At 42.4% G+C, this 72,089-nt stretch overlaps 2 protein-coding genes across 9 annotated transcripts in view; one reads left to right on the plus strand and one right to left on the minus strand.

The window, feature by feature from the left end:
• Positions 1-1,650: 1,650 nt before the first annotated feature.
• Positions 1,651-46,939, minus strand: PCYT1B (phosphate cytidylyltransferase 1B, choline). 4 transcript variants are annotated; one of them, XM_073357691.1, is made up of 9 exons: positions 46,633-46,720; positions 43,478-43,607; positions 33,069-33,168; positions 29,195-29,311; positions 26,580-26,731; positions 24,438-24,516; positions 15,895-16,037; positions 10,997-11,185; positions 1,651-5,227 (listed from the first exon to the last, which is right to left on the minus strand). In XM_073357691.1, the coding sequence occupies exons 2-9, from the start codon at positions 43,511-43,513 to the stop codon at positions 5,015-5,017; spliced, it is 1,029 nt and encodes a 342-aa protein (XP_073213792.1). In that variant the 5' UTR covers positions 43,514-43,607; positions 46,633-46,720; the 3' UTR covers positions 1,651-5,014. The 4 variants fall into 4 exon arrangements, with proteins under 4 accessions (XP_073213792.1, XP_073213803.1, XP_073213783.1 ...); XM_073357702.1 differs by lacking the exon at positions 43,478-43,607 and having other exon boundaries at positions 46,713-46,939; XM_073357682.1 differs by lacking the exon at positions 43,478-43,607 and having other exon boundaries at positions 46,633-46,939.
• A 17,409-nt stretch (positions 46,940-64,348) lies between these two features.
• POLA1 (DNA polymerase alpha 1, catalytic subunit) overlaps positions 64,349-72,089 on the plus strand; it is a 351,814-nt gene continuing 344,073 nt past the window's right edge. For all 5 annotated transcript variants that reach the window (XM_073357730.1, XM_073357757.1, XM_073357741.1 and 2 more), the window contains exon 1: positions 64,349-64,429. In XM_073357730.1, the coding sequence (XP_073213831.1) occupies positions 64,402-64,429 (28 nt within the window). In that variant the 5' untranslated portion in view covers positions 64,349-64,401. The remainder of the gene's footprint in view (positions 64,430-72,089) is intronic.

Genomic DNA, 72,089 nt, shown 5'->3' on the forward strand with positions numbered 1-72,089 from the left:
TCTCCAATTCAGCAAGGTACTTGTGCACATGTTTATTTTTAAGTAAGTAAGCAGTCCCATTGACTTCAAAGTTAAACACATGCTGAAATACTTTGCTGAATCAGGGCTTGTAGCGAGAGGGGAATGAGGGAGAAGCTGTAATAAAGAGGTGGGGGCGGGAGGAAAGGGAGTAGATGAAATATCTATTTCAAAACCAGCAACAAAAGATCCTCCAAAACCCAGCCAAGAGCAAGCACCCTTGGCCCAAACCTAGTGGTGGTGAACTTGACAAAGGAAGGAAATAGTCTTGTATGTGGAAACTAACTTTTCCATGTCTACACTAAGGGTAGGGACTGATTCTTGAATATAAATGCCCAGATGTTTTAGAATTGCATTATTTTAAATTCAGTGCACCTGTAGCCTATCGGATGGTTTGGGTTAAGAATAAGTAGAAGTTAGGAGCCTCAGTGGAGAGGAATACAGGAAACTGAAGATGCTAGTGTGAGAAGTTAAAGGCAAGTTGGAGAAAGTGCGTTATGGGAAAGTAAGAGTTAGCAAAGACATGACCATTATGGTTTTGTTATAGCTAGTTGAAGCAAGGTTTTCAATGTTTTTAAGAATTATAAAAGTTTGATTAAAATGCTATCTATATTGATAGTATGGGAAGGACATTGATGCAGCTGTTAATTTAAATAATGTATAATATAAAGAGCCAATAAGTTTGTGGCAATATAATTATGATGAAGGGGAGTTTAATGTTAATTAGCCGAGTTATGAAGTATAAAAAGTAGTTTTGCTAATTGCATGGGAGTTCCAATTAACATCATGGGTAGGGGTGGGTGTTTCCAGGATTACAAGGTGTACAGTACTTCATTCTTGTCAGTGGACTGATCATTAATACACCATTTCATCTTTGAGTGTGAGTGTTTGTGTATGTGGTAACTGCATGCCTATCTGCCTAACTAATCATCTTCCTTTTGAATAAAGTTCAGTGCTATCCCTAAAGTGTTTCCTAGTGGTTCTCTCTAAATACATTTTCTGTAACTGACCTAGACGTTTGAACCTGAAAGCTAAGCTGGGTTTTATTGCGCCCTTATCTTTAACAACTTAATTGGAAATTAATTAAAAGGTTACATGCCTACCAATTATGGGTGCCGTCTAACAGAAGCTATACTGTAGCAGAAAGAGAGTAAAATCCTGTTTTCTACTCTTTAATTAATTGTATAACTATATATAAGAGATGGCTGCTCCCTGCTTGAAGAGCTTACAGTCTATCTGGGATGAGACAAAACATGGGACAGCGGTGCAGGTGAGGGAGGAAGCAATACTGAAGACAGCCACACAGGACAAACTCCTGGAAGAAATGGGTCTGAAGGTGGTGAAGGCAGGTGCTTGGAGTAAAGGAAACACAAGGCATACACTGCAAAGCTAAGAGTAGGAGGAAGGTTGGCAAGGAGCTAATAGGAGAGACAATTGGGAGGTGGATGAGTTTAGCAGCAGGGGTTTGGACAAGTCAGAATGGCTGGCTGTGCTGTTTTTCAGCTCACTTAGTATCGTGGCTGTAGAGACAGGGGATGTCCATAGTGGAGCCACTGGGGTTAGAACATGGGCTTGATGTTACCAAAGAACGTTCCGGCAGAGCCGTAGTAAAATAAAGAAGGCAACCTGCACTCTCTGTTGTATTTAATTTATTTTCCCCATGGAGCTTGGGCTTATAAATAGGAACACAATAAAGCAACACTTGTTAAAAATAAAAAATGAAACCCAGTGATGACCAAAAAGTGCAAATCATCATCTGTATGTCCAGAGATGGTAAGGAGGTTGGCTGTCTTCTCTGTGCATGGTGGAGATACGCATGGAGGGTGGTATCCTTACTAAGAGAACAGGCGTTCGGGCTTAGTCTTATCCCAAACGCAGACCACACGTCTGGTACAGGTATATGGCTTTGTCACTCGGTAAACCACACGTGACTCTGGGAGCAATAGTTAAGCTTAAAATGAGGTCATTCTGGTGAGTGTCTGTCCTGTTTCCCATTACTAGCCAAGCAGTTTAATTTTCCTCCAAAACTTTGCTGAACAGAGGGCATTGTTTGAACAACAAAAAAACCACCAACCCTGACAGCCTCAATCTCATTTGGACAGGGCTTCTTGGTATAAACAGCACCGTAGAGAGCAGGCTGTTCTCACTGTGAAGGGGTGGTTTGTGATGGGAAAAACTGAAGAGTGGAGAAATCAGAAGAACAAACAAGCACACCCTAGGGATGAAATTACAGTAGCTGGTTGCCTAAGGTGAACAGGAAGGTTTTAATTACACTATCCTCTCTCACAGGGCAGGTGGCAGCCAGACACTGTGGCCCTCTTGTCATTCTCACTAGTAAAAAGCAGTGAGTGCCCCTGGTACCATGATAGCTGCCTGTTGTTGCAACTCTGTAAAGGGTCTCGTGGTGTCTCCAGGAAACCAGTTACTCAGCAAGGATGTCTCTCCTGGAGAGAGAGTCAGATAAGGGCTGGGCTGAGGTTGCATATGAACAATCAGCTAGGCCTTGCTGGGTGGATAACGGAGTACTTGGCTATTAGAGGGAAAACACGGGGCTGGCTTGGGGGCCTGGTGCTAGAGTCCTTCAGTGGCCCACCTGGAAACTGCTGAGGGTGGGGCTCATTACCAATAATTTCTAACTCTGCAGGGAAAGGGAATGCAGCCAGAGGGTAAACTGCTGCCAGGACCTTGATATACATGAACACACACTGTACATTTACACACCAACACCTGTTTTTCACAAACTCCTATTCTTGGTGCCTCTCTGAAATGTTACTGTTAGTCTGTTCTTCATGAGCTGGAGCAAAGTCCTCTTCTTTTGCTGGTTGATCTCACCCTTTTTAATCCCCCTGTCTCTCTCTCCTTCCCACTGGAGCTGTGTTGTCCTGTCTGTACAGGAAACCAACAAAATGAAGAATACTAAAATCTACAGTAACTTTCACACTGTGATGTGCTCGCAGCATGAAGGAAGCAAGTGAAGCAGTTGGCTTTTGGCTACTGTTGTCCATGCCATTCCTTGTTCTGGCAGCCGGGCAGGCTGCAAATTGGAATTTATTGCAGGTTTAGTATGCCTTGCTGGTTTGGTGCCCAAACCACTCAGTGGACTGGATGGAGAAACACTTGACATGCCAGCATAAGAACATAGGTAGGTCCAGTACAGCAGCCTCTAGAGCAGTGGTCCCCAAACTTTTTACCTTGTGCCCCCCCTTGGGGCCAGGAGTGGGGGACATGGACAGGAGTAAGGGAGCCAAGGCTGGGACCATAGCTAGGGGCGGGGTGGGAGTGGAGCTGGGTAGTGCTCCCTTGCTGCCCCTGTGGGGGCTGCCTCCCCCAAATGTTCCTCCTGGGCCCCCTAGGGGGGCATGCTGCACAGTTTGGGGACCCCTGCTGTAGAGGTGGATGGAGCAGATCATTTCTCTGTAGTGCTGTCTGATCAGTTTCTAATCTAATTTTCCAGGCTGGGAGGAACACGGGAATCTTATGGGAGGTAGTTCAGCCAGCCACAGAGCGGTATGTCACACAATCCAACAGCCACCCCTCCCAGTGGTTGCTGATCTGGCGTAGATGGAGTATGAGGGAAGTCTCATCTCATGCTGAGCTGAGAGGCTGGTGATTTCAACATGATCGTGTAAAAAGGAGGAGAAAATTTCTTAAAGTTGATGTTTTTGTGGCTCCGTTAGGGATATGAGGATGCTCTGAGGGAAGGAGAGAAAACACCAGCATCCAATTCTATGTATAAAGTTTCATTATTTTCCAGCTGGGCTCCCCATGTTTGGATGTATTAAAGGCAGTTGCCAGCAGGAAGCTAACTGGATCCCAGACTGGGAATGCATATCCATGTGTGTGCATGCATGTACTGTATACATAGCTGTAAAAAAGTACAGTCCGTATATGCTTTTGTCTTGTTTAGAGATATGCCAAAAGTTTTAAAATTGATCTGATTGATACATGGGATGGGTAGAAACGCTGTTGCATAGACAGTCGGTTGATAACTGACATCTCCAAAGGCGTGGTAGTCCCAGGAGAAGTGTGGCTGAGGGGCTTTGGTTCCTGTGTATTCTTAAGGTGATCACTAAAACAGCCCAATTCTTTAAAATATTTTCCCCCCAGACAAGAAATCCCAGCTAGAACATTCACTGTCCTACACTGCAACCTTCAAAGCAATGTCACAAAGAAAACCAGAACACAACAGGTGGCTTCTGAGGCACTAGGAACAAGGAGTGAGATTTGCTAAAGCAAATTGGATTCACACTATATTCACCTTTGCACATGCCCTGACAAAGGCCTGGTCAGCAAACATTCATTAAACTCAATCTGTTCAATGCATCTCCAGTGCCAACTGGCCAGATCCCTGTTGCACTGGCCTGGTTTAGTTTTTTGGTGGCTTTTTTTATTTTGAAAGAAAAAAAACCACATTTCCTGTAACAAAGAAGCTTTTTGCTGCTGTGACAAGAGACCTCATCACACTGGCAGGGCTCAAGTTTAGTAGGGTGACCAGAGAGCAAGTGTGAAAAATCAGGACACATTTTTTTTCCGAAGGTGGAGGTATAGATGCCTATGGAAGAGCAAGCCCCTAATATTGTCGGGTCACCCAAGGTACATGCAGAGTCCAGAAGTGGCTCAATTATCTCTTCACGCAGTGCTGCTGCTGTGCCCATGCTGACTCAGCCTAGCTCAGGGGCTGAATATTCCCCTGAGTGCAATTTCCCCGAGGTTCTTGTCTGGCCCTAGCAGCTGCAGCAAGTGGTGACTAGTGACAGGTACTTACTCCAAGGTCATGTGTGTGTTGGTTGTCCGGGTGTGTCTGAGCCCCCATGGGGCAGAGATGAGCTGTTCCTGAGATCTCGTCCCTTGCAATGCACCACTCTCCTTGCAATGCCTTTTCCTACAGTGCACTCGCCTCTGTTAGAAACAGCTGTATGTAGCTCCTCTCCTCCCAGCCACCTGCAGGTTATATGAGTGGTGGTATCTTTATTTTTTTTTAATTGTTTATTTTTCTTTACTTCTCATCCTCATCTCCTTCGCTCATGCTGCTGATGGAGGCTGAGGCCGCTTTCGGAGAGGAAGGGGGTGAAGCTTTATTGAACACCCAGGGGGAGGGCGGCGACGGAGAGCGGGATGGAGAGCGGCCGCGCGTTGGACTGCTGGTTGGGCTCTGCCTCGGCGACAAAGCCTGGAGCATTCGGCCACTTCGCTCCTGAAACATCTGTTTCTGAAAAGCAGTTTGAAAAAGAGACTGTGTGAGTCAGGCACAACAACTGGGGGGTTGGGTGCTGGGAGGCCAGTTGGGGATAGTTACCTACATAAGGGGAGAGGTTCTTTGACCTTGAGGAAAGGAAGAGGCTTAACATGCATTTCTGCTCTGAAATATGGCCAGTCAAAATGGCACCCTGGAGTCCCCTGTGGTGTTGCCTCTCACTCATTCCAGGCAAATGCTCACACTTTACAAGCCAAATGGTTTGGGTACCCAGCAAACTGGTGTGGATGCAAAAGTGCTGCTGGGAGCTTTCCAGCTACACTACACATCCTGCAGATCTCTGCAGAGACGCTGAGGGCAGAATTTAGTTAGTTGTTCGATTCCTGGGTGAGCCAGAACAGACTTCGTTTCACTCTCGCTTAGCTGGGCTGGCTCCACTGTACCAACAGGAGTCAGTCAGAGAAATGTAAAGTCAGATTGGGCAACCTGGTGGTTATTCACAGAGTTGTCCCTTAGGTAGGGCGAATCGGGGCAACCACTCCGGGCCCCACGCTTTGGGGGGCCATGTGGGCCAGTGCAATTAGCCGGTGCAGTCGTTCCCAGAAGTGACGGATTAGTCACTTCCACCCAGGCCCCGCACTTCCCTAGAGACGGCCCTGGTTATTCACATCTGAAGTCAATGGGACTACGCTTATGTGATGTGTGTACAAACCGGCCTTCACTTTGTTGTTGTAGCCAGCGGAGATGACTCTGGATACAAGTATGGGGTGAAATCCTGACCTTATTCAAGTCAGTAGGAAGTTCTCCATTGACTTCACCCATGGAATAGATCTTTTGAGCAAAACAAGATGCCACATTTTGGTGTAGTCACTTTTGAGAGCAGCAATGTACTGTTAAGTTTGTGACAAAGGAGACATAGAGCTTAACCTTCAAGGTGGAGTGGGGAAGGTGCTGTCTGGGATACTTCTTTTGGAGCTCTTACTACTGCCTGAGTCACTGAATTGTATTGGTAATTCTTTCAACAGCTTGCAGCTGGACTGTGCTCTTGTTCAGGGCAAAGTGTAGCTCAGGTGTGACCGTGTGTGAGCTAACACATTGTAACTAACATGTTTCTAAACAGCAGCAGAGGCAGGGTTGACACTTTTGACAACAATGTTAACAACCTTGGCCCCTTCTGGGCTTCCTTCGAGGATTGGACCACAACCCACTAACACGGTTTGAAAGGTGTTAAACCCTGTTTACACCATTGTTTAGAAAGATGGTTAGTTAAAATGTGTTTACTCGCAAATGCCCTATATTTTTAGTCTGCACAGAGCAAGTGGCTGCTTGCAGCCCGAGTTCTAATGAAAAGAATAAGGCCTTATCTACATGCAAAAGTTGCACCACGAACCTGCTAAACTACTGCAAACTCTTATTTTTGGCTAACGAACCTAAATAAGCCTAGTTTAAGCCAAAATAAGTGTGTCCACACAGCCTTTGACACCAGTTTAACTAACATGATTTAAAAGCACACCTTAAGTTTTTGCCCCAAGACTTCCTCCTCCAGAGTATTTCCACGCAAAATAAGAAGAGCACTTTCTAGCTAACAGTTCTGCACAGCAAGTCAAGGCCTTGTCAGCCAGCTCTTGTCCAACAAAACTGCGTGACTTGCTCTCTGCCAACTAGCCGCAACTTCATCTGGCAGTGTTAAGCTTTTGGGTCACCTTTTGTCTCATGAAGCTGGTTTTCTCTCTGTCCAAACTCTGAGCCCTTTTTGCTGCCAGAACTTCTCCTGGTCAGAGCTGGACAATAATCTCCAGATGAATCCTGCCCCACCCTCTCATGGCTAGCTTCCACTGCTGCACGGAAGATGGAGATGTGTCCCCCTCCTGCTCAGTGCTACAGTTCCAATTCTGTGCCTGCCGAATACCAGCTGGATCTACACATCTAACCACAACACACATAACCCATACAAATACAGGCCAGAAATCGTAACAAAAACCTTGGGTTGGATTTCATTTTCCATTGCTCTAAAGAGGAATAACTGGCAAGGTGTGTTATGATTTGGTTTTTAACTTTCCTTTGAAATATGTGGTACTTGCCAGTGCTGGAGGCAGAATAAGGGTTAGATGAATGAATGACCTGCTCTAATATGGCACATCACATGTTTCTAGTGCCATGCATGGCCTCATGGCTGAAGTACAGGAATACAGGAGATCATCTATTTCAGCTGTGCCCAGACATCTTGTGTGGTTATGTAAATTGCTCAGTCATGCTATAGCTCTATTCTCTATCAGGGATAGCAATACTTTTCTATTAGACCAGTCATAGGGCTATGAGAAGGATAAATCTATGAATGTGTATGAGGTGCTCACATACTCTAACAATTAGTATGATTTCAAAAACCATAAGTAGCTAGTAGCTAGCAATGTTCTGATCATACAGCTTGCTGAGTATTTTCTGCTTTTCTTTTCCTCTTGGAGGACCCAAGAATTCCATGATTTTTCTCAATTTGATTTTTTCCCCCAAGTCATCAAGATCTTGTGCTGTGGTGACCTTCCTTCTGGCCAAGAAGGTTGGATGGCTCCCTTTGGAGCTTGTCAGATCTACTACAACAGCAGCGAGAGGCATTGCTGAAATGAATGGAAGGCCCTTCTGACTTCTGGGGACTAAGCTAGTTTCTTCCACCACGCTCCTGGTTGCTACTGGCCCAGGGAGTGAAGTACCAAACTAGAATAACAAATCTCAATTAACTCCAGAGCCCCCACACCAACCTTATATTTTATCTTCTATTTGAATAGAACTCTAAAAATTAACTAGCCTTTATCAACTTAATGTCACACTCTGCCTTCAGCTGCAAAACCAAATGGTAGAAGAGGATACAACCCCAGTAAATTCAACTTCAGCACAATATTCAGGTTGGTATCCCTCCCACACCCATGGCCATGTGTCTCTACTCCTGTCCTGCTCTCTAGGTTTGAACTATTCAATGCTTTGTAAATCTCCTGGGCTAGCAGAAAGTTCTTGCTCTCTGCAGTAGCTTCCAGCCTGCTAAGTAGAGGACCGGTTCGGGAAGGAAAGGGTTAATAGTGTGACTAGTCCAGCGCTGTCAGAATGTAATCAATGCTGGCAAAGATCCCAAGCCTGTAGCAGCATCACAATCAGTTGCAGTAGCAGTCCCAATGAGGGGTTTTAGTGTGGAGGGTTAAGAGAGGAAAGTGATGTGGTCTGGCTCTGTAAAGTATTGGTGCAAGAGTCTTTGTTGGGTTTAGGAAGTTCTATGGGGCTGTGCAAAAGTTGCATTTCCTGTGTATGGAAGTCTCATTTTCTGTACAAAATAAAAGTGACCAGGTAAAGAACCTAAGCATTGGAAAACTCCCTCTGACGGTCTGCAGCTGCTGCTATTTGAGCTTCTGATTCTACAACACACTATAGACATTTCAGTGGGGTCATACTGCCACAGTTTACGGTCAGTCTAATCAAAATCCAGGATCCCGCATTTAGTGCACAATATACTTTCAATCTGGACCCTGAAGCCCACATATGACTGACTTCAGGCTCTGGCCAGTCAAACATATTTCCAACAATGATCAGGATTGCTCTCCACAAGCTGAGATGTCCCGGTTGGGGAACTGAGCAGGTTGCTCTTTAAACTAGTTTCCTATAATGTTGCTCTATTTCTGAGGGACTTTTGTAACCATTTTTATTTTTTAAAAACATGGACCTTTTTGAACATCTTTCTTCAAATAGTTCAGCCCAGAGCAGCAGAGGCTGTTATACTCACACCACCAGCAGGTTTGCGCAGGGAACTTGCTCATTATCTGCTTTACGTTGTACTGCACTACACAAGTGTGAGATTGCAAGACCGCTTTCGGTCTGGCTCTTTTCCTAGAGTTTTATATCACATTCACTATTATTGTATCACAGCACCTGTGGGACTATCTGAAGGAAATAAACTGTGTATAAAACTATCTTGGTGAACAAATTCTCAAATGAATTCTATCCATCCTTTGCAATTTTGAAAAACAGCATTTTAACCTTTTCCAGAAATTATATATGATTTTAAGTGGGTTGCCCAGCCCTTAGTTTATCTTTTAGAAAAGGGATGCCAGCACAAAGTGTATTATTTCACAAATAGTAATTATAATAATAGCATATTAATGGAATGCAAATGACTGATCTAGGAATATAACATGCCTATAACTATTCCTGGACTTTTAATGTCAACATTCAAAGCAACATCTAACTAACAATGATGTGGCAAATTAATGTTAATAACAGTTTTGACACTAATAACAAGTTATCATTATTAAAAAAACCAACCAATTTCCAGTTGCCAGGCTGAAGATGATTTCTGAAAACACCTCAGTTCACTGTCACTAAAGCTTTCCTTAGAACAGTGCCAGCTCTGATTTCACTCTTTACCAGACGCTTTTATGGGACTTTGCTCTGCAAATGTGTCTGCATAAAATTACATCTGGTTTCCTACTCTGCATCTGCCATCCTAAATCAGAGAGCCAACAAATATTCTTTAGCAGGAGTTTTAGCCGACTGTTTTTCACTAAGGAATTTCAGTCTATAAAAATATCTAATGTTGAAGATAAAATATTTCTCAATGGTATTTTTTCTAGTGCTTAGAGCAGGGAACTGAGTCAAGGCCCTGGCCTCTATTCCTAGCTCAGCCAATGACTCAGAGCATGGCCTAGTATAGTGCAGATGCCACTTATCTTAGCAAAGCAGTTTTGCCAGTAATGCTTATTCCAGCCACATGAAATGAACTATATTGGCAAAAGCACATGCTTGCTGGTATAACTGCTTCTGCACTAGGGGCTTTTGCTGGCACAGCTGCACCGATCAGCTCACATCTCTTCACACCCCTGACCAACAGAGCTATGTTGGCAAAAGTTTGCAGTGGAGACCTGGCTTTAGGCACTCTACCTAACAAATAAGCCACACTCTCTGTTCTGAACAGCTTACAGTCCAGTTTTAGACATGACACACTAAATTAGAGTAACAAACGTGGGGAATGAAGGAAAGGGTAGGCCCAGAGGTGCAATTTTCTTTGACTCAGTTAACCCCTCTGTGCTTCAGTCTCCCCAGCTGTAAAACGAGAACTGTAAATAATCCTATGACCACCTTTGGGAAGCTCCATGAAATCTCTGGATGAAAGTGGCTGGGTCAATTGTTCACAAAAAGAAGTGACTTACAAAAGTGCATCTTGAAGCGTGGCCTAAGATGTGTATCTCTCTGCAGGCATCCCTATGAGTCTGATTATTAGGGACTGAAATAATTTCTCAGTATAAATTTACACCTGACTACAACATGACCATTTTTATATTTATTATGCTATTTTAAAATATTGCCAAATTCAGATTTTTTAATGTTTCCCTGTCTCTTTATTGCCATTTTCTGGAGTATAAGCTTTCCCTGATATAGGTGCATAACTCCTGTTTATTGATGATGCGGGAGGGAGGGGGAAATAGGCCTCTGTGTATAAATGTCCAGTGTATCTGTTAATACACAGTACTACCTAATGCAGTCTTACACTGTAACATACTTGGTCACTACATAATGTTGGCAGTGCCTTTTAAAAATACAAATGCAGAAATTGGCCTGAAAAGGACATTTGGAAGCGGGAGATGTTTGCACTGTGGTTCTAGTACATGTTGTGGGATGAAATGAGTGGAATTGGCCCTGACCTGCTAGATCGGCTTTCAAAACAAAGACTGCAGCAAAAGTACTTGCTATGGGTCTGTGTTAAGAATAAATCGAAGGCAGACAGAATTCCTGGAATGAAGTACCTACCCAAGCTCCGTCGGGTCCAAACAGCTCTAAAAAGTTGCCAATGAACTCTCTGGACTTCTCTTCCCATTTCTGAATGAGGTCATGGCTCTTCTCTTCCACCTTATTAACAAATTCTTTTGATTTTTCCTCTACATTTTTCACCTTTTCTTTCATTTTGTCTACTTGGTTCTGAAAGCGATATTTCTTTTCCTGTTTGAAAAGTATGTGTGGACAGACAAAAAAATTATCAAGTGGGTTTGGGGAAAGAAGAAAGCTTGTTAATTGTGCTTAAATACACAGGGCTTTTTCTGACTACTATTGTGTAATATTTTAATATGTAAATGTATGGATGTTCTGAAAATATTTATCATTTAGTGCTTATCATGTGTTATGTTCCCCAGTAGAAAAACAGAGTTCTAGATACATTAAAATAGAGTGTTCTTTAAAAATAATGTCAATTTAGTATTCGTGCAAGTAAAGAACTAATACCCAGGCCTGTAGCAGGCAACATGCAAATTTCCCCACACTCTCTTGCCAGTGCATCCCAATACTGGCTTGCAGCCCTGATGCTATCCCAGTCCAAGGTATCTCCTGTGAAGAGATCTCTTCAAAACAGAAGAGAATCTTCATGATTGTGGCTTTGGATAATCAGCGGTCCCCTGGTTATACCTGAGAGGTTTGTCTAGGCCAGAAGGATAGCTGACCAAACAGTTGAGGAGTGGAGGAAAAGAATCAATGTTCAGAGATCCGCTCAGCTCATCGGAAGAGAAAAAGAATGGGCTCTCAGCGCTGCTAAGTGCCTCAGACTCAAAGCTTTAGTCTTGAAAAGCTTCTAAACTCCTCAGAAGCACAGCCAGTCATGCAGAGCTTAAAGGCTCTGAAGCTCTGTCTCTGGAGATCTTATGAGCTCTGTAGGAGCAGAGCTTCAGTCAGTTCACAACCAACTTTTGGCGGCCTGGGAACTTCAGTTAACTGGAATTCGAGTAAATCTGGATTACACAGTAATTAACTAATTAATTTTCCTCTAAGACAAATGTTCTTTAGCTCCACTGTGGCAGCTTAACCTATAAAAGTGCAGCTTTGGTTGAAGAAGTGGGAGTGTAAATTTGGCATCTTATGACTCAAGAGAATCTACTTCCTATGTATAGCCAGTCATATTTTCCTTGCGGGTCTTGTTAGTATTGCAGTTAGGTGAGTGTGAGATGGATTTTATTCCAGCTCAAGCATCATCAGTAGAATTGTTGAAGTCCAGTTGCAGAATCTTTATTAGTTGTGAGGAAGAACAAGCCAGAAAATACGCAGCTTGACTTCCAGCTTCCAGTTTGAGTTTTCAGGGTTGGCATTCAGAAAACTTTTTGTAAACCTGTTAATTAATCAGATATGATAGGGAGTCATTGAGGTCTTGATTTTTCAAATGTGGCCATGCAAATGCATACACCAAAATATGTGAGCATTCACACACCTGATTTACATGCACAATTCCCACATTGCAGATGCAAATTAGTTTTGTGCTTCTGGTGCAGCTCGTTAGTTATCTGCATGCTTAAATATCCAATTTGAGCAGGCAGTTATGGTAAGTACACAAATTAGACGCATGTGCACACACCCCACACACCCACCCACACACACACCTGTGCACTTGAACTTTTAAAAATTAGCACCATGGGACAGTGAAAAAGGAGCTCTACAATGCCATTTTAGAGCTACTTTCAGAGTTGACGTGTGCTTCAAAGTTTACAAGTTCTAACACAGGCCCATACTTTTACTAAGTCATTTTTATGCTAAACATTTAATGGAACTAGCAATTGCATTTTATCTTAAACTCAAAATATTAGCACCTCCAAGCTGTTGCTGACACAGAAATTCAAAAGGACACAGGAGCATTTGTTTTTCAGCTTAGTAGGACTAGCCAAAGTGGCTAAATCAGGATAACCCCACCACCCCAAACCCCACAGTTACATAAGCAACCAAGCCTTAATTTAGGAACGCCAGCATTTTGATTGTCTACTGGTCCCTTTTATTTGTTTTGAAACACTAGAAGCCCTTGGAGAAGAGCAGAGCGTCTCCTGTTAAACTAGTTTCAGAGTAACAGCCGTGTTAGTCTGTATTCGCAAAAAGAAAAGGAGGACTTGTGGCACCTTAGAGACTAACCAATTTATCTGAGCATAAGCTTTCGTGAGCTACAGCTCACTTCATCGGATGCATCTGATGAAGTGGGCTGTAGCTCACGAAAGCTTATGCTCAAATAAATTGGTTAGTCTCTAAGGTGCTACAAGTCCTCCTTTTGTTAAACTAGTGTAACCCTAGGCCAGCAGGGACTTCAGAACGCATTAGGCTAGGTTGACACCATTATGCTACAGACCTTGCAGCGACAGGCTAAGGTCATCCATGTAGCTGCTCTTTGCAAGCCTGAGAGAGCTCTCCTGTAGGCATAATTAAAGCACCCCCAATGAGCAGCAGTAGCTATATTGGCAGGAGAGCGTCGCCCACTGACACAGCGCTGACCACACCGGTGCTCCTGTCGCTGTAACTTATGTTGGTAAGGGGGTGTGTTTTTTCACACCCCTGACTGACAAAAGCGCTAGTGTAGCCATAGCCTGAGTCTCTAGAAGTGGGGTGAAGAAATGCCGCATGTGCTATGCAACAGTAATACCCTCTGACCAGTTAAGAAACAGATTTGATGAGCTCCAAAGCAAATTCACACCCAGTGTTCCTCTGTCTGAATGATGGCTGCAGTATTGATCCTCCTGCGTGGATAGTTACAGCAGGGAAAATATGGGGAAGCCTCTAGGTCTAAAAGAAGGATACATAAGATGCCCCTACTCCCACCTCAAACATGAACATAGAAACTAGCAGTACAGTAGACCTGGACTGAGAATGAAGGTTCAGAGGGAAAATCTAAGGATCCCAAGGATCCTCCTAAATTGGAATGACCGATAAATCTTGAGTCACCGCCTGAATTAAATTAGTGAACCCCTTCATGATGTGCCATTTCCAGGTGGGAAATATAAGATCCAGTGCTCCGAAATGAAATGAAATATGAAACAAAGACCAAGAAAATGCCTATGTCTGTGTTTCCAACTCCAGCTGAGAGGTGCATATTACAAAAAAATCTATAGACTGTCTGATTTATTCTATCTCAAGTACGGGAGAATTGTACCACTCAGCCTGTCATTCCTTGGCTTGAGAAAGGGCCAGATTTAAAAAGGTTCTTAGGTGCCTAAAGAGACAGACAGGCCTTTGGTGGGACCAGTGCTTAATTTGTAATGAAAGAGGTGCCAGGGCTCAAGCAGTTTTTTTTATTTTTTACTGACGTGGCAAGCCCAGAGGTGCTGGGGCTATGAACCACCAAGCCGAGAGATGCCGGGGCTCAGCCCTGGCAAGCCCTGATACAAATTAACCACTGAATGGGACTTACCAAAGTGCCTAATCAAGATAGGTGCCTAACTCCCATTGCAAGTCCCAGGGTCTAATCCCACACACACAGTCTGTCCTCATTGCTTAGAAAATATTTAAGGGGGCACTCTTCAAAATTACATATCTGTCTGAAATAAGTTTGTTTGCTCTTGGAACAAGTAACACTTCAGATTACTGTAAATGAACATTTGGAGGGAGAAAAATCTTTCCCCCCCATTGCCTACTTTGTGACCTGATAGCATTTTATTTACAGTTTCCCCTGTTGCTCATATGGCTCTTTGACACAGCAAAAGGGGGGGATAGATTATTAAAGAAAAAGTAGGAAAATATAGTTGCAATCCCACAAAAATTGGCAAGGTGTAAGACTTGACAATACTTTTTACTCATTTTTTTCAAAATTGGCTAGACATCTGCTTAAGTGTTTCTCTTTAGCAAAGTGCTAAAGTGAGGGCTAATGAAATAAATACAACTATCCTGTACATGGCAAATAAACAGGAGAAGTACATTTTGTGATGCACTGTCCTTCCTTTCAAATTTTTTCTCATTAACTAGCTGTAGTCATTCACAATGTCCTTTTGTAATATGGCACAGTGCAGAGGAGCTTTTCAGCATTGTCACTTTCCCGGGGCTATGCTGCTAAGACTTGAAAGAGAAAATGGCGGAAGGAAAACTTATGTTTCCTTCACATCTTTACCCTTCTCCTGGACAGTACAGAGAGTTCTGTCATTAGACGCTGCTTAATTTGAAATACTGCATCCTCCAGAGCAATCCTCAGCAACCTCTGAGCTTTCATATTAGCTCTCTAATTCATTCCGTTCTGCTTAGGTTTTGTGTCACATGTTATATGACTTGACACACTGCTCTCTGACTTCTGCAAAATTTGTCAAAACAGTGGCTCACCACAGATTTCCTTTTTCACCCCCTGGGCTTACACTGGACCCTTTAAGCTTACTTTAACATCTTTTTTTTCTTTTCTTCAATGTAATTGCTTTGTAGAGGAAGAAAATTGATTGCAGACACTTGTGCTTTCCACGCCTTTTCCTTCTGATCTCTGGCATTTGGCCACATCACAGCAACAATAAGGAAACAAAGTCAAACTGCAGGCTGCTTTTTGGAGAGACTGTGACTGTCTTCCTTACATGATTGGAAGCTTTTTTTAGCAGCAGTGTTATTAAATTATCAGCAGCTCCATGAGAAGTATGCAGTAGTTCAGAAACATAATGGGAAATTGGGAGTATTGGCTTTACTTAAAGAGCTACAGTTTCCAAGAACTATGCCAAGTGGTATATTTGAAACTGATACTTGCCAGGACTTCTTAAAAATAAATCTCAAGCCCACCAATGTTCATTTTTCCCAGTTAGTTTTAACTAACTCCTCCTCTGTTTCATCTCCCATGTCAAAGACACTAATTTTCCTCTTGTGCATCTTAAACCCTACTCCAAGGTTGGGCTTCTAATGGAAACCCTATCAGAAGAGGGAGAAGAGAAGATGTGCTTACTTACATTTATAAAACTAACATTCAGCTCTTTGGCGGTATATCCTCTTTGGAGGTTGCGTCGGGCATAGACATCATAATCTCGTACAATTCTAGTAATGATGTCTGATGTTGAGATACCTTCAGTTCTCTGTGTTGGTACAAACATTCCTGGTGAAAGTGGAAAGCAAAGAGAGATGAATGACATGACAAGACATCACAGCAGTTAGGCAGGGATGCATGTTTTAGCATGAATGCTCCTGTGGATAAGGTGGGTAACTGGGAGCTGAGAGATATGCAGTGAAATTCTGAAGCTAATGGGAGTTTTGCCATTAACTTCAATGGGCCCGGGATTTCACTCATGTGTTCTAATCCTGGGTCTGCCACTGGTTTCCTGTATGACCTTGGAGAAGTCATTTAGTTGCTTTGTGCTTCATTTTTTCAGCCTGTAAAACGTGTATAATATTTGCCAGCATCCAGTGTTATTGTGAGGTTTAGTTGGCTGTCTGTGGCATTATAAGATCTTTAGATTGAAGATGGGCAAATTGTTATTCTCTATTGCTATTCTCATTCCCTTGAGCTCTTTGATTCTCTCATATAGCAGAGATTCTCTATTGCGCTGAAGGGGTAGTACAAAGGAAGTGTTGTTTGCTTGTACTCTTTCACAGGAAGAGGAAGTACAACCGGGGTGGTGAAGAGCGCTACTTATTATTATTACTATCTTATTTCCTCTAAATATTTGACTAGTTTTTAACTGTTTGCCATTAAGACTAGCCCATGCGTACTGTTAAATAAAGCCAGAGGCAGAAGCAATATTAGCAGTAAATGTGAATACATCTTCTGTACAGCATTGAGTGAAACAATGCACACCATGCAAAGATGAAAACTCAACTCGTAGAGCCAGTGTCTGGCTTATGAAGTAGAGATGACTGTGTTAAGCATTCCAAGCTCTCATCTAGGGATAGGCAAACTAGTTTGAATAAAATAATTCTACTGGTCAACCTGGAAAAAGAGTAATGGCTTTGATAGTTCAGTGTGAGTTAACGGCAATTAATCGACAGCCCTAGTAATGACCTAAGTAGATAATGGAGACGGAGGTTAGGCCACCCACTACATGAGCCTTGGGCCAGCGGAGCTCAGGTTTCACACTTCCACTTGGAAGGGAGAGCAGTTTAAAGGCACTGTTGGTGAATGATTCACAGCCCAGAGAGGCATTATACTGAGAAAACACTGTTCTCCCACCTTCAACTCAGAGTGTCATAGAGATGGAAGGATATGTAAAATATTAAATAATAAAGGGAGGAGAACCTCAGGGCATTGTCTGGCCCAGACTTATGTAGGCCAGATAGAAATGCAAAGGACACGCACTTTGAGGGCCAATAGAGTAACCGTGTCCAAACAAGCCAAATAAAGCTCCAGATCCAACCATTTGTTTTAACAGTTTATATAGGAAAGTGCAGGTGATACGGAGTTGTGAGGCTGGACTGGAAATAGTCTTGTGAAATAATAGTACTTACTACTTAACGACTTAAAGGATTGTACAAATATTAAGTAATTAATCCTCACAATGCCCCTGTGAGGTTGTCACGGAGACACTGGGCAATGCTCTGGAACTACTCCATACGAAGCCAGTCAGGACTCTGGGGGAGCTTCCTCTCTGTGAGCAGACTGTCTCCAGAGCAAGAAGCTTACACAGCTTCGACCTTCCTGAGTCTGACCTCAGAGCATTCAGCATCCCCTTCCAGACCGTGCACTTCCCACAGCGAGTCCACACAGGCGGGGCTCCTGGGGAAACCAGAGGATCCTGCACCCTAATTCCGCAGTCAGACTTGACTCTCAGCCAGCCAGTAAAACAGAAGGTTTATTAGATGACAGGAACACAGTCCAAAACAGAGCTTGTAGGTACAGGAACCAGGACGCCTCAGTCAGTCCGTCTTGAGGGGCAGGGAGGCCAGAGCCCCAACTGGGCCCCCCTCCATCTCCCCAGCCAGCTCAAAACTGAAACTCTCCCATCCCTCCTCTCACCTTTATCTCTTTCCCGGGCCAGGAGGCCACCTGATCTCTTTGTTCTCCAACACCTTCAGTTGGCACTATTGCAGAGGAGGGGCCCAGGCCATCAGTTGCCAGAAGACAGGGTGTCAGCCATTCTCTGTGCATACACCATCACACTGGCCCTCTAGGGCTCTGCAACAATCACACACCCTTATCCCACCACCTAGATGCTTAAGAACTGCATAGGGGAAACTGAGGCACCCACACGGTATTCAGAGAAAACATTAAGAACATTCCCACTTCGTCACAGAGATAAGTAAGCATTGTTAGCCCAATTTCACAGGGTTCAGGGAGGGAATCAAGAGGCAACAACCTCTCATGATTTAATGATGAGCACATCATTTCCCCCCTCTATATTCTGATTAATATTCTGCTAAACAGTTTTAATCATTGTCACAATATTCTCCCTAGCATGCTTTTCAGAATTGCAGCAGTTGCTAAGGAAGCTATTATGGGAAGCAGTAAAACATATCTAAGCACAGGTTAGAGCTAAGAGCATGCCTGAAAAAATACTGGCTTGCAATTGATTTAGCTTAAACCACATTTTTAGTCAGGTTTCACAAACAGACCCTGGCATGTAATATTGGTAGGAGAGCAATGCTTATGTTTCTAGAATGAAAAAGACTCTTTATTAAGGGAACTATTTGCAGGCATGCTGCATCTGCAGCTAGCATTCTAGCCACGTGCACACAGACTGACTTCTTGGCACCTCCTCCAAACCCTCCCTCCTGTAACCTGTGTTCCTCCTTCCAAGTTTCATGCAGGTTGCTACGAAGTTGAAATTTTTTTATAGTCTTAAACAAAGCTATCTTTACAATAGGAGATCAAGAATCACCCTTCTGACCAGTTTTACCTGCTGTTAATCTCTGTTACCTGTCCCATATTCATTTTGTGTGTGAACCTTCTACTGCTGTCCAAGGTAGTTTGGTGCAAGAATCAAGTGCAAAACATCCAACAGAGATCCACAGTGAGGATAAGCGTGGACGGGAAAGGAGAATCAGCCCATACTTTTCTTAAAATGGGAAATTGATGCTGGTTAGTCATTTACTGAATGGTCTTCAATGTTACTAGCTAAACAAGTCACATTACTGATTGTCTGGGGCATATGTAGGACAGATAACCTTGCAAAACTGAGAAATAAAATTAAGCATGGTTCAATACAACTTTCTGATCTATTGCATTTCTATCAATCATCAATTAAAAAAATTAAGGATTTTCTGAGCCCACTGCATAGTTCCTTTAAAGCTATACAGTCCGTTTTTATTAAGGTTCTCCTCATCTATTAAATCTGGTTGTCTCCTTTTCTTCCATTCCCCTCACCTGTTCTAATGCTATTGTTCTTCAGCACCAAACCTAGCCTCCTTTCCATGGTGTTGAAGACCCAATTTGCTGCAGAAAACATGGAAGGGGAAGGGGTGCAGACCATGGAGAACTTTTGTAAAGGGCTATACAATCCCCATACACAGCACTGCTCCCCAACAACTCTCTACATGGCAATGTGAAAGGGGTTGTGGGGCTAAGGAAAGTGAGAAGTGACTAGGTTCACAACTATGCAGGTTCATTGACCAAATCCCACAGGCCAGGAGGACTGACTGCAGTAATAATGTTTTCATATGGTGGCCAAGGATATCACCTACGGAGATTTCAAAGCATTTTACAAAGGAGGTAGGCATCACATGTGGGAACTGAGGCACAGCGCAATGAAATGACTTGCCACACACCAGGCCAGTAGTAGCTCTTGGAATAGACCCCAGTTCAGTGCTCTCTTCACTCAGCCATGATGCTCCATAGTCTTGGGGAACAGATTCCATCTCCCTCCATCCCTTCAGAGATCCCAAACACACATCTGCTTACTTCAATTATCTAGTGAAACCCCTCAGCCAGAGCCAACGTGAGATTTTAATGTAAAATTAAATCTGCAAGCTGGGCTGACCGTAGGAACAGGAGAGGTGGCGTTACTGGGAAACCTATGGACACAGCACTGATTCCAGTTACAAATAATGGCCATTAAAAAAATTGTAAAGGCTTTTTCTGCTCCCTTTTTAACCAAATGTACCTGAGAAAGCTAACTAAGGTCATAGGGGAAGAGTGCAGTATGCAATTGTACCAGTAACCCTTTGTGATGGGGACTGGCCTTTGAAACCTGACCTAGGTTATGTGACTTAAGTGAAGAAATAAAGTTACAATTACTTGTCAGAACTGTGTCACACCTTTGTTTTACAGTAATGGAGAAGTAAGTGTTGGCTCCATGCAGCAGCCTGAGAATTGCTAGATTAGCCCTCACTGTCAGCGCTTGCCAAAGACTGATTAGTAATGATACTGTAATGTTTGACTAATATGCTCTTAATCTGTTCATTTTTGACAATGTGAATTCCTCAAGGAATCAACACATAATTAACCTATTGGGCACTGCATATTGTGTGTTCTCCTCTGTTCCCAATCCTCAGAGGTTGTGAGTCTGTTACAGCGCCCAGTTTGACAGCCTGGCACTTTAGCTCAATCGTACAGGCTAATGCTTTTAGCTCACTACAAGGTAATAGTTACCAAACACAGTGAGCGTTTCACTTAACACTTGCAAATTACCGCATAGTAGATTCTGAGGCCCTAGGAAATTCTCGAGTGCACACATTGATGTAGGCTGGGAAGAGGGAGAAGTCTCATGTGCCTGAAGCAGTCTGCTCCAGAGAGCTGTGGGAGGAAGGTTTAATTGCTTCCCTCTTCTGCAGTGTTCATTGTGTTATGATAGCTGCTCAAGATAAAGAGGCTTTTGACATCACAATGGTTTAAATTTTTGTCACAGGGCCTGTCAAGTTTCCTTCCCCACTCTGAACTCTAGGGTACAGATATGGGGACCTGCATGAAAGACCCCCTAAGCTTATTCTTACCAGCTTCGGTTAAAAACTTCTCCAAGGTACAAACTTTTCCTTGTCCTTGAACAGTATGCTGCCACCACCAAGCGTTTTAAACAAAGAACAGGGAAAGAGACCACTTGGAGACATCTTCCCCCAAAATATCCCCCCAAGCCCTACACCCCCTTTCCTGGGGAAGGCTTGATAAGAATCCTCACCAATTTGTACAGGTGAACACAGACCCAAACCCTTGGATCTTAAGAACAATGAAAAATCAATCAGGTTCTTAAAAGAAGAATTTTAATTAAAGAAAAGGTAAAAGAATCACCTCTGTAAAATCAGGATGGTAAATACCTTACAGGGTCATCAGATTAAAACATGGAGAATCCCTCTAGGCAAAACCTTAAGTTACAAAAAGACTCAAAAACAGGAATATACAATCCCTCCAGCACAGCTTATTTTACAAGCCATTAAAAAAAACAAAATCTAACACATTTTCTAGCTAGATTACTTACTAACTTTATAGGAGTTGTAAGTCTGCATTCCTGATCTGTTCCCGGCAAAAGCATCACACAGACAGCGCAAACCCTTTGTTCTCCCCCCTCCAGATTTGAAAGAATCTAGTCCCCTCGTTGGCCATTTTGGGTCAGGTGCCAGCAGGGTTACCTTAGCTTCTTAACCCTCTACAGGTGAAAGGATTTTGCCTCTGGCCAGGAGGGATTTTATAGCACTGTATACAGAAAGGTGGTTATCCTTCCCTTTATATTTATGACAGGGCCCAATCCATCTCCCATTAAAGACAAATACAAAGAGTCCCATTCACTTCAGAGTTGGACTGGATCCACTGCCTCTGAAGCCACAGATCACACGGCAAATCATTTGTCCGACATGGAGGAGACATAGGTGCAAGAGAGCAGACTCAGCAGATCTTGTGAGTCAGCGAGCATCACAACAGTAACAGAAGCCAGCAAGGCATTTAAAGGATTGATTTTTTTTAAAATAGATGTAGGATGGAGAAAAAGAGCAACATCCTATCATGATAACATTCATTTAGAATGGCAGGTGGAATATTCTGTCAATTGTCTGACTTCAAGGTGGCATGAGAAGGGGGGAAAATGGGTTTGTGTCTTTTATTTTTGTTGCTTTATGATACAATTTTCAAGCCTTCTTTATGCATTTGTTTTTTTCTCCTTACTGATTTTTGTAATAGAATTTGGGGCCTTTTCTGCCTATATTCCATGGCAGATTCTATGGATGAACATACCTAGGGTAGAGGCAGTCCAATATGGACCTCCCAATGCAGATCTAGTTTACCTGGGTACTTATTAGATACTATGGTGCTGAGTACTATAGAAATAAACAGTTTTTGAAATATATTTAAATATCTTTTTGCTAAAGAAAAGGAGAGGGAAAACTGCTGGGAAATAAAATGAACTCGGGGTTTGTATAAAAGTTGGCATTCCTACAGCAATGGAAACTTTGCCCATGCTGCACATTGGTTAGATTTTCAAAAGAGCTCAACTTGCTCTTAGTAGCGTCAGTGTTCAGCACTTTTGAAAATCCAGCTAGACATTTAGATGCCTGAATGGGATCTGAGGTCTTCTGAAAACCTGACCCACTGTGTTTGTATATGCTACGCTCACCAAAACTATACGAAAAGAACAGTATTGAGGTTACAAAGTCAAGCACTCAAAAGTTAGGAAATGCCAGAATTAAGGTCGTCTGTTCAATCTTAATTCAGATCTCTTGTTCAGTGGAGATAGTTCAATTCCTATGAAATTCTGCCAGAAACCAGGCAGGTTTCCAACAGAAGCCTTCCTGCCAGGCAGATTTTGGAACCTTTCTGATTTCCTGCCACCTCTCCTGCTGGCTCCTCAGCAGCCCGTGTGGTGGACTGACAGGGAGCTGAGAGCCTGGGCGCCCCAGCTCCCAGTTGCTCAGCAATCCAGGCTTCTAGGCTGCCCAGCTTGTCGAATTTCAAGTCCCTGCTCCAAAGTATAGAGGCACAAGAGCCTCTCAAAGAAACTGTCACCAGAATTTATTAACATGGGTAAAACAACATGTATTTCCCTCGTCTTTTTCTTGGAGAAGGCCAAACTGTTTTGGCTGAAATGTTTCAAAAAATTCAGCCTGAGGTGGATACCTTAGCATGGGAAGCTTCAGCCCAAATGATTACGGTTTGACAAAGTTATAAAGCAACCAAAACCATGGTCTTATAATGGGAAGTGTCCAGCAACCTTCATAGTAGGTGGTGCTACCAGTTCTGCCTATAATATCATTGTATAATGTATTGTATACCTTTAACAACATACACATACAAATCCATACTCACTCGTTAGCTATCTGTCATAAACTAAACAGTTAACAAGAAAAAAGAAAAGGAAAACAAGATTAGCAAATACTATATTCCGCAGTGGCCTTGATTTAATATTGGGTTATGGCTGCAAGGCCCTGGTGTTGAAAAGTCGGCCTTTGGAGGGGTGGGGATTGGAATGGCACAACTGCCAGTGGCCCTGGAGATGGCCAGCATGCCCCAAAGAGAACAGTGTAACCCAGGACCGGATATGGCCAGGACAACTGGCGGGCGCACTGATTTAGTTTATCCTGGTGGGAGACAGCTACCAAACCCTGATCAATTTCAACATGCGCTGACAGAATTCATTAAGGCCACCAAACTGAGTCCCTGATGGACCAAGGGAGAGAGCAAATTCGACACCGTGGGACTCTGCACTGAGAATACCTAGACACCTATCCTCACACCCCAGGAACGAAAGCTATGCTCAGCTGGTCTCAGTTGTTACCATGGACACTGAGGAAGAGGCAGGGCTTGATTCTTTATTGTCTTACGCCTGTGCAAAGTGGCTAAACAGTGTCATCAGATCAGATTAATCCATTCATTTACACCAGCAATGTGATTTACACCTGCAAATGTAAATGGTGCGAGGCAGTGGAGAATCATGCCTGCTCTCTCTGCGGCAAGAACAGTTACTATTTGCTTAATTTAAAATTAAGGGTCCTTTTTGTTTTATATGTTTGAGCTGCACTATGGTTGGAGAAGGAATGTGAAAGGGGCTCACACTCAAAGACAGACATGAATGAGTTTCTTTCTCACTTATCCTAAGGCCACATTAAACTCCTTTAAGGCCCTCTTGCAGTGCCGGAGTCATGTAACAGGGTCCTTGGTGTAAATGTGTATCTGGTCCTAATGATTTTTAATTGCTAACTGTACATTTTCCCCATAATAGGAGTTACACTTGTGGGTCAGAATAGAGCTGCACCTTAGCCTAGGGAAAACAGATGACTTAATGTTGGCCATGGTACTATAGGTACATGGGAAGTAAACTCCTTTTCCAGCATTTCAGTACTACTTACGAACCATCACAAATCACAACAGTAACCGAAGCAGGAATGTTTACCGCCAAACCAAATGGCTTCCGGAAGGTTACAGTTGTAACCTATTTTTGTTTATCCAGCCCAGGGCATCACCGGTGGTTTCAAGAACCTTTCTGCTGAAGTCAGCAGCACTTACTTGTTGACTGGCCAGAAAGGAATGTGCATTTATCTCTGTTTTCCGTCCTCCAGCAGGTGTGGTTACACGGCTGTAAAATACATAGATGGGCTTTAAATAAAGGCTGAAATGGAGAGAGTTAAAACAGAAAACTGCCCTCACCTGCTTCCTTTATGTGCTTGTACACATCGTCCGAGCCAGCGGAGGAGTATGGAATGTCGTCATGGGCTACAAAATCAATCTGCAAAAGATACAGGAGAAGAAACAATCAGATGCAGCCATCAGGTAATCTGCACTGGTTTTGGAAGAGCAGTTTCTTTTCTGAACTGTGTTTGCCTGCCTTTGAAAGTCTCATCTGAAAGGTACTACTCAAAACATTGCACTAGGGGCTCGGGCTACAACAGAGCGCACCATGTGGAATTACGGTAGCACTCAGGACTTTTGGCTCCAAGAGCACAGGTATAACATACCCTTGCTTTGTGTGTGATGTCATTCTCTATGCACAAAGGATAAGGGACCTACTGCTGCTACTGTCACCTACAGGAGATCTCCTTTTAGAGAGTTGACTTTTAAAACTGAAGGAGCAGGGTTTCTATTCCCAGCTTTCCATATTTGTATGTATGTGTTTTGTTTATCTAGAAACTGTCTATCAAACTGTAGATTCACTACAAAGGACTATTTCATTTGAGCTAAAGTAAAGTCCAGTGAGCTGTAGCTGCATTTGGGGTTATATACACTGTAGGGCAGTCAGTAGGGTGCTCAAAAACTCACATGCACTTGACCAGGTCTGAAGTTCTATCCATTAGAGGACAATGGCACACGTACATACTTTTGACTGATGATGGCAAATCACTGGGAGATTTGCCTTTGATTTGGTGGGAGCAGTTCAGGGGCATCATTTCAGAAAAATTCAGAGGCAGGGGGCCAAGTTCTGTCAGTGTTTAGAAGATTATATGTGATTGTATTATATCCTGCAAAATCTGGGGGGAAGGACAACAAAAGTGGAGCTCAAAGAGCTATGAAAAGTTTGAGGAGGTCAAACCAAGGTCGGGGAGAGCACTTGTCCCTCTTACCCCACAGCAAATGATGACCCTGCTGCAATTGATTCTTCAGCAGCTCTATGCCACCTGAGGATCCCCCATGCAAATCAGCCCACGCACACCGAATAACTGGGCCCCAGGTTTTTCCTAAAGAGAGACTGAGCCCTGGTCTACCTTACAGAGTTAGGTCACTGAAAAGTTTACATCGACCCAACTCTGTGAGTGTCTATGCTAAAATTTTGCTCCCGCCAACCTAACTCGCCTGCTATACTGATTTAATAGCTCCACCTTCGTGTCAGTGTTGACGTAGTTAGGCTGATGCTGTGTCAGTGTAAACATTGCATTGCTTACATTGACAGTTGCTAGCTTTCAGAAGCCGTCCCACAATGCCCCACACTGACAGTTCAATTGGTGCTAGCGCTCCTGGTGAGGATGCGCACTGCTGACAGAAGGAGCAAAGTGTCGATACGCACAAGCAATGTAATTACTGTATGCTGACATAAATTGGATTAACTTAATTCTGTAGTGTAGACATGGTCATATATAGTTTGTTGCTAGAATAGTCCCTTACATCTGCCCCTGAACATTAACACAAAAGAGTATTCTTATTTGTTACAGTTAGGCTAACAAAATTAATCTAATCATTATCCACTTGATTAATCCAGATGTGGGACACCACCATGATCTCTCGTCCTATTGCTTTAATCCAAATCCTAAAAAATGCTAACTCTGTTCTTAGCATTTATTTGGTGGATCTCACTTGCCATGGCATCAAGAAGATAACATGCACTTCACTTATAGTATAGCCTCAGGAGTTAGACTTTAACTGTATGAAATAACAACTGGATGCCTCCGAATATGGGAGTACCTGGCAAGTTGTGGGTATTTTCAATCCTTAGTCACTTTCTAACCCATGGAAAGTCTCATGATATAAATCCCTGATGTATGCTTCGCTCCAAAAGGCAGGAGATCTGAGAAGAGTGTCCTGTTATCACAGGTCAATGAGTTAAGTTTGCATTATTGACGCACTGGTACTTTGAGTCAGTCTCCAAAAAACAGAATACGTGCCCACTTCCACTTACATCAAAAAGAGCTAGAGAACAGAAAGTTTTCTGATTTAGAACTGGCAGGTGATTTGTAATAATTGGCTGTCAGGAATTGAATTACTTAATTTATTCCAGCTAATAGAATCTCATATCCTTGTTATGTATTCCCAGCAGTTAATTTACAGAAGGAAGGGAAGGGGTCTGGAGAAGAATGGTACCTTATGTTTTTCTAGGAACTCCGGTGTGAGCGTCCAAGGAGCATCTCTGATGACTTCATCTACATAGCGACAGTGTCTGAGTGCCTCATACCGCTCGGTTTCATTCATTACAGTGAAGCCTTTGAACTTGTGGGTTAGATCATCACTGCAAACTGACAAAAGAAAAATCAACAAAATATTTCTATGTTAACTTTGCACAATTAGCGCATCTGGCCAGTAAGAAGTTTCTGATCAATATCCTTATTTTAAAGTTGTTTGTTCAGTTACATTCCATTTTCAACCCAAATAAAGATGTGCCTCTTTCTGTCTTTAGAACAGAGACCAGAAGTTCACGCTAAATAGGAGGAATGCTCTGCAAAGTTCCAGAAATTTGCCTACACGTCTCTAAATCACTGTTGGACAGCTATATTGAAACCAGCACAAATTAATAGCAAACAAGTGCAGTCATAGTGGCCTGGGCTATGGGTTCAGCAGATTTCACAGCATGTGAGGTTGGACCTGATCCGTATTCAAACAGGAAATCTCTGAGGAAAGCCCAGCTGTGGGATTGTAAGAGGCAGTGTGCTCTTGAGGAATGTTGCATAGGATGTGGACTCAGGAAATTTTATATTCTAATCCTGGTTTTTAAGAAGCTGGGAAAAATGGCCTATATCCCGGGGTTGTTGTGTGGATTAGTTAATGTTTGTGCAGCATTCTGAAGGTGTAAAGAACTATACAAATGCTAAATCTTATTATGGCTGCAGGAAGGGTTATTGATGACTCACCAGCTGGACACTCTCCCCTCTGTATCAGCGCTGACCTAACACTCCAGTGTGGTGCTGGTGGATGCTCTTCTGCTGAAGGTGTCATTTTTTGAATAAGATGTAAAATAGAGGTTCTCACTACCATGATCATTAAAGATTTTAAGGCGCTTATACATAAGCAGGAGGAGTACCTTATTGCTGGAGTCCTGGCCAAATTCTAACTCAAATAGTTATATACTCATCTAGACTTTCAAATGGGTAAGGGATGCCTCACTTCCCATTACGGAGTTGTGGTGTATGCTGGCAACAAATGTGCCACAGGTCAGTGCATTTTCAATAATGAGTGGAAATATCTCTCCATGTATTTATTTTTATTTACAGTCTGTAAATCACCTTAGGGTCTGGTTCTCCTCGAAGAGACGTGCTCTATCAATGTTACTGATTATCAGGAGGTAGCATATTTAGTTTATTTCTGATTTGTAGAAAATATTTCCTTTTAATTGTGCCTGTCCACCTATGGTACACACCCATCAGCCACCAAGGGCTTCTTTCTGGTTACCACACTCTTCTGGGCCTATTGGTTTGCAAGTTATTTATAAGATCTGTTTAGTGAATTACTTTAAAAAAAAATCTTAACTCCAAATAAATGTTTCCACAACAAGAAATATGACAAGATGCACACAGTAAGACAGGTGACACCAGACTTTGATGCAGTGCAAATTTTATGTGGGGATTGATAGTTGACAGTTTTTCACACCCACCAAGAGACAGCACATTATTCGGGGAAACTGATGAAGATGGTTGAAAGCTTGCTCCCACACCCAAAGAACAGTGGGTGAAATGCTGGCCTCACTGAACTCAATGGAAATTTTGCCATTAACTTTAATAGGGCCAGGTTTCACCTCATAGCTCCCTCCCCAGTTTGAGACAAGGTCCCCAACAAAGAGCAGCTCCCCTATGCATTCCCATCTGCTTTCCCTCTACTCTGTCTGGGTCAGCTGGAAGAGCATGGGAGAGCTCTTAAGTGTTTCCTACATTATGGAACAGATCTTCCCACTACCTACATTTGAACTGAAATAATTTAAGTATAAAACCAAAGTGTGAATAAGAACAAGATGCTGCTTTTCTAATTTTCTTTTTTTTTTGGCAGAGCTGAGGCAATGATACAAAATAATTCCTCACATTATTCATTTGAATGTTTCAATGAACTCATTTGTGTCACACTTTGTTAATGTTTGAGCAGTAGAGTTTTATTTTTGAAAACCAAATTTCAAAGCAACATGCACTAGTGTTCAAAGACACCAAAACTTAATGCACATGTGCAAGTATTCACATTAGATGTGCTTGCACAATCATCCAGTCAGGAAACAAAAACAATACTTCTCTGATATATGACAACTTTGGAATGTATTTTATCAATCCATAGACTAACAAATTCAAAAAAGTTCCCCAAATAAATGAAAAAGAAATCAAAATCAGCTCATGGATGTTTTGTGAGCTGAAAAATATGCTAAAAATCATTAATTAGATTATTAGTTATAGATTATTCACTCATCTCTACCATTTTATACTCCTGAGACTGTAAAAAAAAAAGATAAACACTGGTATGGAGACATTCTGCCCTCAGAGTCATGCAGGCATCTCCCTTTAACTAGACTGGGAACTGTGCATATGTAGCTCTATGACTTGACTCTTACTTTGTTTGACATCATTTTAAGTTGGACTATTTTTTTAAGGTGTAAAATACCATCAAAACGGGAAGTAGTGCTCAAAGTCAGAGTGTATAAACAGCTGCAGTCGAGAATGTGGCAATACTGCTCCTCTGCTACTGCATAATAGAGCCAAAAATCCAGTAAATAGATGTGTTCTTACCTCCTACTAATAAGTAGCTATTTGGGAAGAGAGTTTTGGCTTGCATAAGAGCTCTAGCATGGCCGGAGTGGAAGAGGTCAAATATCCCATCTGCATACACTCTAACTGGTCTGTCAACTGTGGGGAAAGAAACACAACAATGATTTTACTGGAGGATAGCTAATATGATGACAATTTTTAAAAAGGGCTCCAGAGGTGATTCCGGCAATTGCAGGTTGGTAAGTCTGACTTTAGTATCGGGCAAACTGGTTGAAACTATAGTAAAGAACAAAATTGTCAGATGCATAGCTGAACATAATTTGTTGGGGAAGAGTCAACATGATTTTTGTAAAGAGAAATCATGCCTCACCAATCTACTAGAATTCTTTGAGGGGATTGATAAGCATGTGGACAAGGGGGAACCAGTGGATATAGAGTATTTAGATCTTCAGAAAGCCTTTGACAAGGTCCCTCACCAAAGGCTCTTAAGCAAAGTAAGCTGTCATGGGATAAGAGGGAAGGTCCTTTCATGATTGGTAACTGGCTAAAAGATAGGAAACAAAGGGTAGGAATAAATGGTCAGTTTTCAGAGTGGAGAGAGGTAAATAGTGGTGTCCCCCAGGGATCTGTACTGGGACCAGGCCTATTCAACATATTCATAAATGATCTGGAAAAAGGGATAAACAGTGAGGTGGCAAAATTTGCAAATGACACAAAATAGCTCAAGATAGTTAAGTCCCAGGCAGCCTGCGAAGAGCTACAAAAGGATCTCACAAAACGGCGTGTCTGGGCAACAAAATGGCAGACGAAATTAAATGTTGATAGATGCAAAATAATTCACATTAGAAAACATAATCCCAACTATACATATAAAATGATGGGGTCTAAATTATCTGTTACCACTCAAAAAAGAGATCTTGAAGTCATTGTGAATAGTTCTCTGAAAACATCCACTTAATGTGTAGTGGCAGTCCGAAAAGTGAACAGAATGTTGGGAATCATTCAGAAAGGGATAGATAAGACAGAAAATATCACATTACCTCTATATAAATCCATGATATGCCCACATCTTGAATATTGCATGCAGATTGGAATTGGAAAAAGTTCAGAATAGGGCAACAAAAATGATTAGGGGTATGGAACAGCTTCCATATGAGGAGTGATTAATAACTAGGACTTTTCAGCTTGGAAAAGAGATGACTAAGAGGATATGATAGAGGAGTATAAAATCATGACTAGTGTGGAGAAAGTAAATAAGGAAGTGTTATTTACTCCTTCTCATAATATAAGAACTAGGGGTCACCAAATTAAATTAATAGGCAGCAAGTTTAAAACAAACAAACGGAAGTATTTTTTCACACAATGCACAGTCAACCTGTGGAACTCCTTGCCAGAGGATGTTGTGAAGGCCAAGACTATAACAGGGTTCAAAAAATAGCTTGATAAGTTCATGGAGGATAGGTCCATAATGGCTATTAGCCAGGATGGGCAGGGACAGTGTCCCTAGACTCTGTTTGCCAGAAGCTGGGAATGGGCGACAGGGGATGGATCACTTGATGATTACCCAGAAGACAGCATAGTGGGCTAAATGGACCCAGTATGGCCATTCTTCTGTTCTTATGATTTTCAGCTTTAACAGGAGTTATGTGTAAATCCAGCTGATAAGTTTTAGCCTCTGGTAAGAATGTTGTGTTTTTGTTTTTTTTCTCCTCAGATATGCAGAATTACAGTGGGTAAATTTAAAATGTTTAGTCTACTTACTCTTCTACATCCTTTGGAGGCTTCACAGGAGGCGACCAATCAGAGAGGGGCTGGACTGGCCCATATAAGAAGGGCTGCAGAGCAGTTTTGGTCACTCCCTGGAGCTTGAGGAGGGAGGTAGACTGGCTGCCTTGGAGGTTGAAGGCAGTAAGCACCCTGGATAGAGCAGTGCTGCAGGCAGCGATCCAGGGATATAAAGGCAGCTGCTGGTGGGCCACAGGGATCTGCAGGCTGAGGCCCTGTGGCAAGGGCAAAGAGGGTGCTGTGGCCGTGGGGAAGTGGCCCAGGGAAATCTACTGAGGAGTAAGAGGGGGTGCCACAAGCAGTGGCCATCTACAGGATCCTTGGGCCGGGACCCGGAGTAGTGGGCGGGCATGAGTCCTTCCCCTGCCCTCACTTGCCACTGCGGAAGTGGCTAGACTAAGGGACTGTAACATTCCCCTGGAAGCAGGGAGTACAGAGTGCAGTGGCACAGCTGGAGGGCTCTGTCACGAAGATAATGCCCTGGTCCTGGGAGTGATGTGGGTCCCTGGAGCAGAAGTGACTGTGATGAGATGCCACCAGAAGAGGGAGCCCTGGCTAGTAGAGCTGATCCCCAGAACATCCAGCAGGCGGTGCCTCAGTGGTGAGTCCCATCCCATCAGAATCCTCTTTACTGTGTTCTCCCCAAGTTGGCCTCTTATTATCCTCCCTTTTCCCTGAATTCTCACTTGGAAAAAAGGTCTTTTTCCTGTCTCACTCCCTTTGTGTCATTTCACTTTTTTCTCTGCTCCCTGCCTTTTTCTTTTCCTCAGCTTAATGCTGTACACACGTTTGTTTCCTCTTGCAGCTATACCTTTCCTTTTCCCTCAGACGCTTCTCCTTTCTGATTAACCTTTCTATCTTTCCCATTCTTATTGCCTCCTCCTGTTTGCTCCCTACGACCCATCTCTTCCTGAGCCCCACTCATCATGCCCTAGCACTGGGCTGCAGGCCTAAAGGGGTCACTGAGCATCATGCCTGGCCACTTTGCTACAGATAGGAAGTCCCTGTACAACTGAAAGACAAACAACTGGGGCTCTGAGCTTCAAAGCTGCTGCTGCAGTGCAGCAGAAAGGCAGGTCACGGCTCAGGATGATCATATCTCCCATGACTCAGGTGAAATGTGGAGAAAACCATGTTTCTTGGAAAACTCACCGGGAAGATGGGGATGCTTCCTCAAAGCAGGGTAACAGGCAGCTTTTTGGGGCCCCCTGTAAAACCATCAGCTGGGATCCTCCCCACCATCTGAAAGGTCCATGATCAAGAGTATTACCTACCCTAAACTCCTCTGCCATGATACCAGATTAGAGGGGAACAGGTGAAGTGTTTAACACTTGTGTTTGTATTATGTAGAAAAATAGTGGATCAACATTTCCATTTAGACAGGCGGAGGGAGGAACTTGTAATGTGGCCATCCAGGATCTCAATAAAGGGAAAGGCTCCCTGATTCCCTAGGGCTGTAATTCCTGTCAGTCATCATGAATCAGCTCATACCCCACACCATTTGGAACTGAAGAATGGGTGCCAAACATTATACTATCATTGTGGGGGGCCCTGATGCTGAAGTATTGCCTGCACTGCTGGCCTTGACTGTCATGGTAATGTCAGAAAGGAAAAAGTGATTTCTCACCACTATAGATACTCAGGCAGAGTACATATATACACTCATAAGCTGTGGTGCTGTCAGAGGAGATATATCACAGCTGTGATGCAGAGGCCATGAAGTGTGTTTCAAAATGTGAGGAAAACACTCATTTTAGCCAGTATCCCATATGATTTCGGTATCCAAATAACCTGTGTGTTGAGATTTGCTGAGTTACCTCTTATGTCCAAATCTCACTCCCCAGCATTTTTATACCTGTTGAGAAAGTAACCCTGTATATTTAATAACTACATTAAAGTGTGTGGGCTGTATCATTAAGAAACCATAAATATCCTTTCGTTACACCTCCCTGAGCCCCAAGGCAGCACACCCTGCTCCTCCTTCTCCCAAATGAAGAGTGCTATTGTAATAGTGAAATACTTTCACAGCTGAAAGGCCATGTCTGTGGAAGCTGCTCTTAGTCCTGTTAATGCCGCTGTCGGCAAAGTCTTGATTAATTGGACGTCTCACCTGGTGTTCCCAGGCGGGCCTGAGTGATGGTTAGTTTCTCATGCGGGGCTTGGCACTGACAGCTTATTTCATCGGCAAATGGAGCAGGTGCAATCAGAGTCTGGAAGGCAATGGAGGGGTAGAGACAGAAAAAAAAATTACATGAGCAAATATCTAGTTCGTTCTTCAACTAGGAAGACAAACCTGAATCATTTCATTGTATGTCAGCTAGTCCTAACTGAGCATAATGATGGCTTGTTTCCTTTTTGAAATCACTCATGAGCTCACGCAATTTATACAAAAAGTGCCAATTAACCACTGAAGAGACTATGGTGTTTATAAAACACCTTGCAAACTAAACCTTGGTCTTAGTCAAGAAGCTCTAATGTTTTGGAAATGGTTCAGGAAAATAAACAATCTATCCACACACTGAATTCAGGTCTCTCTGGCTACAGGCCCAGAGTGTAAGAAGCTTAGTTCTTGGACTGTTGATTGTATGAGCTTTCTCTTTCCCTGGGCTACGTCTTGTGTACTGAGGAAATCCAAAACAATCAGCTGGCACAGTAGCTTGTCTGCTGGAGAACTCAATCAGGGTGAATAGGGTTCCATTTTCCTTAGCATCTTTCCTGCAATTTTCAGATAAAACATCTACTTTTTGCTATTTATCATTTGTGAGCACGGGATGGTTGTACTCAGATCAGTGTCCAAATGCCCAGGAGATAAAACACTCACATATATACTAGAAGTAACTGAAAAACTGATTAGACCCTAGGATTTTGGAAGACACTGACTGACCATCTCCTCACTAGCTTTTGAGTGGATTGGGCACAAACTCCACCCACTGACAGAAATTAGATATAAACTACCTGTGTTGAATTTTTCATCAAGCAAGGATCCTTGATACTTCATTTTATTATTTATAAAGGGCATAGAAAGCCAGGGCTGGACTAAGGTAGGAAATCGCAGTGAAATTCTGACTGATTTATCTGGAATTTCTTTCATTATTATTTTTTGTATTGAAGTAATACTTAGATACCCTGAGATCAGAGCCCCATTTTATTAGATGGGGCTATATATACATATAATAAGAGAGAGTGCTTGAAGAGTTTATTCTTGAAAAGTACAAGAAAGACAAAGGGTGGGAGAAATGAGGTGGTATATCCCTATTTTACAGATAGGAACCTCCTGATGCAGCGAGAGATTAAATGTTTTGTCAGGAAGTTGTCAGCAATTATAACCTCTGGTATTATATGCCTTGCACCTTGTGATTTGATATGGGGGGGAAATACCATTTGCTTGTTAGTTTTGAAATCTCCATTAGTTGAAAGTAGTAATCAATTAACAATAAAAAGGTTTTCTCCTTTGTCAAACGCAAATACATCCCCTATTAGTCTTTGGGATTTCATGGCCTTGCATCATCTGTCTTGTTTTATTGTTCTTTGGAAGAGACTGAATGGAGCACACTAAGTTGTCCTATCTGTTATTTGAGCACTCATCATTGGCCATAACAAAGTATTTCTTGCCCTTTATTTACATTTTTCAATACTTAGAAGACTGCTGTGTCATTTAGTGGGCATTTCTCAGCAATGCTAGAACACTGTGTCTGACTCCTTTTACCAAAAATTGCCCACTTATCTCATTTATTTTCTTGGAATGGCTGATATGGTTTCAAGTTGATGACTAACTTTGCTCTTAATTTAGGCCATTCCTGTAAATATTATTTTTTCTTGATGATGAATCTCCATACTTGACAGGCACTTGCAATGGGACCCTTTGTTTCTTGAGCTGAGAGGGTGGTTTCCACTTTACATAAAAGTGAACTCTAGGATTTGTTTGTAGCCTATCTTGGTTGGGATTCACCACCAATATTGCTTTTATAAAACTCTTATCACTCCTACAGATTTAAAAAATCTCATGTATTGCAGTGAAGCAGCCCTACTTTCACTGATGCCTTCATCATGTTAAATGTAACTGCCAAAATTAAAAATAAAATATGGGAAAATCAAACTTTTTGTTTGGGTTCTGTGGAAGGGAATCCTGTTCAACTAGCTGCCTACATAGCACACTGCACACTCATTTCTTTATTTTCTAATCACTGTCTTTTTGCTTCTGTCTCCGTGATTGTTGAGTGCTAAACTGCCTTTTTATCTCCAAGCAATGTCAAGTTACACAACATCCCACACAGGCTGCTCCATACTGGGATAAAGAGGAAGGGAGGAATGTTAAAACAATAATGGCCATGGTCTGAGGCCTGCAACTGGTAATCACATCCTAGCTAGGTACAGGCTGTTTCCTGGAAGATTATTTGAAGAAAATAGGTCTGGTTTGCAGCAAGAGATTTTTTATTTCTTTATTTATTTTTTGCGAGTCAGAGTAAACCTTTTACCCATATACATGTCTTTTTCAATACTGAGCAGCTTTTTCTCTCAGCCCCTACTAAAGCCAAGGACATCCTGTTTTAGCTTCCCACTAGCCTGGGTCTTGTTAGAAAAGGTCTTGCCAATTCTTTTCTTACCATGTGCCCTCTTGACCTTCAGACATTAAAACAGACAGTAATTAGGGACAAGAGAGTAAAATCAGGAATATGTCAAGGAGGAACACGCATTCAGAAATGCATAAAAATGTGCTTCTGGATCAAACAGAATACAAAGAAGACTCTCAATTGGTACCTGAGGCTGTGTCATTGAATCTAAACTAGGAAAAACTTTCGCTGAACCGAGTCACTTTTGAAAATGGAACTTGGCCATCCAAGTTACTTAGCCCTGAGAGGAGCAAATTGGAATGCCGAAATACCTTTAAAAATCTGGGCATAAGTGCCCAATTTAGCCCTTGGCTATAGTAATTGTAAAAACAATATGAAATCATCCTGACAACACTGAAATTCCCGCTCTGTTCTAACCAGCTTGAAAACTGTTTCAGCTATACTGGAGCCATAGTATAGACCAGGCTTGGGTGGCCTGAACTGTTTTTATTGAATTGGTTTCAAAATCACCTTAAACCAGTTCAGCAAAATCAGTGGTTTTGAAATCAGGTGAGTATAAATTTTTCAGGCCACCCAACCCTATAGCTCCAATTAGTTTTTAAAATGGTTAGAATTTGTGGGGAAATCTCCCTGGTGTAGACAAGCCATCTCTCTTTAGCCTGAAGATCCCTGTGTACCAGCTGAGCAGTGGATCTAATTTTGCATGCTGTCTCCCGGCCTATCAAATTTGGGTGTGGAGGATCTGGCATGATGATTGGTTTGAGATCCACATTACCACTGCACCTGGTTTCTGTCCATTCAAATAAGTAATTTCTAAGGCAGTGTTTCCCAAACTTGTTCTGCCGCTTGTGCAGGGAAAGCCCCTGGTGGGCCTGGCCGGATTGTTTACCTGCCATGTCCACAGGTTTGGCCGATCACGGCTCTCACTGGCTGCAGTTTGCTGCTCCAGGCCAATTGGGACTGCAGGAAGTGGCGCGAGCCGAGGGACGTACCGGCCGCCGCTTCCCGCAGCCCCCATTGGCCAGGCACAGCGAACCGCGGCCAGTGGGAGCCGCGATCCGCTGAACCTGCGGATGCGGCAGGTAAACAAACCGGCTGGGCCCACCAGGGGCTTTCCCTGCACAAGCGGCAGAACAAGTTTGGGAAACACTACTCTAAGATAACCATGTGTTCTTGGCTCAAATCACTAGCTGTGGCTGACAACACAGATCAGATTATTTAGTTTCTTTTTATTTGAGTGTACAAAGAATGTTGCAATAAAAGGGCTTGCTTGCTTGCTATGTCCCCACCAAGGAAATATCTCTCTCCATCCATTTGCCAGCATATTATATTTCAAAGAAATTTGCCAACCAGGACACTGAAGGTAACTCTTTTCTCCCCATTTATCCACCTGTGCCAGTGACTTCAGAAAAACACTGAGCCAGAGAAAATGTAAACAAATAATATTTTAGTTCAAAAACAAGAGTACTAATGAACAGTGTGGTTAATTCTGCCATGGTGGCATCTACCTGGATATAGTTATCCAGGAACTGCCTTCTGTTTCTGGTGCAATTCCCATGCCTGAAATTTGCAGTGAGAGGGTTGCAGAATATAGCCTGGCTCCTTATTTTTCTTTCATCTGTCTCTTCATGTTTTATGCCTTGATTGTTAAACCCTAGCTGATTTACTGTTGAAAAGGACACAGGTGAACAGAGACAATTTGGAGGCAATAATTTATAGAAAATTTTGGAACTGACTTCCTCATTCCCCGCCCCCCCCCCCAAAAAAAGAAAAAAAAAGAGAATAGTTTTTATAAAGGGTTTGAGTTACCTTCATCTGACTCTATGTGCTAGCGAAGAATTCAAATGTCTCCAAAGGGGGGGGGGGAATCATCAGAACTCTTGCCAGGAGAAGCCCCCAGTCCGGATTACTTCCTTAAACCAGTAAGAATAGACCTGTAGGCCCAGCTTTCCCCTTCTTGCCAGGGAAACTCTCCTAGAAAGTTTCCCTGATATCAGATTATGAAGCGTTTGCTGAGATTTCTCCAATTCTCTAAATAAACTCATTCAATACAGTGAAACTGGTAGAGCTATACAAGGAGGAATTTGGCTTGTGGATTCTAAATCAGATGGCTGTCCACCAATTATTAAAGGCACACTGTCTAAATATATTTTACAAAGTGCTGTTACTTGTAACCCCTACAATTTCTGTAACTTTATGAGAATGGGGTGGGGAACTGATTTAAGGAGCTCTCTCCCCTTCCATCTATTGAAAAACTGAGACAGAAGATCTGAGGAGCAGATTATATTTGCACAGATGCACCTACTTTGTGTAGGTGATCAGCAGAGAGACCTATTTTAAAAAATGATCAATTTTGGCTGCTTTGGGTTAAAATGTACTTTAATTTTGGGTGCAGAGGTAATGAAATGTTGATCCTTACTGTATAATGAAAGGGCAGCAGAACTGTCCTTAGCCTGCCCTAACTGATGGGGGTTACCCTAAGTTTACCTCATTTGCTAAGCAGTGGGTAAGGATGCCAAATCCAAGTGAAAGTCAGAGAGCGTGGAGACAGGGGTTTCTACCTAGTGGTGTGACCTCTTTTTAAGGAGTCCTAGATATCATTTGATCCTCCCTCTCCAGTGTTTAAAAATAGACTCCATTGAGAGTCCTTATTTCTGCTCAGTAATCACTACCACTGAAATCATTCAGCAGGTCTAGGGGCCTGAACATTAGACCTGGTTTGTGGACAGTGTCGTGGTGAAAAGCAACACAGCGGATTCAGCATCAAGTGAGGTTCCCCACTACCCAGTGAAATCACTAAGAAGTGGGCTAAGTGGTGGTTAGCATTCTAGCATTGTGGCTAGAGGCAGTGAGCAGTGTAAGTGGCAAGCGGAAGCAGCAGTGAGGAGTGGCAGGGATGACAGCGGCAGGGGTCACCCGTGGCAACGCAGGCATTGCTCAACCATTCCCCTCCCTTCAGGGGTGGGAGGTGAAGCTGTATCAATGCACCACTGGATTCTGGGACTTTGCTGACTTCACACAACAAACCGTGAGTGGGTGCAGTGGAGGGAAAGGGGAGTGGCATGCTAATGGCCATTTGTCTATTGGACTTTCACACTGCACGGTGGAAAACTGAGCAAAGGACACTGCCCAAGATACCGTGGAGGCAGGTGTTTACTTGTAGTTTGCATGCTTTTGAATCACTGTGGTGTTTTTCCAAAGTAATACTGTGTTCCCTCTCTCTTGTAATAAGTTTTCTTTTGTTGTGCACACCCTCAGCGCTTGTGAGCAGGGAAGTCTTGCCTCTTAGTGTATGTCTACCCAGCATTTCAAAACCCACAGCTGTGAGTCTCAGAGCCTAGGTCTACAAATTCGGGTTTGTGCTACGGCATTAAAAAAAGCTGTATAGGCATTTGGGCTTGGCCTCTGAGGCCCAGAGAGGTGGATAGATTTCAGAGCTCCAGCCCCAGATGCAATGTCTACAGTGCTGTTTTTAGTGCCATAGTGTGAGCCCTGTGAGCCTGAGCCAGTAGTTCTGGCCTCTGAGACTCATTCCTGCAGATTTTAAAACGCAGTGTAGACATTCCCCTGGATGCCTCTACGGGTGGTGATTAGTTTTCCCAGTTTTCTGAGTGGGGATTCAAGCTGGTTCTGGTTTATATTGTTAAGAGGAACATTATAAAAATGTTAAGAGGAACTGTAGATCTTGAACTCGGCCCTTTTTGCTGCCACCACCACCTTGGAGGTTTTCAGTTGGTTTACTTGATATGTTTGACAGCACTTAGTGTACAGTCAGTTTCATTATATCCCTTAGAACAGGGGTGGGTTGGGTTTGTTTGTGTGGGTCTTTCACACAGCAACAAGGGAGAGAAAACATTTTTGAAAATAGGAAAATGTTGTAAAACCACAGAATTAGCAGGAGGATTCAGGGACAATACTTTACACTACTTTTATCTCATTTTTTAACTCCCTACATTTCATGTTGACAGTCTCTTAAAAGCAGAGAGAGACTTTAGACCAGTTCCAAACTGAACACTGATTTCAATGGAACTAATCCCATGTATATAGACTACTCATGTAAGGACTTGTAGCACTGGACCCATAGTTTGCAAACAGTGACTACAAATCAGGAACATGAAAATCTGAGGGGAAAATTTAAAGCAGTTTTCAACATGTTTGTTAAGAATAAAATACTACCAAAAATCTTATAAGTAACTGAAGAATGAGAAATATACACATGCTGGGTCTATAAAACATTAGGCCTAAAATATGAGCATTCCTTGCAGATGAAGAATCTCTTAAGGCAGCAGTTCTCAAACTTTAGCAACCCAAGGACCCCCACTTTGATTTAAAATTTTTCACGGACCCCCAGGCCCCACCTCCACACCACCCCTTCCCCCAAGGTCCCATCCCTGCTCCTCCTCTTCCCGCTCCTCCCTTTCCCCTCCTTTACCCCAACTCTTTCCACCCCTCCCCCAAGTACCCCCATCCCCACTCCTCCTCCTTCCTCCCAGTGCCTCCTGCATGCCACTGAACAGCTGTTCAGCGGTGTGCAGGAGGCACTGGGAGGGAGGGGGGGAGTTGATCAGTGGGGCCCATGGACCCCAGTTTGAGAAACACTGCCTTAAGGACTATCTAGGTCTGCCTCTGGGTAGTCAAGGAATGCCTCTTGAAGGACCAGGTGTTCAGGGAGTGAATTTTTACTCCTAGGGATAGGTGTCTGATTTAAGATTCTTTTTTGCATCTATTATTTCATGATATTACCTCACAATTATAAATTAAAACTATATTACCAGTAACCATGACCCAGCTGAGGTGTATTACACTGCAGTTACAACTTAACTGCCCCTTTATCTCTGTGTACCTCCAGGTAAAGATTCTGCAAGTGGAATTTAGTTAAAAGTTCTGTTGATGATGCATGAACCAAAAGAGAATCCAGCTCATTCTTACAGATTTCTATTGACTCTGCAGTGCCAATATGAATAAAGAGTAATTCGGAATAATCTATTTATATTTTTAATAATATTTTTAAAAAATTCATCCAATTTGCAAACAATCCAGACAGGCTTTTTCCCAAGTACTATCTGGGTTCATCCTCCATAAAGTCATGTTATGCATTACTAATCTTTGTGTAATAATTATTGACTGACTAATAATCACAAGATGCAAGTATAAGTTTCAGAAAGAAAGGAACAATGCAGAAAATTCTTCCCATCATTTTACAAAAGCACATGGTGATATGTATAGATTCATAGCTTTTTAGGCCAAAAGAGATCATTATGATCTAGTCTAACCTGCATTTCAAGAAGTGGTTTCTGCATCAAGCCCATAGGCTCTAGCTCAAACAGAAATTATCTTTTAGAAAGTATAATATATTTTAGAGGTATGTTGGGTCCCAAACTCAAACAAAGCACAAGTGAAAGAACCAAATATGTACCAAACATCAGGTACACAAGATGGAAACAGGCACAGTTCTGCAATTCAACACTGCCTCGGTACAGACAAGCATTTCATGGGAGTTAGCCACCAACACAGAGCCACAAAAGAACAACTCAAGAACAATTCTTTCATCAACCTAGCAGCATCTACTTCTGGTCTTAGGTTGGCTTACTTACATCACACGGGGCATGAAGTTTTTCATGGCCCTGATCAATGTAGTTAAGCCGACCTAACTTTATAGCGTAGACCAACCCTTAGTTTTGGCAAACCTTTGTATATAGAGCTGGCTGTGTTGGTGGTTTTTATATATGTATTCTGACAAATGTGAATAGTTCTTAGCTCCTTCCTATGGGTTTTTTCTGCTTTAGTATTTTTTATGTAGTAAATGCCTTGCTTTTGTTGTCTAGTTACAGTAGCCTTTTTACTCATCTTTCTTTAGGCTGTGATATAGACATTCACAATAACTGAAAAAAATATTGTTTGAGAAATAGACAATGTTCAACTGAAACAGCAAGTTCCAAATAGCATAACACACATACATGTGAGCAAGAAATACAATACATTCTATAGTACATAATATTCGCACCAGTTCTCCTATGCTGTGTGTGACTCTTGTAATGACATCTCAGTAGTTCTATATATCTGATAAATGATGCAACGTCTTGTTGCCAACATAATTTAGATATGTAGCAATGGTGTGACTCTTAGTGAAGTGAAAGGCAAATCACTCTCTAATTTTTGGTGGTGATGTGCTGCAGGCAAAGAAAAAATATTTTAAAAGTGTGCCAAAGAAAGTCATGGACATACAAAGGAAGGCCAGATTTGACATCCTTTTTAAATTTTTGGTCCAAAACAGCCAGAATTCATGAATACTAGTTTCGGGTCCAAATACAGTACACACCTTGTGCAGGGCTAAGATCACCTACATTTAGTCAAACCATGTCTCTTTTAAGCTTCAGGCACAGCCTTATTACTCAGTCATCTGTTCTAATGCTCCTTTTCCATGACAGCTGTACCTCAGCATAGATCCAAATTGAAGAAGCGCTGATGGCAGGCTCCCTAAATCACATCACATTGTGGAAAAACAAAAGGATGGCTGGTTTTGTAACTATATAATAAATAACTATATAATAAAGCCCTTTATATCTATAATGTTACTAACTATAAAAGTTAAAATCATATGCATTTGTTGAGGAGTTTACTTGTGTGAACTGGTAAGAATATCTGAAATACTTCTAGAGCTGTTATGTATGAAGCATCCTGAATCACTATTTAAATATCAAATCAGACAAAAAGGAAAAAAAGTCAGAGATCAAAATATTGAAAGTCAAGGCCAATACAATTTTTAGATATAGCTTCTTCAAATTTCATACTTAGTCGCATCAGTGGGGAATAATCTCTGCAGCCATTATAGCTCTAGTTTAAACCATTATTATAGCTTCACTGAGTGAGACTAATATATACTAATCTTTCTCATCTACTCTTAACTGAAATGTTAGCATTTTTCAAAACTCCTGAATAATTTCACCAACACAACTAGCATATTTTAAAAAAAATACTGTAAAAATTATTAAAGCCCCTAAGATTAAAAATTTCAAAAGTTTCTAAGTGACTTGAGAACCTAAGTCCTCTTTTCTAAAGGAACTGAAGGCATTTAGGAACCTAAGTCTCATTGAAAGTTAATGGGACTTAAGCTCCGAAGTCATGTAGGTGCTTTTGAAAATTTTACTCCTAGAGACTTATTTTGGAAGGAAGAGACAGACAGTATGAGTAAAGAAAACTCCCACTGCACTTCAGTGAAAGGTCAAACCAAGTGGTAGTCCTTCAGGATTGTTTTCAGGTAAGTTTCTATGTGTATTGTTTTTTAACTTCAGAACTGTAATTATAAATTGCCATTGCTTCTTTTTGTTACAGACACTGTCTGGGATTGTCTCCAACCCCACCCGTGAGCATGTGAATTGTCGTTATTATTTAATATTTAGGTTGTGGTAATTCCCACTGGGTGATAGATGCTTTCCAAACCCGGATAAAGACACAGGCCCTGTTCCTGCAAGGAACCAGGAGCTATCCACAGGGAATTAATTGCAGAATCAAGCCCAAGACTGCATCATCATAAACAAACTAAATAAATAGGTTCAAACTGCTGCATCTTCCAAATTAACTCCCTCCCTCCCCCTTTGATCTTCTCTATTCCACATGCCTCTGCTTCCTAGCTAAACTAAGAGCTTGCTTATACTGTGGATTTTTAGCCACCTGAGGCTAAAGGTCACTGAAGGTGTGTGAAGAACGGAGCTATTAATTGGCAGGCAGATGCATGAAAATAGGGAACACAGAATAGGAGAATTAGAGGGAAGGATGGAGCAGGGAGTATCTATTTCAATATGAATTCTTAGTGGAGCCTCTGACTGACTTTTTTTTTTTAGTTCAAAAATCCCAGACAGCATCTGCAAAAAAAAGAAAGTCATGGCAATTTAAATAAACAGTCCTACCTACAGGAAAACCTCATATTTCAATACACATTGAAACTTACCTGAAAACTGACTTCAGTATCTCCTGCTTTCCTCATTCACTGAAGGACACAGAAGTTTCCTTTAGTCCTACTGTGACACTTCCTGCCAAGATGGCAGCCTCCATGACATAAAGTCAGAGGGATTGACTGACTGAAAAAGAAATATTTACATTGTGACAGATATTAATTAAAATATTTGCTGTTTGGGGGTATCAAATAAACAATTCTTTTTTTAATTAAAAAGCCAATAACAGTAAATATCTACAATACAAAATATCTATTTATGAAGTCTACTAACTCCAATTCCTTCTGTGAAAATATGTATTGACCTATGAAAGTTTCATTATTAATTAGTGGACACTTTCTTCAACCATTTCATGTTTTTTTATCTAATTTTGAATTATATGTATATTTAGATTTAAACAGTAGGTTTTTTTTAAAAAACCTGCCTATACAAAGAGTTCTGGGTGCCCTGACTATTCATTACTCTCACACCAACATAATGACCATCCAGCAGCATGAAAAAAATAATTTGAAAATAACACAAACTCAGCTCACTAATATTACATAATCGCCTGATAGCAAATTAAAATACAGTTTAATAAAATTACAGTAAAGTTCTTTTAATTAGGACTCCCCAGTGGACAGCCTTGTATCCCGGTTAAGTGGCTGTCCTAGTTAATGGTCCAACTCAACTCCCATTGACATCTTAGGAGTTGGTTCAGCAACTAAGAGAAGAGGCTATTTAAAAAATCTGAAAAGACTTAAAATGAAATCCAGTACTGGACTGACTAAGAATAATGGACTAGATCCTCAGCTGATGTAGTGGCATAGTTCCATAGTTTTCAATGGAGCTATGCTGACTTACACCAGATAAGGATCTGGTCACATATACACTACTTTCCATGTTTAGTTGATCTTTATTAGTTCTTTTAATCTTTATCATTTTTGTACATAAAGAACAAAGCTTAGAAATTCAAGCCTTTTATTACTCTAAGTTCCATTTAACCCTTCTGGGCATTGGCTATCAATATTTTCCCTTTAAGACACACTTTTGCCAAAAGAGTTCTGATTAAGCAGCAGTCAGGACCATTCACTATCATGTGGATAGTGGATTGTATTCTTAAATATTCAGGACTATTAGGTAGACTATATTGTATTCTTAAATATTCTGACTTTTCCTCTATTTCAACATTGGCACATTTATTTCAGCAAGTATGGAGGTAAGGTAGATATGAAGTCCCACAATCTCATCTTGGAAGTATGAGTTTTCCATAAATCTTTATTCCAAGTATCTCTATTGTCATTACTGATTTATTAATACTCATGAAGCTCTAAAACAGATCATTATGAGTTCCTGTTTTGCTATGTACTCTGGTTACCACCTTCATTTCCATAGGAATTCTACTGGAATGACATACTGTAAATACCTGCTTCACACTGACATTTCGTCCTTTAAATTCTTTTTATGTGACAGGATAGAAGGGATATAATGTATTCAAAAGGGCTGTATTATGTGTAAGAAAAACCTTAACAAACAGCATTAGTAAACACAGTGCAGTACAAACATTTTTTAAAAAAAACCCACCCAAAGCCTTTCCATTTATAAATTAACAGGTTTTATTTTTAAAAGTTGTTAGTTCATTATAAGAAGAGCTAGTGGAAAATGTTAATTTAGGCCAATTCCAGCAACTGTTGCTATTTGTCAGAACAGTATAATATTTGAAATATAGTGTTAAATGTAATTATTGAAGTTGGATTCTTTAAAATTGTTTTAATTAAGGTTGTGATTTAATTCTGGTGGTAAATGATCTCATTTCCAGTGCTAAACTATTGCATAAGTCATACAGTGTCACACCTTACTGATATCCATTTCTGGGGCTTCTTTCATATATATCATCATTATCCGGGCCTTGCGGTAACACATATAGGGAAAGGTTAACAATTACCCTTGTCAAGAATAATAAACCAGACAGTCTTATATGCGGAACAACAATAAAAACATTCCAAATGTAAGAAAGATTAGCATATGAAAATACACAGTTCTAGGATGTTTGCACTTAGGATGCAGCACCCTGAATGGAGCCTGTGCTTGTTTGACTGTGAAGTGGCCTGGTCTGCCTGAATGAGCCTTTTGTCACCTTCAGTCAAAAACTAATAACTTGTTTAATTATTACACACCTTCCCAGCCCCACAAAGTCCCATTTCTCCACACTGCACCTTCAAACAGCACTCTTTTAATCAATTGGCAAGCTCCCCTCTCAGATATAAAGGATGGGTGGCATTTACCATAATTTAGAGTGCTAAATTCCATTAGAAGCCTGTCCTCCAAAGTTCTTCATGACTTTAGAAAAGCAGCAAGTAACACTTCATTATCTTGTCTTATTTGTTAAAAAGCTGAATCCTGCCTGATGCAGAATGGACCTGCAGAACGCTGGGAGTGAAACTGAATAGTGATGGTGGACGAGGGTTGAATTCAATACATCAGACATACAGGGATAAAGGAATGCTCTACCGTATATGCAGCCGGCTTCTCTGAATGCACTGTTGTCATACACTAATTAAGACCTGCAGCTCTTCTTTTAATGCAGCTTTCCCGAGTCACATGCTTTCCATACCCCGAAGTGAAATCATGGATGCGTACACTGGCAATCTCATTAGAACCTTTTAGAAATGTGGGTGATCTTGCCATATCATTCCGTCCCCTGGCCCCCCATGCATCCTTAATTCACTGTCTTTTGTTTAGGGATATGGCAATTCTGCTTATCTGTCATTTTATTTCCCAAAGTCAGCACAAAGACAAAGAACAAGCAAGGATACAATGAACAGCTTGCTGTAAATCTGAACCTAAAAAGGCTAAAGAAAAATGCCATTTTTACATTTTCTGACAGGTTTTGTTATAGAAAGAGACCTGCCATAACAGAATATTAACCTCTTCCTCACAGACAAAAATACAATAATCCTATATCATCTGTATTTTTTCCACAGCTGGTACAATAGTTTTTTGTAATCCAAGTTCTCCCAGTGCAGACCCTAAACACAATCAATTGAGATAGATTAGGCTGCAGCTGAATTCATATTTACATGTTAAATCTTTGAACAATTGATTCCTTTACATTCTAATAAGGCAAAGAGCTCTTGGGTGACAAATACATGCATCCTTTGTCTTTACTTACCAACTGAGGCTGAGGGCATGTGTGTTCTATCTCCTCCATGGTTTCTGAAAGAAGCTCATTAGAAAGGGATTTTGGGATACCTGTTTCTGACTCAGCATCGGTGGTGAGCACTGGCATGGCCAGTGAATGTTTGTTTTTCTCCGCGATGCCCTCTCTGCTGTTCTCTTCGCAGACAGATAATGTTTTTCTTTGTCATGTAATTCCCTCCCGCACCCCCTCACCTTTCTTTTCTCTCCCTTCCCTTGAGGAATTAAAGGTTTTTCTTTCAAGGAGAAGTGAAGAGGAAAGGCCTCAGTTTATCACTATGACAACCAGCCAGCAACAGAGCAGCTGGTGTGGGATACAGTATTCTCATTTGCATGATGTCTTCTGGTTGGTTCCTGTCACCATAGTACCACTCCATCTGATTTATGTGCTGTATTGATATTAGATGATACACACAGCAGCAGAACTTATGGGAGGAGGGGTTGTTTAGCACTATAAAACTTTGTTAATGTGAACAAACACAGTTCACTCTACATATCAGACAACCCCCCCTTCCCAAGATACATATTAAAATTCTCTCAAATTATACCCCCCTCTGGCATGATTAATAGAGAAAGGTACTCATTTTTTGCATGTAACCAAGCTTTAATTAGTATTGCACTCTGTTGGAGATTTATAGACAAAAACTGAGGACCACATTTTTATATATGGGGGACTAAGATGCATGTGCAAAAAAAGTGTGCATTTATTGCACGTACAAAACCCATACTTGCAGGCACAATTATAAATTGTTACATACAGATACCAGATATGCATGTAAAAGCTTATTCTAGAGTCTAGGTGATTTCTTAAGTCCTGGCTGAGACACAATGGTAAGCTGATGTAGTGAAGCTTGCATTGCTACTGTCCATGCACAGGGTGTAAAACTGGGAGTCAGCCAACTGGCCTGACTCTGCCATTAGCCTCCTATGTGACAGGGATAAGTCACCTAACCTACATCTGCTTTGATTTTCACGATAAAGTGGGATAATAATACTTTACTTTGAGATCCTTTACTTTATTTCACTATAACAGTGCAAAGTATTATTTTTCTAAATTGAAATCACAAGGCAATTAACAGCTTGATATATCTGTTAACTAAAGATCAATGACCTATACAGCATTCTGTGTTGCAGAGGATGTGTTCTACTGACATGGTAATGCTGTTTATAAAGAGAGTCTTAATTTACCCAGTCTTATATGGCTTTGCTGTTCTTTCTTGACTTGTGTCTTTGTGTTTCTTTGGTGCTGAAAGGACAGCTCCTCCAAGTGGAAACTTTACTTGTGGCATCAATTGGTGAAAAATAGATATAGAGAGGGACAGGTTATCCGGCCCAGTTCATGCTAACACTTACCGTATTGCACTGTTCTTAATACTCTATTTCCAGTGTCTTCAATGGCTTTGTCCACTGGTGATTGATTATTGATAGAGCTCCATTTTTGCGATTCTTTGTGAGAGCGCAAACAAAGACCAACTACTACTATTTTTACCACCATGTTATCTAGACCTGCTCATCTAGCCACAGCCACTCACGCTAGTAAGCACTGCACACAGTTGTAAATGTTTGAAGGCTTGGTCCCTAGCACACCACTAAAATCTGCAATGCTATGTTTTACTAAAGGGGCTTGAGAGTTGGACTTTCAAGGTAGCTTGAAAGCAAAAATCTACTGCCCTTCTTTTTTGACATTTTGGAGGGAAAACAGTCAACTCATATCTCTTACATAATTTCAGACTCGGGTACCTCTCCAAAGTCAAATGACTCAGAATACAAATTCTTATCTGTGTTACAGTCCAAACCCCCGGCTGGACTTAGTACACAGAGAGAATGAGAAATCTGAGAAACTCTGAGTGGCTTGTCCTTCATTGAGTTAGTCATGGAGCCAGTAGTAGAATCTTTGATTAACATGTTTATTTACTTCTCCCCTTGATGGAATGTATTTCCTTGTAGTTCCTGACACTTGTACTTAGACCATTTATAAGGATGTATTGAATATGATGATATTGGCATTTATTATCCATTGTAGCAAGGTAAATTGGCCTTCCCCGACATAGACAGGGAGGAACCACTTCCCGTCCCCTAGTGGGTGAAGCCATGCTGGGCCTGCCCCTTGTGCTGGAAGTGGAGGGCGGAACAGGAATTATAAGAGGACAGGCCTCCTACTCAGTTGAGGGAGAGCCAGTGACGGAGTCAGACGCTGGTCCCTTGCTGTTGGCCCGTGAACCAGGGACTGAACTGTATCAACTCTCCTTCTGGAGGAACACGAGGAGGAACTGCCATCTGGCGAATACCCCAAGGAGCTGCTGGAATTGCCAGATGCCGAGTATCCCAAGGAGCCCGAGTGCCTGTGAGGAATGAAGCCCTATGACTAGGTAGGGGAAGGAAGTAGCCCAGGGAAACCAGACATTAGTCCGGTTGTGTTTGCTGAAGCTACAGTCAGCATGTTTTTTGGCAGGATCCCCGCTAACCCAGTGGTGGGATTTCCCGCCACTGTTAGGGCCCTGGGCTGGGACCTGGTAGAGTAGGGTGGGCCCAGAACCCTCTACCCCCTGCTGCTAAACCCACCCCTCAGATGGCAGCCTCCCACCTTAGGCCGCATGGCCTGTAATTGCTTGCTGTCTACCCCAGCCAGGGAGTTCGGCCATAGATTGCTTCTTCTCTGCCCTACCCAGGGGGCTTGAGCCTAACTGTTTACTGTCTGCCACAATCTACTTTTTCTCTGCCCCAGATGTGGAGCTGGGCCACAGACTGCTTCTGCTCAGCTCCAGCCAGAGGGCTTGAGCCTAGCTGTGTTTGCTGCCTGGCCCAGCCAGAGGGCTGGCTATAGACTCCTTACTGATTTACAGTGCTAATCCCCTGTTGATTGGCCCTCAGCCGTTAAGTGGCGTAGTGAGGCATAGTGGCCTCCCTCTGATGCAGACAGGGAAGAACCGCTCCAAGCCCCGACATCCATAGTTGTAGATTTCTTTCCTGCTTTGATGTATATACTTTTTTATAAAAGACAGCAGGAGGACACAGGGGTTAATAATGTATTCTTTTTCTTTAAAATTTCTTCACCTTATGTGGAAAAGTCTTATCATTATATATGCTTGTAGTTTTTGGTAATAAAAATTGCTATTTTGATGTAAAGGAAATTTATATAGTATTCAACAAAAAGTATTTGTGTTCTAGATACACAGAAAGTGGCACAGTTTTAGGAATTAGACCTTTGATCCAAAATATGCCCTCAGCCCAAAATATAACCAAATATTTTTACCACAGCGAAATATGAATTAAATCTCTAACCTCCAGTGAATAGGGTAGGAATCTGGACAGTGTCTTAGGAATTGACTTGTTCTTTAGTCATCCTGTACGGCCATTTTATGACACATAGGTTATGGGTTTTCACTACTGATATACCAGATTTTCTCAGACTTGTTGTACATAGCAGTAATGTCAGGATAACTTTGAGTTGATGCTTTTGTAATGAAGAAAATACATTGGTTGGCTTGAAATGTAATAGGCTGAAAGATGTGGCTTTCAGTAGCACTTAGCCACTGTGGCTACTTTTAACTTTTATTTAAAAAATAATTTGAAGATTTTGTTGCTCCAATTCAAGCTTAATAAAGGAAAAATAGAAATTAGAGTGAGCTGACACCATGATGAACTATAAGAGAACCATGACTCAAAACTGTTCTTCATAAATAGGCAGCTTTATTTAAAATGTCATATCAGACATGGCACAGGCTGTAGAGAAGAGGAACTCTTCAAAAGAGAAGGGGAGGTGTGGATGAAGAAGAGGAGATGAGACATGGGGAATGTAAACCCGTGAAAATGCAAAAAGAGAGTACAAGGGAGAGACTGGATTGGGGAAAGAAAGGAGAAAACACATAAAAAAGAGGCAAACTCTGAACAAGGCAAAACATGTTTTGTTTTGTTTTTTGTTTGGGGTTTTTTGTTTTTGATGTCACTAAACCCCCTTGCTGAATCTTTTCTCTTGTAATTAAGTTGCCTATCATTTATTTTCCCTATATACAGGACTCAAAACACTATTAAAGACATTCTCAGGGGAAATAATTATAAACATGATTAATGAAGCACCATGACCTTAATTTGTTACTCATTTCCTTAAGAAACAAATGCAGTGCTTTTTAGGGTAATACTCACCCAGATATGGAAAGTAAATGCAGGGCCCTTCACATCATGCAGTGGGGCTGAGTAAGGTGGGGACTTGGGCAGAGTATTGACATAAAGCAGTCCTCTGCAAACTTTTCCTGGCATGCCAGTTCTTAAAAGACCAGTGTGGAGAGAATAACTGGCAGAGGCGGGAGTACCACTCGATGTCTACTCAGCTGGACCCAGTGGTCCAAACCCCTCTCCATCAGGGAGTACAGAGGGGACGTAGCTATTCTTCCAACTCATTGGCTGTGTGTGAGTTGGCAATGTAAATTTCTTCCCATCCTTTTCACTCTCCTCTTTAGTTAATTGTGCAAAGTCCATTACTCTAGCATTGTGCAGGGAAGGGTGAATTATACCCTTATTTCATTTAAGGTCTGCATGTTAAATCTTGTCCACATTCTGATTTAGTAAGTTTACAGTACAGCTATTTTTTCATCTTATGGTAGCATTAAAGAATAATGGTTCTCTCTTGCAGTAATACTACAGCCTATCTAAACTATACCAATGATGCAAGATGGAAGTGGAATATCCTCTTGCTGCTGCTCATTGTATATCCCGGTCTGGGGAAAAAGTCTTGATTAAAATCTTTTGTCATTTGCCGGAACAGAAAAAGTAATTAATAAACATATGTTGCCCTTTAATAAAGGCTTTTATTATGGATTAGGGTTCTATAGAAATATGATGGGGTTCTTTAGAAAGTATTCTAAAATATATAGAATTGTAGACAGCATGATATCCTTTCTATAGGCTTTTTGAGTCATTCTACAGAAGGGATACAATTTTCTATAAATTCTCTAGACTTAAAGGCCCTGTGAAAAGGTTACCAAATTAACTTCTGTCAGATTTTTCTATAAGCATTTCATCCAAAGATTTACATAGGGTTTATAAGCATTATTTAAGCCTCATAAAACACTGAGGTAGGTAATGCTATACCAATTTTACATATTGATAATGGTCTTGATCCCAAAAAGCATTTAAGCATGTGCATACATTTGCTCATGTGAGTAATCCTATTTACTGCACGGGGGCCAGACTGCGAGACAGTAGTTAATGCCCCAATCCAGGACAGAACTTATGCACATGCTTGCTTTTAATCATGTGTTTTAGTGCTGTCCTCAACATGATGCTTTAGTGAATTGGGTTCTGACTGATTTGCTTGAGGTCACAAAACAAAGTGATTTTCTCACAGACCTTAGTTCTAACCCTTGGACAACAAAGGTGGCATTTCCATTATTTAAAAATAATAATATGACCTAAAGTGAGAAGTCAGGAAATTCCAAGTTAAGAGAAACTCACATCCTGGGGGAAGAAAGGGAACAACAGTAAAGGTAGAATAGCAGTCTTCTATGAGTTAGTGAGTTTTGTTTGTTACCACTTGGATATCATTTTTAATGGCGATTCGGTAGTCCATATTTTTGGGTTCTTATTTTACATACTCATGTTTATGGCTTTTGAGATATATTACATATTTTAAAATGTGAGTCTACTCTGGAAAGTAATGTAAAAACAGCACCTGCCTACTCAACAGATTTGCCTCTGAGTCATATCTGCTGACTGTAGTGACAAAATAAGATTTTTATGTCTTTTTACTCCTGCTAGCTCTGTACAGCTAGCACAGCAAGGAGAGTGAGTTGGATTCTATTCCTTCTTTTGCATCAACAACAGGGCCACTGATCAATTTCCAGTCATTTGCCCTAGTACAATCCCACTGGACTCAGTGTGTGTGACAAAACATGTGTGTATATAAATAAAGTTTGCTTATTTTCCAGTGTTCCTATTTATCTGAAAACATATTTTAAATGCACAGTTGAACTAGGTATGGTCAGAAGGCACAAAGCCTGTAAGATTTAATTTACTTCTAATTACACAATTTAAATTTATAGGCATATTCACTTTGTACAAATAACTTTATCGCAAGGTGAATTATCACAAGGTCATAAACTCCTGAAAATAGGGCCTTTTAATAGCTGCCCTGATACACATTTTGAAGAAAGAAAAGGAGTACTTGTGGCACCTTAGAGACTAACCAATTTATTAGAGCATAAGCTTTCGTGAGCTACAGCTCACTTCATCAGATGTGATGTAGCTCACGAAAGCTTATGCTCTAATAAATTGGTTAGTCTCTAAGGTGCCACAAGTACTCCTTTTCTTTTTGCGAATACAGACTAACACGGCTGTTACTCTGAAACCTGTCATTTTGAAGAAGTTACATGAAGATCTTTGCTATGGTAAGGGGTCATGCACTCTGCGTTTTTTGCGGGCCAAACTCACTGCACACACCAGGGGCTCTTCGCTTCCTCTCTACTCCCACCCACCCTATAAACACACAAGCTCTGATGTGCCATTTTCCCATTCCCCAATATTTAAGTAACTCAGTGCTTCTCCCCACCCCTTCCCCCAGGCCAAGGTTCTGTGTGCCCCCTATTCCCCTTTTCCCCTCATACCAGGGGCTCTGTGTTCCTCCATTCTTCCCTTTCTCCCTCATATCCCATTTTGTCCAATGTACCAGGTCCCCCAGTCTCCCCCTGCCAGGGGTTCTGTGTGACCCTATTTCTCACTTTCCTCCATATCCCCCATTACCTCTTCCACCACAGCAAAGTTTCCCAATCTGCCCCTGCCAGTGGTTGTGTGTGCTGCCCATTACTCTTTCCCCCATATGAGGGTTCCTCATTCTTCCATCCCCATGGCTCTGTGTGCATGTCCTTCCACTCAGGTCTGGATTCCCCAATCTCCCCCTCACCATGCCAGGAGCTCTGTGTGCCCCCATTCCCCCTACTGCAGAGTTCCCCCATTCTACCCATGCCAAGGGATCTGCGTGTATCCCCATTTCCCCTTCCTCCATACCACGGTCCCAAACTCACCAGCCAGGATGTGTGTGTGTGCCCTACTCCCCCTGTACCAGGATCCCATATTCTCCCTCCCCCATGCTAGGGCTTCTCCATGTATCCCTATTCCCCCCTTTCCAACTCCCCCCCCCCCACAAGGGGGTTGGACTGTATATGCACTGCTTTTGTAAACTAATTTGGAACAAAATTCCAGTTGATGAGCAATTATAGTGGATTTCCTCCCGAGAGGATAACAGTTTGAATCTTACACTTGCACTTCTTTCAGATACATAAATAGCTGACCAATTAGTGGTAAGACCAAGTAGACCTACCATTTCTGTCATTAGCTGAGTGGCTGGCTTGATTCTCTTTTCTGATTTTAAAAGCAGGTTTTAAATTATCTGTTGTCAAGGAAGGACAGATTGCCAACCAAACATTTCTGCAGTCAGACTCATCTGTTGAATGCACAGGGATGAGACTATGAAGCATTTTGATGAACTCAGCTAGCTGTTAATAGTCTATTTCCTCTGTAGAACCAAAGACATGGGTACAAATTATATACACACGTACAACTGCCACTTTGGCTTCAGAACTTGGCCCCAAGTTAATACTAGAGTTGCACACCAGAAATTTACAACACAGCATTTCAACATTTCCAAAATTGGAGGCCTTAAGAAGAGTTAAATTAGAGCCTTTATCTCCCTATTGGGTTTGAAGAACAATGATTTCTTCTTTTCTTTGAAATGCTCTAGGACCTCCCCTGCTTTGGAGCAAAGACTCAAAATTCTTCTTCGTGTCCAAATTCTATTGCTTATTCCTCCTCAAGTAACCCATAGTGGCATCTCTTATTCAGTGTGCCACAGACAATTCAAAGCTCAAATTGGCCTGATCACCCACTCAGGTGTTCACAAAAACAAAATCACTCAGTGATGTCATGGTCATCTTTGAACTCAAAGGATCAACAACAACTATACTCATATATATATATATATAAAATCTAAATAGCACAGCCTATTATTAAGGTTTCCTGACACTTCCTATTCTAAGACCCTGTGTCAGGTAAAAAAGGTAAAAATCACCTCTGTAAAATCAGGATGGAAAATAACTTTACAGGGTAACAACAGATTCAAAAACACACAGGATTTCCCTCTGGGCCAAACTTTAAAGTTACAAAAAGAAAACCAGGAATACATCTTCCTCTCAGCACAGAGAAAATCACAAGCCAAAACAAAAATAAGCTAACACATTCCCTTGCTAATACTTACTAATTCTAATGGAGTTGGTTTGCTTGCTTCCTTAATCTTTGTCTGGCAAGCACACACAACAGACAGACCAAAACCTTCCCCCCCCCTCCCCGATTTGAAAATATCTTGTCCCCTTATTGGTCCTTTTGGTCAGGTTCCAGCCAGGTTACCTGAGCTTCTTAACCCTTTACAGGTAAAAGGATTTTGTGCCTCTGGCCAGGAGGGATTTTATAGTACTGTATACAGGAAGGTTTGTTACCCTCCCCTTTATATTTATGCCTGTTTTCAGTTGCCTATAATTTTGCCAATCTTTAACCATTTGGGCTGAAATTTCCCAAGCCTGGTGTCTGCATCAGGCTCAGTATTTTTAAAAAAATTCAGCTAAAATCATTTAGCAGTTTCCAAGAACAAGGCTAGGATCTAATATGTTGGTTTACCCATGTCAAATAATTCTGGAGACCTTTTCTTTGAAATGCTCTAGGACCTCCCCTGCTTTGGAGCAAAGACTCAAAATTTGATAGGGGGAGAGGCATCTGTGTCAGGGAGGTATCTTTTGCCATCCTCACGCAAATCCACCCAAATTTGGGCAACTTATAAACCTTTGAAAGGTCACAATTTGTACATGCTCAGTAGAGACTTGTTAGGTTTTAGCTGCTAAAATCTCTTAACAGTCCACTCTTAATGAGTATGCTTGAGACTTTCATAGCTCCTAGTGCTGACTGGACTGTGTGTGTGTCATTCCCAAAGAGCTGCTCTGACCTAGGGTAGGGCTGGGCACTGGCATTGAGAACAGAGAAGAGACAGGAATGGGACAGGGACAGGTTTTAGGGGCAGAAGGAGTCAAGCTTGGGGGAACTGGGCAGAAGAGTCTGTGCCCACTTCAGCACACAGAGCCTGGAATGGGATCCAAGATTTCTGAGTCTCAGCGTGCATCTGCTGTCTGAATATATTTGTGAAAACTACTAGCTAAGTGTATTCCTCCTCCCTTTCTAGTGGTAGTCCACATAGCAGATGACAACCTACTATTGCTCTTAGTTACTACTGTAGCTTATGTAGCAAAGGTCTGTGTAGTGGCTATAAATGTTCTAAGCCAGAAGAAGAACCAGATAGTGTCAATATGATGGCATGACAGCTTTTTTTCTCAGCTTACAATTTAATAAATTATGAAATTACACACAAAAGCTATGCTAAAAGGACATTTATTAAGGTTGCAAAGTCAAGCACCCAAAAGTTAGGAAATACCAGAATTAAGGCTGCCTGTACACCCTTAACTTGGCTCTCCTGGGAATATGTATAATGATGGTTTTTAATTACATGATCATATACTATGTTTCCACAAGACTTTGCCTCATTCATTGAATAGAAAGTCCTGAGCTTCTTAACTTTGTGTGTAGACAAGGCCAAAGGTAGAGCACAAGAGACTGTCTACTTCTACTAAATAGTGGTGTTTTGGATAGAATGGAGTGGCTGGAGAGAAGGTGCTGTGGGAGATGGGAAGGAACATAGTACAATTTCCAGCTCGCAAATACTAAATGTAAAACACAATTTTAATCTAATATAAATTCCTATCCAACACTAGGCTTCAAGTATGCAAGCAACATTATAACCCTCTACACTGATGATATATTATTTTAGTAAAGCTTTACTTTAGTAAAGTGCTGGCTTCATCCAAGCACACTCACAGTAACTTCATGAAAGTTCCAGGACTATTTTTATAGTTTATTTTTTGCATTTTACTCAGAATGGACAATAAAACTAGAACATTTTCACTTCCTCGCTCTCATGTACAAACACAGTGTTGGTATTTTTGTGGATTTCACAGCTGTGTTTGAAGTGAGCTAGTATGGGCTGGTATGCCACACTGGTACATCCCACCTTCTGACAAATCAAAGGAGTCATGCCATAGAATTTGCAGAAATGGTCTTCTTTAAACATCAAGAGAGGCCATGTGGAACCTGAGAATAGAATAAAACAAAACAAACATGGTCTGAGACACTGCCCTGAGCATAGCCACATTGGGAAGACAGTTTCACAAAGAAAAGGCTGCAGCAAGAGACTGATACAATGTAGATAAAGCAAACCATGATCCTGATGGGAAGGGAGGAAGACAGACATACGAAGGGGTTTGCAAGACTAGCTAAAGTGTGAAGGTTGGGAGAGGTTGGCAGGCAGAGGGAAAGGTGGAGTGGGAGTCATCATTTTCTTTTTCCAGTTTTAGCACGGGGAGAATTTTTGAATAAATAAAATAGCAAACTATTGTCATTAGGCTAAGTTTTGTTTAAAAAATACCAATATCTATATGTATGAACTAGAAAGTTCAACAAGAATGAAGTTTGGCTTGTGTAGTTTCACTGTCCAACTGATTGAAATGCAAAAGTAACCAAATATAAATGGTGGAAGCAATTCAGTGTTTAAGTTTTTGTTTTGATAAATTAGACCCTGATTCTGCAGTAAGATCTACAAGGGAATGATGGTCCACACACACAAATCTAATGGCAAGTCTGGAGCCTTAGTGTGTTTAGTAGTAAGCTACTAATTATTTGAAATATGTTATTTGAAACTACATGTTTTATCATGATGATCTCCTTTTATCTGCTGAAAAAACTTGAATTAGTGAGCACACAGATACTGAGCTAGCTCAGAACTCACATCTATTTCTAGTTCACCAGTGGGTGTGTATTTGATCTTCAGCCAGGTCTTGGATTGTAACAGCCGCTCTGCAATAATGTGCTACTTATATATTAATTGTTCATTTTTGTGAAACTGTAGAGTGAGAGTGCTGAAAGTGGTTAAAACAGAGATTTTCATGCTGTGGCAATAACTACATGCTTTGAAAGACATTGGCACCAGAATTAATTGTTAGACATTATAATAATGTAAAGGTTCATTCTCAGTGAGTTTGCACTGGCTTGTCTTCCCTATTTAATTTACATTATAATATTTTGTACTTTTCTTCTTGGTTTGGATGGGAATAGAGTTTTAAATAGTCAGGTGGCCAGATTCCGATATCTGTTACAGCGGAGGTTTTCAAACTGTGGGGCATATTCCACAAGGGGGGCACAGAGCAACATTCCGGGGGCTCAGGGAGGGAGTGCTACCTCTACCCTCTGACTCACAGTAGGCCACCCAGCCTGTGGGTCAGTATCAATGCCTCCATGCCCAGTGCTGGCTCTGACCCCAGAAACCATCACATGCACCTTCTGCAACCCTAAAAACCTGAGAGGGGAAGGGTAGGTATTGGGGAGCGTAACCAAACATTGCAACTCAAAGGGGTGGGGAGCTTAGCTCAAAAAATTTGAAAACTGCTATGTTACAGTGATGTAAATCCAGTGTCACTCCATTAACGTCAATGGAGTTATTTGGATTTAGTCTAATGTCACTGCACTAAGAATTTGGCCTATGGTTTTTAAAATGTGTTCTCATCAGGCTCAGTCCATGCTCTTACTCTTCTTTGACTCTTTCAGTGTCACTAATGCAGCCAGGCCATAAAACAAAAAACTGTGGATGTCACCATGCCATCTTGAACTTTACTTTCCAGCTTGATAGTCTACTGCATTAGGAACAGTTGGAATTTGATGGCTTTAAGGCTTCATGTCTGCACTTCAATTTCCATTTCTCTTCAACCTGACCCTAACAGGTGATTTAAAGTGGAGTATGAAGACAGTGTGTCATAAATATAAAGGGAAGGGTAAACCCCTTTGAAATCCCTCCTGGCCAGGGGAAAGCTCCTCTCACCTGTAAAGGGTTAAGAAGCTAAAGGTAACCTCGCTGGCACCTGACCAAAATGACCAATGAGGAGACAAGATACTTTCAAAAGCTGGGAGGAGGGAGAGAAACAAAGGGTCTGTGTCTGTCTATATGCTGCTCTTGCCAGGGACAGAACAGGAATGGAGTCTTAGAACTTTTAGTAAGTAATCTAGCTAGGTATGTGTTAGATTATGATTTCTTTAAATGGCGGAGAAAAGAATTGTGCTGAATAGAATAACTATTTCTGTCTGTGTATCTTTTTTGTAACTTAAGGTTTTGCCTAGAGGGGTTCTCTATGTTTTTGAATCTAATTACCCTGTAAGATATCTACCATCCTGATTTTACAGGGGGGATTTCTTTATTTCTATTTACTTCTATTTTTTATTAAAAGTCTTCTTGTAAAAACTGAATGCTTTTTCATTGTTCTCAGATCCAAGGGTTTGGGTCTGTGGTCACCTATGCAAATTGGTGAGGCTTTTTATCCAACATTTCCCAGGAAAGGGGGGGTGCAAGTGTTGGGAGGATTGTTCATTGTTCTTAAGATCCAAGGGTCTGGGTCTGTAGTCACCTAGGCAAATTGGTGAGGCTTTTTACCAAACCTTGTCCAGGAAGTGGGGTGCAGAGTTTTGGGAAGTATTTTGGGGGGAAAGACGCGTCCAAACAGCTCTTCCCCAGTAACCAGTATTAGTTTGGTGGTGGCAGCGGCCAGTCCAAGGACAACGGGGGGAATATTTTGTACGTTGGGGAAGTTTTGACCTAAGCTGGTAAAGATAAGCTTAGGAGGTTTTTTCATGCAGGTCCCCACATCTGTACCCTAGAGTTCAGAGTGGGGGAGGAACCTTGACACAGTGTCTAACAGACAGAAGACCTGGTAAGCAGGTAGATTGCTACAGTTTAAATATAGATGTTTGACCAGAATATTACATAAACATAAATGAAAAAAATACACGCTTCTTTGTGGTGATTCAATCAGTTAACTATACATGAAAAATAACATGTTTTGGAAACAAACATAACACCTAAGTAGGTGGCACATATACGGGAGGAAACCTTTCTTATCAGGATCCTTATCTGAAACCTGTTGTTTCATCTATTCTTATTTTAAAGGTGTATTCTTCTAAAAATTCCTTGCAATACTTCATTTTTAAGGGTTATGTTAGTTTAAATAGGTCACGTTGCAATGTGGTATAAATAGCACAGTTTGATAAGTCATTCCTTGATTAGTTACAAAGTGCCAAATTCATCCCTGATGATAATGGAGTTACAGCAAGTCTGAATTCAGACCAATATATAGAAGAGATAAAAGAATTACTGAACTATACACACTCCATATGTGTGTGCATGTGCATATATACACATGCACTAAAAGTTATATGGTATATAAAAGTGATAAAATAATGGTTAGACATTTCTAAACAAAGTATGGCAGTGAAATTTGCTAACACTGCTATAATTTATGATCTGCCTGCGTTCTATTAATATATTACTCCTGCATTTTCAAGAGATTCTAACATTTACAAGTATAAACTTGGTGTACAATACCTCAACCAGGAAGTATTATTTTAACTATTTATCTTACAATAATACTTAAGATAAAGTACATACTACAACAACTAGACATAAAGATGAGCTGATGAAAAAAATCTTTTTAATTATTTTATTTGCTTTTCTTAAAGCTGTAACCATAATTCCTAATTTGTTCTATTCATAACCTGTATGTTTGTTATAGTTTGCAGAAAAAACATGAAAAAAATTTAAATCACCTTTTGTTGAAATTTGGGTGCATAGGTATCCTGAGCTTCCTCCTCTGTCCTGCGTTTTTGGCAGCCTACTATCTCCCTTAACTTGCTTCTCTCACACTTCTCTTTGCAGCTTTCACACTTTCCCTTGACCGAACTTGAGTTACTTTGAGCACACAATGAAATTTCCACTTCTTGCACTTAAAACAAAGGTGATGCAAAATAATTGTTCAAGAGAGGTTAAAGATCAGCTCCAACTAATCTGCTGTGATAAGGCCATTTAGCATTTGAAGACCCAAGTCTGACTAGCTGTTATTCTTTTCTGCAGCCCACAGTCCCTTTTTCTGCAGCAGTTGTTATGCTCTGGGAAACAAACTCATTGCTGTTGTGCCAGAGCTGAATGTCAGAACTGGCCCGGTATTAGTGAAAAGGACATTGTTTAATCTGCACTGTCCCACGGTAGAGCTTTGGCAACAATTTGTTTGATAAATTAACTGTGCCATTGTGTACTGGCTCAAATGCTGGTACTGCCTGAATGACAGATGTTCTTCTGGTTGTATGACAGATGACAAAGAGCCAGAAATGGATTTACTTTGCTTAAATTAAAAAAAAATGTTTCAAAATTCTGTTCAAAATTCCAAAGTATTTTACAAAGGCACTGAATGAACACAAACTGTTGAAATGGTTTACATATTTTACACTGAATTGATCTAAGGGCAGAATTTATGGGAGGGGGCTGAGAGACGGGTAAAACTGATGTTGGGGTTGAAGTGATGAGGGGCCTGGAGGCACAGAACTTATGTGAAGGGAGAGCAGAGATATGGGCAGAACTGGTGTGATATGGTAATGTGGCATGCAGTGTTGTTGTAGCCATGTTGGTCCCAGAATATTAGAGAGACAAGGTGAGTGAGGTAATATCTTGTATTGCACCAACTTCTTCTGGTAAGAGAGAAAAACTTTTGAGTTTACACAGAACTCTTCTTCCTGAAGCTCAAAAGCTTGTCTCTCTTACCAGAAGAAGTTGGTCTAATAACAGATATTACCTCACCCACCTTGTCATGCTAACGTGGGGGCAGAATTTACTTGGGGACTGGATGGGGACAGACTGGTTTGAGGGTTGGCAGCAGGATTGCCAACGCTCCAGGATTGGCCTGGAGTCTGCAGGAATTAAAGATTGTCATGTAATGAAACCTCCAGAAATACATCCCACCAAAATTGGCAACTCTAGTTGGCAGATGTAGGAGTGAGAGCTCCTGCAGTAAGAGCTACAATCACTTTACTCAATAAATTTCAGAGAGTTGGCATCAATAATTGTCATTCACACACTGAGGCCAGACAGAGGCAGTTCAAAAATCGAAAAGACCAAAAAACCACAATATAATCTTCTCTCTCAAACACACATGTGTGCGCACACACAGAGACCCCCAACATGATGTTTTGGGGTTTGACTCATGAATTTTGAACCTTTGGGATTGGCAGTACTGGACTGATTTCTTTTAATGTCTAGTTTGCTTGTCATCCACTTTTCCTCAATGATATGATCTTGTGTTGTACACACATTAAAGAGGCAATGAATACACAGGGGAAAATGTGCACACATCCAAGTGGAAGAGGGTTATTTATAGGTAGCTCAAGAATTTGTTTTACTTGTCTTCAATGTTCCTTCATGCTCTAAGACTCAGTATGGCAAGGAGAGTCTGATAATGTTCTGATAATGGTAGGTAAAACACTAGTAAACAGGTAAGAAACTAGGATTAAAAATTAGCATTCCTTCTTTCCTCACAGCACAGGTTCACTAATCTACATAAAGGAATGTCCAATCCATTGGCAGAGAAGTAAAATAGTTGTTATCAGTCTGTTTTAGAACCATAAAGAGTAGCTCTTTTAGATTTTGGAGAATAAACCATCTTGTCCTACTTACCATTTCTGTAATGACCTAGCACCAGCGGGGAAACAAGTATATGATGGTGCACATCCTACTCATTCAGATGCTGAAAAGACTAAGGGCTATAAACAATCTGCGCATCTAGGAATTCTCACACCATTTCTGGAGTTACTGCATTTCTCCCTTTGTGAGCAGCATGTGCATCTCAAATGAACGCAATCTGTATACAAATGAGGGATTGAGTAATATGGGTAGTGATTGGTCAGCACTGTTGGTAAACTGCCATTCTGAAGAAAAGTCAAAGTAGAAAATAGAAAATGCAATAGAAAATGCTGACCACAAAGCTTCACTAGGGCCCTAAATATCACTTTGTTACAGGGAGATCCCACCAGTTGAATCATAGTAAAGGTTTAGCAAAATCTCAACTGAGTCTTTTAAAAACCATTTCAAATAATTTTTGTGTCATTTCAGGTTAAATGTATGATTTTCCAGACCCAGCTTTGCTCCTGAGTTGAAGCTGGGGCACTGATGCATGTGACTGAAGACATCTGCGTAGCAATAGGAGTAACACAAGCAAAGTCGAGGTATGCTCCCGCAGTTGTGGGCAGGGAGAAAGGAGACAAGGCTCTTTGCCTTGTCCCGAGTTACTTGGTCACTTTAGAAATCTGGTGCTAAGCAACAGGAGGAAATGTCTTCCCCCGAATGAGCCCTCTGCCAAGAGTCAGCATCTTCCATTACTGGCAAGATTGATGCAAAAGGCCAGTGCTCTGCTTTGCTTTCTGACTTAGCTCCAGATAGTCCTTCCTACCTCTGCTCCCACAGTGTTGTGTTCAGCCATTGAAATGATGAAGTTATACAAGCCACAGTTTCTGCTGATTAGGAATCCTGCAGCTTCTTTTGATTTCAAGGCTATAAGGCCATTAAGGACCCAACACCTCTGCCCTGTGGGGATCCCACAGGAGCTGGAGGGCCTTTGCTACCCTGACTTTATTGCACTGGTGATGTACCACTGTGCAATTCCACAGGTGCTAGTGAAAAAAAAGGCTGCATCCTGCTTACCAGTATTTCCTGTAAACCCTGCTCTCAGAAACCTAGGAGGGGAAGTATCAGAGGGGTAGCCATGTTAGTCTGTATCCACAAAAATGAGGCGTCCAGTGGCACCTTAAAGACTAACAGATTTATTTGGGCATAAGCTTTCGTGGGTAAAAAACCCCACTTCTTTCGATGCATCTAAAAAAGTGTGGTTTTTTTACCCATGAAAGCTTATGCCCAAATAAATGTTAGTCTTTAAGGTGCCACCGGACTCCTGGTTGTTTTTCTAGGAGGGGAAGTTAACATAGTGGGTCAAGTTAATCCTTGGTGTAACACCACTGATTTGAATTGGTTTACACTGCAGCCCACGTTCAAATGGCTCAATCTCTTCTGTCAGGTCTGTTCCTCTGGTCAAATGGTGAGGATGAAGACTTCATTTTCTATCCATACACCGAGTGAGCTGTGAAATGTTAGTTTTAGTGTGTACACACGTTTATTATTCTATGACTATAGCACCTAAGAGCCCTACCCAGGGGCCAGCAGGGCACATGCATCCCTCTGGGCTAGGTGCGGGCTGCAGCAAATAGCAATGCTGGGCCGAAATAGCTCTTTTCTGAAGCCTCCAGCATGAGTTTACAAATTGCAAATTATTTCCCCGGAGCCAGGACGAGAAGAAAGCCCCATAGCTGTGTCCTTTCACTCCCTTCCCCGGACACAAAAGGCCTCCCCCGGAACTCAGTGGCGACCGCCCCCCAGGAACGCCTGTCCATAAATAGCAACCCTCTCGCCGCTGGCGCTAAGCCAGGTCGTAACTTGCAAGTCAGGGCGCAGCAACCACCCACCTCTCCCCATGAGGCACCCGCCCGCGCCTCTCTCCTCCAGAGCCGGAGCCACAAACACATAGATTACTCGCAACACCCAGTGCGCCCGCGCGCAGCTGCGGCTCCTCCCCTCGACCTGCACGAGAGGGTGGAACAGGGCGAAGGGGCGGGCTACAGAAAGACGGGACTCGCCGCGGCTTTTGATTGGCTGGCCGGCCGGCCGGGGCGCCTGGGTCGCCTCTCTCGCGCCACTTTCGGGCGCGTTGGCGCGAGCGGAGGGTGCGTGGTCTGGGCCATGGCGGAGAGCGAGAGCCGGCGCGGCGGTGAGAGGCGGGCGGGCGGGGCTGTGCGACTCCTGCAGGGGGGCTCGCGCAGCCGGGGGGCAGGGTCTGCATGGCGGCGGTGCAGGGGGTTGTATTTGGGCTTCCTTTGAGCTTGTCTCCTGAGTTCTTGGGCGGGGGTGGCCGTGCTGCAGGGTCTGGGTGGGGCAGCTGGGAGTGGCCGCTTTTGGTTTTTTTTTGGGGGGGGACACACTTCATTGGTGTCTCCAAGATTCTGCTTGGAAGATGACAGGGAAGGTGTGTTGAAATCGAGTCTGTCCTAAAAAAATAAACACACAGGCGTGTTAAAAGAAGCTAGTGCTGACACTGGTCTCCGTCGTCCTGCTGAATTTGTGGTTTTGCATCACTTTTTTGTTTGGTTTGGGGTTTTTTTGGGAGAATGTGTTTTTTTTTTTTTCCGGGCTGGGTTTTAAGCTCCTACATAGAGGTAAATGTCTGTACCCGAAATGCTGTCAAGTGCATGGAGTAAACACAGGGAGGAGAGAACTGTAATCCTTTTTAATTTTAAAGAAACCTGCTGTTTCATGAAAACATAGGCATGATTTTCATCGACACTATCAGACGTGTACTCCTTCCCCCCACCCCATCCCACAAGATGTCATTGTTTTTAGGACAGTTGTCCGTACTTGATAGGTTGTGACTTTCCTCATTATTATCACTGTTTTGAGCCCTGAATTTCTTCACTCTCTAAATCTAGTAAAATCAAAATTGGGGTACAGAGAAATTGTATTCAGTTTGCTTAGAGTGAAAATACCTTGTATATGCAAAAAAGTTTAATTCTGTGTATTTTACGTAAATATTTTTTGAATGGCTGTTGTGGCTTAACAATAACTAAAACCCACTTCTATTTATATTATAAAAGGAGTACTTGTGGCACCTTAGAGACTTGCCAATTTATTTGAGCATAAGCTTTCGTGAGCTACAGCTCACTTCGTCGGATGCCTCCGATGAAGTGAGCTGTAGCTCACAAAAGCTTATGCTCAAATAAATTGGTTAGTCTCTAAGGTGCCACAAGTCCTCCTTTTCTTTTTGCGAATACAGACTGACATGGCCGCTACTCTGAAACCTATTTATATTATAGCGCTTAAGAGCCCTAATCATAGATCAGGTCCCAATTGTTCCAGGTGCTATACAAACATGGAACAAAAAGATGGTCCCTCCCCTAAACAGTTTACAGACTAGTATAAGATAATGGACAATATGTGGATACAGACAGACTGGGGGTACCAAGAGAGAGTGACGGTATTGGTTAGCATGATGGGCAATGGCCTCAACATAATAGCAACCTAACCATTATCAAGTTTTTATTTTGGTAGGTATCACAGCAAAGGAGAGTTTTAAGAAGATTAATGTGCTAGTTTTGCAAATGTTTATGGGTAGCTTCTCCTAAGCATGAGGAGCAGCATAGAAGAAAGCATGATGTTGCTTGATCAAAAATTTAACAAGTGGGCAATGGAGGCTGGCATCGTGGGCGCATTGAAGGCGGGAGTCGACAGCTTGATAGTGAAGGAAAGATGATAGGTAGAGTGGGGACAAATAATTTATGTTTGATGCAATAGAGAAAGAGGAGCCAGTGGTTGAGTGCAGCAAGAGTGGTGACATGGTCAAAGTTAGGAAAATAATTTTTGCAGCAGTCTTCTGAATGGTTATAATTAGGGCCCTACCAATTCACTGTCCATTTTGGTCAGTTTCACGGTCATAGGGTTTTAAAAATTGTCAAATTGTCAATTCCGTACATCAATCGTTCTTTTTCATTACTTTCACTGGTGACATTTTACAACATTAGATTAGCACTCTGGTTAGGGGTAACCTGATGGATGGTGTGTCTTATGCAGTTTTGGATACAACAAGAAATCAATTGAAAACACACAAAGATTATTAGAATTCCAAATAGGATAGTCAGGATTCCTTGAAACAACCAGTTTCCCAGACTAGAGAAATTGAATAAGTTACTTATCCATTTCCACAAGGAACTTGGTTCTTCGTGGGGAAGGTATGCAATTTGCTCCAGATGGCTAGCACGATTTATTACCTCATCAGTATTATCAGGTATATATACACAGCATTCTGTTCCAATTAGAGCACAGGTCCCTCCTTTGGCTGCCAGTATTATATCTAATGCCCGACGATTTTGGAGGGCCACTTGTCGGACCGCTCCTGCTTCTTTGGCTAGAGCTTTTAAGCTCTCTCCTGTTTCATTGGCCATGATCTCAACCACCGCTTGTAACCTTAAAAGCCTTTTTGCATGGTGGATTACCCCCCCTACTGGGACTAAAGAAATGCCAACAGCTTTTTCCCGAGTTAGGGGCTTATGTTATCCACATACCATTTAGCATCTGGCAAGTCCCTCCTTTTTCGCCTGAAATTACAGAGACGATTCGTGGGAGGGATTGAAGCACCCGGAATTGTGGGAAAAGCTGAGCAGGATAACAGATACCTGACCAATTTGCTGGTAACACAGTGTAAGCATTTTCCCCACAAACCAATGATGTCCCATTAAAGCTGGGAAGGGTTGACTGCAACCCTTTGACATGTAAGAATTTACGAAGGAGGAATAGTATCCCCCAAAGGGCACAGGATGATTTTCACTGGGAGAAGAGGTAGTATTCACATGACATTTGTAGATGGTGCTGTTTTTCTCCGGGAGGCTGTCGGAGGAACAAGAGATTGAATCTTTGGTTTGGTCCCAGGTTGAGAGGAAGTTTATCTTTCCATACCTGGTTCGCCATTCTCCAACCTTGTTTGAATAGTCCCATACACCGTGGGACACGATGTATTGGAGACAGCTGCTCCTCCCTAGATTCAGCCCTGTCCCATTACACACCCAGCACCAGTGGCCCTTTCCTTTCACCACACTTAAGTTTAGGAACATATGTTTTTCCCAGCCCCCAAGTGTCATTTTCCTTCCATGTCCTTTTAAGTGGATAGGGTTCTCCAGCAAGCTCTGAGGAATTCAAAGGGATTGCCATGGTGGGGATACTAGCTTGTGAGTGAGCTGGGATGTGGCTGCAGACCCAGCAATTAGAAATATTCAGGATCTGGGCTATCTGCACCTGTTGTTGGATGAAAGAATTGTCACTGTCGCTCTGGATTCCCCAGACCTTCAGGACATAGTAGCTGAGGATTAAGCTTCTCAAAGGACACAAGTTGGAAGCAGGACCCTTTCTGGTCCGACAACCCCTTTCGAGGGAACCGCAGTCACGGTTTTCCGTCCACCAGGCAGCAGGTGCTAGGCTCACTACTGCTTCTTCTTTGTTGGGTCCTGCTGTCTGCTTACCCTCTGCTTCTGGCAACCCTTATGAGAGCGCAGACTGTAAGGTATTGCAGGCTGTTCCTCTTTGTCTTCTGGGGTTGAAGCTGGTTCTGCGTGGTCTTGCAGAGGTGCTTGGTCCCCTTGAGGTGGCGCTGGCTTACACTGTGAGGCGTGGATCCATGCAGCGATGCCGGATAATTTCACTGCTGTCTGGGTGGTGAGCAGTACCTGGTATGGACCCTTCCACCGGGGTTCCAAGGCGTGCTTCCGAAGGTGGTGCCGCAGGTAGACCCAATCACCAGGCTCAAGAGTGTGACAGGCAGCAGAGGTGGGTTCAGTCGGCCAAGCTGCTTGCACCTGCGAATGGAAGGAGCTCACAGCTTGGATTAACCCTTTGCAGTACTGGAGGAGCGTGCTGTGAGTTAGGTTTAGGTCTGGGGCTGGGGTAATAGTAGCCATTGTTCGCATAGGGCGTCCCATGATGATTTCAAATGGACTCAATTTGTGTCTCTGGGATGGGGATGACCGAATTTCCATAAGGGCCAGTGGTAAAGCCGCTGGCCAGTTTAACCCTGTGGAACTACGGATTTTTGCCAGCTTATTTTTAAGCACACCATTTCGCCTTTCAACTGCCCCTGCACTCTGTGGATGGTAAGGGCAGTGCAACAGGTGGGTGACATGTAATACCTGGTTTAGATGTTGAACAATTTTTCCAGTAAAATGTGTTCCCCGGTCACTAGACAAAGTGGCAGGAATTCCCTTGGTAGGGATAATGTGGTTTAACAGACATTTTGCAACGGACAATGAATCAGCTTTGCGACAGGGAAAGGCTTCAATCCAACCCAAAACCAGACAAATTATAACTAAAATAAATTCATATTTCTGCCACTTTGGCATTTGTACAAAATCAAGTTGCCAGTGTAGGAAAGGTGCTTGAGGCAAACCCCGGAACCCTTGTGTTACTTTTACAGATTTGCCTACATTGTGGCTTTGACAAGTAACACAAGCGGCACAGTGGCAGGTTGCAAAGGAGCTGAAATGGGGAGCCCACCACCCCGCCTTACTCATAGCAGAGGCCATCCCCTCCTTGCCGACATGCGAAACACCATATAGCAGGGCGGCTAGAGACAGGCAGAGTGAGAGGGGGGCTACAAAGGTACCGGTGGGTGATCGCCAAAAGGAATCAGAATGCAAAGAGCAACCCAAAGCACTCCAGGAGTCTTTTTCTGTTTCTGGGGCAGAATCCTGGAGCTGAGCGAGATGAGACAGGGATGGTGGCGTTACAGAGACAGAGAGGGGACCAAGAAACGCTTCTGGTGAAGGTTTTATAGTGGCGGCATGTTTTGCAGCAGCATCAGCAAGTGCATTACCTTTTGCCACCTCGGTGTCTGCCGCTGAGTGGCCAGTACACTTAACAATTGCCAATGTAGACGGTAGTAAAACTGCATACAGGAGGGCGGCAATGTAGGGGCCATTCTTGATAGGGGTACCAGTAGAGGTAAGAAAACCTCGAGCCTGCCAGAGGGTGCCAAAGTCATGCACAACCCCAAAGGCATACCGAGAATCAGTAAAAATAGTGGCAGAGAGCCCCTCGGCTAGAAAGCGGGCACGGGTTAGAGCAATCAGTTCAGCCACCTGGGCAGAGGTCACAGAGGGTAAGGGCGCAGCTTCTATGGTCTCAAAGAGAGAGACCACAGCGTACCCTGCAAGAAGGTGGCCTTGGTCATTTCTATAACAGGACCCATCAGTGAATAATACCAGGTCAGTGTTAGGGAGAGGTACACCTGAAAGGTCGGGGCGCGGGACAGTGATAGCGGAGACAGTTGCAAGGCAGTCATGGGGTTCACCATCACTAGGTAAAGGAAGGAGGGTAGCAGGATTTAACCGGGAGCAGCGCTTAATAGTGATATGTGAGGCTGAAAGCAGCAAAAGTTCATACCTAGTGAGGTGAGCAGAGGAGAGGTGAGCAGTGTTGCATTGCAGAAGGAGAGTTTCCACAGAATGGGGAACCATGAGAGTGAGAGGAGAGCGGAGGACAAGGGACTCAGACATCTCGACCAGGCGCGCTGTAGCAGCTACAGCGCGTAGGCAAGGGGGTAAACCCTGGGCTACAGGGTCCAAGGTTGCAGAAAAATAAGCCACCAGGCGATTTCTGTCACCGTGCTCCTGAGTAAGAACCCCGAGGGCACAAGCAGATTGTTCGTGACAGAAAAGGGTAAAAGGCTTGTCATAGTTAGGTAACCCTAAGGCAGGGGCAGAGGCTAAATTCTGCTTAAGGGAGATGAAAGCAGCATTTGCTTCAAGTGGCCATGGCATGGGGTTAGGTACAGAGGATCGAGTGAGTTCTTGGAGTGGTTTAGTCAGAGAAGCATATTGGGGGAATCCATTGCCTACAGAACCCTGTCATACCTAAGAATTTTCTGACCTGGTTGTGGAGAGCAAGGCTGGGGAAAGCTAAGGATGGCTTGTACCCGGGCTGGATAGAGTGTACGGGAGCCCTGGGAGAGAAGGAAGCCTAGGTATGTGACAGAGGTTTGGCAGAGCTGCAATTTTGTGCGAGAAGCCTGATGACCCTTGTTAGCTAAAGCTGTGAGAAGTGTTAGAGAATCAGTTTCTGAGGCAGACAGAGAGGGGGAGCACAGGACTAAGTCGTTCACATATTGGATCAGTGTGGATCGTGATGGGAAAACCAGATCAGCGAGATCCCTGGCTAGGGCTTGAGAAAAATAGGATGGACTCTCTGTATACCCCTGGGGAAGGGTAGTCCATGTATATTGCTGACCCTTGTAGGAGAAGGCAAAGAGATACTGGGATTCAGAGTGAACTGGGACAGAGAAGAAAGTGGAGCACAAATCTACAACAGTAAAGTGGGTTGCATTTGGAGGAATAGACGCTAGTATTGTAGCAGGGTTAGGAACCACTGGAAAAGAAGGTCTGACAATACGGTTAATAGCTCGAAGGTCTTGAACAAATCGCCACGATTTGCCATCAGCCTTTTGAACTGGGAGGATAGGGGTGTTACAGGGGCTGGAACAAGGGACAATAATTCCTTGTTCTTTTAATGCAGATATAACTGGAGCAATCCCAGCCTCTGCCTCAGGATTCAAAGGATACTGAGACAGGCGAGGCAGAGGTTTGGAATTGTCTACAGTAATCCGAACTGGGTCAGTATTTAGTCGGCCCACTTCAGATGGGTGAGATGGCCATAGGGAGGAAGGAACCTGAGAGATTAGGTGCCCTAGGGACGGAGTTAAGGGACAGCAAAGGACCGGAGTGGAGAGGGAAGTTTCAGACAGCAGGGAGGCTACAGAATCTCATACGGAAGGCTGAGGGATTTGCAGATAGACACCATCTGGGGAGCAGTAAATAGAACAGCCAAGTTTGCATAGCAAGTCCCGTCCCAGAAGGTTTGCAGGGGTGGAATCAGAGAGAAGGAATGCATGCTCCTCAGAGAGGGGACCGACCTGAACAGACAAAGGTTTTGAGAGGGGAAAAGAGGTAGGGATCCCTGTAATGCCAACAGCAGACACAGATTTTCCAGATCGGGGAACCTCAGGCAAGTCAGTGGTGCGGATTGTAGAAAGAGAAGCTCCAGTATCAACAAGGAAAGGGAGAGAGAGATCATTTACAGTCAGGACACATTCTCCAGTAGGGGACAGAGGTAATAAGGGAGCTAAAACTTTGTGAGGTTCCCCAGCATCCCGTCGTTGGGGTGAAAAATAGGGTTGGGGATCAGCTAGAGGAACCAGCGGGGGGTTCACTTGATTTCCCATACAATTATTAGGTCATCTGGGACACTCTTTTTTCCAGTGTCCAGGCTATTTACAGTAGTTACAAACCCCAGTTAATCCAGCCCCCCACCCCCTTCCGCAACCCCGTCCCTGTCCCCGGTGTGGTCTGCTTAATCCTGAATAATGCTGTATCTGCAGAGCCATTAACTTTTGGGAGGACTGTTCCTCCTTTCCTTTTAAAGTGCAGTGGCAATGCTCTGCTACTGCCAGCAATTTGTCCATGGTTTCAGTCTCCCATCCCACACTCATTCGTTTTAACATGCTGCCTGTGGCAGGGAGAAGACCATCAACAAATGCATGTGCCAAGGCCCCCTCCCCATTTACATCGGGCTCTTGTATTCCTGAATGTTGTAGGAAAACATCAGTTAGCCGGGACCTATAGTCGCCTGGGCTTTCTCCTTGCCCTTGCTTACAGCAACGTATTGCTGTCCAGTTTGTTTTAGGAGACCACACTTTGGGAATGGCTTGATGCAGGTGCTTCCAAAGAGCCATACACCGGTCTCTGTATGCCGAATCTGGGCCAGTACTTTTTATGGTTGAGTGGTGTGCCTCAGCTGGCCAGTCTGCAGCAGCCAATCATTTTTCATAATAACTGGCA

Source organism: Lepidochelys kempii, chromosome 1, assembly GCF_965140265.1.
Source record: "Lepidochelys kempii isolate rLepKem1 chromosome 1, rLepKem1.hap2, whole genome shotgun sequence".
Taxonomy (NCBI): domain Eukaryota; kingdom Metazoa; phylum Chordata; order Testudines; family Cheloniidae; genus Lepidochelys; species Lepidochelys kempii.

Coding starts and splice junctions, on each gene's coding strand:
- PCYT1B (XM_073357682.1), bottom strand. CDS start 46,749: ATGCCAGTGCTCACCACCGATGCTGAGTCAGAAACAGGTATCCCAAAA. Junction 26,732..29,194: donor TAGCTACTTATTAGTAGGAG/GTAAGAACACAT, acceptor TTCTTTTGTCAG/TTTGCAGTGATGATCTAACC. Junction 24,517..26,579: donor AGTTCCTAGAAAAACATAAG/GTACCATTCTTC, acceptor TATCTTTTGCAG/ATTGATTTTGTAGCCCATGA.